The 71,455-nt window shown below is 40.4% G+C and overlaps 4 protein-coding genes across 8 annotated transcripts in view; 2 read left to right on the forward strand and 2 right to left on the reverse strand.

Moving 5' to 3' along the window:
* Positions 1–19,448: 19,448 nt before the first annotated feature.
* dlx6a (distal-less homeobox 6a) lies at positions 19,449–22,100 on the forward strand. The gene is made up of 3 exons (XM_078268392.1): positions 19,449–20,230; positions 20,891–21,084; positions 21,333–22,100. Exons 1-3 carry the CDS (start codon positions 19,924–19,926, stop codon positions 21,570–21,572), a joined length of 741 nt encoding a protein of 246 aa, XP_078124518.1. The 5' UTR covers positions 19,449–19,923; the 3' UTR covers positions 21,573–22,100.
* A 3,986-nt stretch (positions 22,101–26,086) lies between these two features.
* On the reverse strand, positions 26,087–27,901 carry dlx5a (distal-less homeobox 5a). Its single transcript, XM_078268389.1, has 3 exons — positions 27,385–27,901; positions 26,784–26,968; positions 26,087–26,588 (listed from the first exon to the last, which is right to left on the reverse strand). The coding sequence occupies exons 1-3, from the start codon at positions 27,740–27,742 to the stop codon at positions 26,274–26,276; spliced, it is 858 nt and encodes a 285-aa protein (XP_078124515.1). The 5' UTR covers positions 27,743–27,901; the 3' UTR covers positions 26,087–26,273.
* Positions 27,902–30,704: 2,803 nt separating this feature from the next.
* On the forward strand, positions 30,705–44,910 carry ago2 (argonaute RISC catalytic component 2). 4 transcript variants are annotated; one of them, XM_078268609.1, is made up of 20 exons: positions 30,705–30,931; positions 32,416–32,463; positions 33,378–33,558; positions 33,998–34,118; positions 34,261–34,442; positions 34,734–34,870; positions 34,955–35,089; positions 35,812–35,899; positions 36,021–36,168; positions 36,271–36,390; positions 37,350–37,472; positions 37,630–37,763; positions 38,216–38,400; positions 39,007–39,166; positions 39,316–39,406; positions 41,415–41,609; positions 42,303–42,443; positions 42,742–42,843; positions 43,071–43,270; positions 43,746–44,910. In XM_078268609.1, exons 1-20 carry the CDS (start codon positions 30,913–30,915, stop codon positions 43,852–43,854), a joined length of 2,619 nt encoding a protein of 872 aa, XP_078124735.1. In that variant the 5' UTR covers positions 30,705–30,912; the 3' UTR covers positions 43,855–44,910. The 4 variants fall into 4 exon arrangements, with proteins under 4 accessions (XP_078124735.1, XP_078124736.1, XP_078124732.1 ...); XM_078268610.1 differs by having other exon boundaries at positions 42,309–42,443; XM_078268606.1 differs by having other exon boundaries at positions 32,416–32,461; positions 33,361–33,558.
* Positions 44,911–54,133: 9,223 nt separating this feature from the next.
* Positions 54,134–71,455, reverse strand: part of pals2b (protein associated with LIN7 2, MAGUK p55 family member b) — a 24,346-nt gene continuing 7,024 nt past the window's right edge. Inside the window, exons 3-13 of one of the 2 annotated variants that reach the window (XM_078267482.1) lie at positions 62,762–62,862; positions 62,019–62,171; positions 59,919–60,071; positions 59,579–59,806; positions 58,613–58,744; positions 58,416–58,512; positions 58,014–58,082; positions 57,769–57,930; positions 57,468–57,670; positions 57,152–57,280; positions 54,134–55,536 (exon numbers count right to left, since the gene is read on the reverse strand). In XM_078267482.1, the coding sequence (XP_078123608.1) occupies positions 55,360–55,536; positions 57,152–57,280; positions 57,468–57,670; positions 57,769–57,930; positions 58,014–58,082; positions 58,416–58,512; positions 58,613–58,744; positions 59,579–59,806; positions 59,919–60,071; positions 62,019–62,171; positions 62,762–62,860 (1,602 nt within the window). In that variant the 5' untranslated portion in view covers positions 62,861–62,862 and the 3' untranslated portion in view covers positions 54,134–55,359. Of the gene's footprint in view, positions 55,537–57,151; positions 57,281–57,467; positions 57,671–57,768; positions 57,931–58,013; positions 58,083–58,415; positions 58,513–58,612; positions 58,745–59,578; positions 59,807–59,918; positions 60,072–62,018; positions 62,172–62,743; positions 62,863–71,455 lie in introns of both variants that reach the window. The other variant, XM_078267481.1, reaches the window with a different exon arrangement.

The raw sequence follows: 71,455 nt of genomic DNA on the forward strand, positions 1-71,455 counted from the left end.
CTAAAACTGAGGTGAGAGGTGACTAAAAGTGGAAAATAGGAGCGAGGAGGTTATAGAGAAGACGCAGAGAAAACAACCATTTAGCAGAAAGGATGTACAGGTGTGTAGAGGCACACACGCTGCTCTTTATGTGCAGAAGCCCCTGCAATAACTTATAGCTTGTTTCCTCACCTCACTGCACAGTTGATTGGGTTTATAGAGGCCGCTCAGCCCCCTCTGCCCTCTTTGACCACAGTCTACCACAGCTTGACCTCCACCCCTGCAAACCACAGTGATAGGCATCCATATGTATGCATGAACTAACAAATATAACGCAGATGAATTATTTTTCTTTCCTCCTCTTTATATTATTTATCACTATTTACCTTCCTCTCTTTTCATTTCCTCCATCCTCTTCCTCCACCCTTCTCACAGGTGGCTGTGGCCCAGCCTCGCTCACGTGGAAGCAGGCTCTTCTCATCGCTGGGGGCCTCTGAAGCACTCCTCTGGGAGAATCCACCAGAGAACCAGGCCTGCACTCTTGATGCAAATGTGCAGCCACACTCTAATTGAAAATCTGAGAGACTGTGGCCCTTGGAATGTTTTTTTTCTTCACACAAGCAGCACAGAGAGACACACATACCTACGCATGCAACTTAGACACATGACAAAGCACACACCTTCTCCTCCTTCGTCCTCGTCCTAGTGTTATTTTTGGCTTGGGCTGGGACATATGTCACTGGGGAGTGCGTGTAGTGCCTGGTTAATTTGGGCTACCTCAAAGAAGGCATAAAAACGAAGGCGATATTTATTAGGCAGCATTTTAGCTGCTTGTCATGAGTGCGTGTCAGCGCTGTAAAACAAAGTTTGAATGAGTGAGTCAGAAAGTGTTCTGTAACTAACCATCGCTACCCTGCTGCTCAAAGGAGAGATTGACATTTCAAGTTTCTTTGCTCTAATTCATAAATACATCCTGGTGCTGTGCTCCGTGTACACTCTCACGTAAGATGTATCCGTCTCCCAGTAGTATTTATTTGTTGTAATCAAGAGGACAGAGTGATGTTTGTACCCTAGTGCTTAATGTACATGATTCCTGTTACAGCAGAGGTACAACACTGTTACACACCAGAAGCGTGTTATAATTTACGATGCCATTCTGAGGTGGTTATGTAAAGGCAGACACATTTAATTTTGCACTGAAAGCTAATAAATCCCAGAGGTAGTGTGAGTTAGTGTTACTGTAACTGTTGTTGTGATGAAAATTAGTTACACCCAGTAGGTGTTGATGTACTTGTGAAAAGTGAAAAGAACTAGTATCAATGGGTGCCAAATTTATGTATTCACTTCAGAGGGGTTTGAGTGTGTGGTTGGCCACAGTATAGACAGTTTTCTGTTTACAATCTAGGATGCTAATTGCCACAATGTCATGATAGCTTATGGACCGTTTCAGTATTTAGAAATAAAGCAACTTGCTGTAAAACAGTAAAAATACTGTTTAGCTAAACAGTATGTGGCACTCATCCTCCCTTTTCCTAAAATTTGATGACGGGTGGGTTCTGGCGTGCAAACATGACGCACGTTGAGAAACAGCAGCTAGTAGCAGTGACAGCGCTAACCAAAGCAACACAAACTCATGCAAGTAGTATGAAATTACCTGCAAATGTCTCAAATGGGTTAAAAGCACAGACGCCTACTCACACAAGTAATGTTAGCATTAGTCTAGCTTTGCCAGACCATCCTCCACTGGCTAGTCCAAATAGCATTCCAGGATGGGAGAGTAACGTGCACTGGTTTACTGGCATTTCTTTAAACCAATCACAATCGTCTTGGGCAGCGCTAAGCACCGGTGCCGCTGCAAAATAGCCTCGGGAAGGAACTTGTTTTGGTGGAATGTATTCAAAGGTTGTTTTAGTCGTGCGAGAGAAAACTCAGATTGGACAGATAGTCTAGCTAGCTGTCTCGATTTACCCTGCAGAGATCTGAGGAGTAGTTAACCATAGTCCTCATAAATCCAAAAATTCCAACAAAAAGAAAGTGGAAGGAAATGGACAGTGGAACGTAGAGGACTACGTTAGCATAGATGGAATTCCCGCTATATGACTGCTACACAAGTTAAGAGCACAGAAGCCCTCTTATTTGGTATATTTCATTAGTAATGTTAGCATGTATAAAATGCTATTTACCATCACAGTATACCAGACACTAGACACATGTCAGGTGTTTTAAGAGAAAAACCTCAAATTGGATGTCTACAGTGTGAAGGGGCAAAACCTACTGTCAAACTAATCATTTAGCATTGATCATACAGCCTGACAAATGTTAATAGATTAGCTAAGAATAGCTAATTATGCAATCTGAGCTAAAAAAGCCCATAACTTTTGCTATTCTCATGTTGATCGCCCCATAAACTCTCAGCCATTATGGTTTATTTTCTACTGTCCCATGTGCACAAATCCCATCGCTTGAAAACACTACACTACAGTACACTTGGGCGTATTTGGGGGTGATAGTGCCTTGCTCGATGGCAACCCCCCCAGTACTGCCGGACCTACAGGAAATTAAACCAGTAATCCCCAAGTAATTTACTGATTACCTTTAGGCCATCCTGCACCCCCAAATCCCCTTCACACAAAAAATTACAAATGCATGGTATCTCTGCCACATATCAAACATGGTTGAACAGAACATTTTTTTAAGATATAAGATTCATTATTTTGATAAAAGTTCTTCTTTTTAATTCTCTTCTTGACAGTTGTTGGCTGTTGTAAAACACAGGAGTAATCACTTTTCATTTTGTTTCCCTCTTTAATGGAATTCCAGAAAGTAGTTTATGTTAGGAAAAGCAAACATCCGCCACGTTTTTCAAAATGTTCAATGTGACATATGATGTAGCGTGTCACAAGCAAAGTCTTTGTCACCTGTTTGTGAGCACAAAGTCTATTGACTATTTTTTGGTTGTTGTTTATAGAGTATTTTGGCCACTTCACACCTGTCATTCATATCTATCACAGCCTGTCTATTCAAAAGCATGACGACAGGGTCATTGTTTTCCCAGTGAATGGACAAATATGTGATTATTGAATTTATACAAAATAGCCTACGTAATAATTGTTCCCTCAAAGACAAATTCATAAACAACCAACAGGCGTGTTATTCCAATGAATGACTGACATTAGGATGAATTCTCACATCTGAGAGTAGATTATTGTACTAAATGCAATAATATCATAGCTGCATCTCTTTTTTTTCCATCATATTGCACATCTATGAAAGCTCCTGTACCATTGTAGTGTGAGCTGGTTGATTCAAGGGTTCTAGTCTCATGATTCTTGGCCTGGAGGAGAGTGGGTTCTTGTTTGGAATGAGGGTGCCAACAGAGGCCATGTGATAGGCATTACCTCAGAGCGAATGTCCATGGAGATGATTACACTTTAAGAGCTTTTTAATGCTCATTACCACTTCTGGATCCTCTCAGGCCTTTAACTGACATGAAGCTGTACCTTAAATGTAAGAGATTAAAACATTGTACATTCTTGAAAAAACATAAAAAGAGAAAGATAATTTCCAAAACTGTGTTAAATTTAAATGGAATTTTGCAAACCCGGAAATTTCTCTGACGTTTTGATACATATGTAAGTGTTGGAGCAATTGTATCATTCTGACACACCTGAGTGGTAAGTGCCACAATATCTAGATAATATCCAGACCCTCTAAAGCCTCCATAAACATGGAGTTAGTATCCTGCTACTGGTATTTATATAAACCATTTAAATACTTAGCACACGTTACATTACACACGAAGCACAATTTGTCACAGAGAGACTGAAAGAACAGCATTCACTCTAAACATGTCATGGCAACATTACATTCAAGTTTAGCCCACCTTTTCCAAAGTTTTATACAAGGATAACAATGCAATGATTGCCCTGCTCATTTCTCCTGCAAGTTACAATAGTTTGTTTTTACTGGGATTAGAGGCAATTATCAAACTTGCTGAAAGTTGTTAGGCTCATGCAGTGATTGTTAGTACAGCGTTGTCGTAATATACTTACAAAAAGTATTTTCCACCTTGCTTGCATGCATAAATGTTATTATGGTGAGTGCAGCATGATCACCAGTTATAATTACACATATCTCTATTAAACTGTTTAAATTAATAATAGTAATAATACATTGCTTACATTCATAAATATGATTGTCTGTGCCATTCTCCTTGCTCAAACCAGCATTAGCCAGCTGGATGTTTTCTTACTGCCATGATTTGACCTTCACAGATAGGTTTGAAGGTACATAATTAGGCCTATACATGCTGCCAAACCCTAAGAAATTGAGACTATGGGGTTCACCAAACCATAGCACTGACCCAGACACTCAGCCAGTTACCATTTTTCTCTGCACCTTTTTATTGTCTGACACAGGGATTCATCTTGTCAGCTGTCAGTGATGCATTATCTATGATGGCATATCAGGTGTACTTTATGACGCATCACTTATGGTACGTGATATCTAGGACTGAGACAGAGGTAAATTATTCGCAATGAATTTGATAGAACAGCATTCTTCAGAACCATGAAGATTTCCACTTTATAGGAATAATTCAACATTTTAGGAAATACACTTATTTCATTTTTTTCCCCCCGAAAACAAGATGAGAAGATTGATATCAATGTCATGTGTGAGGTATTGAGCTGGTGTGAGATTGTGTTTACCTAGCTTAGCATTAAGACTGGAAGCAGAGGAAACAGCGAGCCCTGGCTCTGGCTTTTGGTCTCTGTTGGGACTGTCAATAGTATGAATGAATTTGAATTTGAGAAGGAGGGGTGCTACTTGCCTGCAGTGAGTAAAAGACATTAATATACTGTAATGACAAAAGTGTTTGTAAAAATGCTGTGTAATTTTTAGCTTGAGGAAGGGTGTTGTTCGCTAAGCAACGCTAGCTCCCACTGTTTGTTTACAACCGTGTCCGTGATATTTCCCTGTCCTGCCTGCTTCTTGCCTCAGAGTGCGAGTAAATTTGGCCACTGCACCGCTAATGAAGCTCCGTTTATTAGCTACACTGTTTTGAGTAACAAGCTAATGTTACTATGATGCAGTAGAGTTTTACAAACTCTGGAAATAGCCTTCATCCACCATTTTGTTTCAAATTCAAACTGCTTCCACACATTACTTCTCAGTTGTTTTGGTGTCATGATTATCCATTCATGCTAGTATTGCTAGTTTTCTCAATTTTTCGTTAGCAAAGCTTTAGCACATAACCCCCCCTGAAACCACAAATTGTCCTTCCATTTAATATACAGGTTAAATGTACAGTGATACGATGTGTTCATTAGTCAGCTTTTGAGTTATAGGCTTATTTTTTCCACTTTGGACAGAGCCAAGGTTTCTGTCTCCAGTCTAAGCTTGGTTAAACATGTATTGTCTCTAGCTCCGTAGAAGACCTGAAATTCATATCAGTCTTTTTAGGGCACTCTTGGAAAGATATGCGTGATTCCCAAAATGTTGAACTACTCAATAATATATTACTAATAACAAAGACTTAAACCTGACTTCTGTGCGAAGAACTCTGAAACAACATCTTCCATCATCAGTAAGTTTGGTTTATGTGATTAATACTTCTGGGGTTTCCATCAAACTGTGGTTTACATGCATATTTATGCAACCTCTCAGTGAATAGCAAGGGCCTTGCAAAACTCCATCCAGTCTTGATTAATTTGATTAATTGATAACACAGCTGAGCTGAAGCTTGCTGCAGAAGATTTATTCAATGCTAAGGTCTAACATATTATTGAAAAGCTGAGGCTGAAAAATGGCAAAGGGACACATTTGGTTTGTTTTGGCTTGAGAGCCTTGTTCCATTCTACAAAATGGGTTTGCAGACTACTGGTGTGTGGAGCCGCTCTCTTTTATGTGACTCACTGTGAGAGAGGAAAAAATGGCTTTGTATAATCACCAACCAGCCATATGCCCCCCCCCCCACCCCAAAAAAAGGGAAAAAATGTTGGCAACTGTTTTTTTGTGCAGAACATTAAAAAGAGAGAGAGAGAGAGAGAGAGAGAGAGAGAGGGAGACGTTTCTGACCACAACTCATAAACCGCACTTTATTTAGACTGGCGTGCACCCATTATTTGTTCACAGGGGCTTTCAGTCAGTCTGAGGGAAATATGTTCCAGCATCTGGGGGGAGGAGAGAGGGGATTGATGGAGGGGAGAGAGAGAGAGAGAGAGAGAGAGAGAGAGAGAGAGAGAGAGAGGAGGTGGGATGAACTCTTGCCAGGTATCGGCCGTTGCCATGGCGTTCCATCAGGCGACTCCATTGCGGCTCGGTGGGCTCATCAGAGACTGAATGCCAATGGGAGGGCGTTTGCGCTGTGGAGAAACCGAAAGTGGCTCTAAAGCACTGGGCTCAAACCCACCCACCCCACCCTACAGGAATGTATAGAATGTGACCTGTTTGTGTGATGCATGATTGACAGGGAGAGTATGTAATGCACTCAAGGCTGGCTTCCTCGGTTAAATGTGTCACTGCTAACTGAACGTTTTCTGTGACATATCTGAAAGAGTTTAAAATAGGGCTTGATAATTCCTGTTAGGCGGGTGATTTGCTGGTAAGAGTGACGTGCATGATTTTGTTTTGCACTCCAGGCCTTCCAAGTACACCAAGCCTGTATGGGTTTCATTTTTGGGGGGTATTCTTCAGAACGATATGCTCCAGCTGCAGCCATGGCAGGAACTTGGATGCCATTTTTTTACACTCACAAAGCAAGATTTGCTTCAAATTCCACATAAGACATATTGTCTTAACCACTCTTCTGATGCTATGGTATGAATGGTTTACATTATTATCCTCTGCACTACCCATGGTTCCTAGCAGTGTTACCATGCTCATGAATATTATGTGGCATTGTTGGAAATGTCACCATCATCATCATCATTGATACACAAAACATCTCTATTCACCTATATTCCTGCTCAGCAGCAACTGTACATATTCACAAACTGAATAGGCCTTGCTTGCTGCAACTCTTAGCAACTGTTGCTATGTGTAACATTGTTGAACTCCACCTCTCGCTCGCTCTTCAAACGCAAATGACTAATCCATCACGGAGCACACTGAAAGCTCTTGGTGAGGCCTCTGGAGCCGCTTGACGCCCCCCGTGACCCTCTCCTGGATGTTTCCTCATTACTTTATAATGTATTCACGCTTATGCTTCCATGGCGCTCGCCCTGGCCTCGTAATCGGAGGAAGCAGTGAGCTGTTCCAATGCATACGAGCCCAGCACAATTTGCACTTCATTTTATTAACAAAAAACAGCCAGCCCAGCTTCTGGCTATGCCTTGCCAAAGCTCACCAGGCTCCACTGTGCACTGCCGACAAATTCCCTGCAATGTGACGACAGGATAGTCTCTCAGCATCAGTGGGGTACCTCCGCTGGCCCCCGGGAGATGCTGTCATTATGCGTGTTTGCAATCATGGGAGCTGAATACCATGGCTGGAAGTGAGGGAGAGGACTGACGGAGGCAGAGGGAGGGGGCGCCAGATTTAGAGAGAGAGAGAGAGAGAGAGCGAGAGAGAATGAATGTTTCGGCTCCTCTGCGGTGTTTTGAGCTTTCTGAAATGCATGTGCTATCATAGCAATGTTGTGTTTACCACAGCAGGAGGCAAACAGAGTCACAGAGGAGAGGCGCGGAAACGCCAGACACAGTAAAATGAGCAAAATACATACATTAGGACTCTCTGCACTACACACGAGCCGAGCTGAGGGGGAAAAAACTCATTTCAATATAAATGGAAGACAAGCAGGGAGTGTGTGTCTTTATATCAGCTTTTGAATTTTCCTTTCTCTTTTTTTGCTCACCCCATGATAATATCTAGCAGAAGCCCTGGGATGAGTTTTGCTGGGAAGTCAGGATGTCAATGTTAATTTTCTTCCCGTTGCTAAGGAGACTCTTTCTCACAGAGGGACTGGTTCCCTCCCCCATGGTCACTGTGCTTTCAGTCAAAGAAGCCTTTCTGTTTCCAGTCTTCCTTGTGCAATCAGACATTGAGGAACATCTCCGCATTAGGCTGCTCCGTGGACCGGGAGACCCCAACATCTGGGGGTTGTATTGATTTCCAATGGGGGGAAAAAATGTCTCCCTAGTGAGCTATTCAGAGCAGCTTACTTTAGCACACAGCCAATCTTCTGGTGTGATTGTCATGCTTGTGTTTTCATGGCAGGGTGTAGTAGTCGCTTGTCTTACACAGGAGTAGCACAAGCAAGCACTTTAATATATCAATACCATACCCCCATTTGAGCCAGATGCTTTAGCTGGTAGCCACATCAAGGGGAAATTGCTAATGTGACGACAAGTTTCAAGGAAAGCATTGTAAACACTAAACATTTTAGTCTGTCAACGCCTAGTCAGAAGTGGAAATCACTGACACAAATAGCTGTTGTGTGGCTGCCTCAAAATGATCCCTCTCAGCCTCTGTAGTCACCTTTGTGAGTGACACGCTGGGCTAGTTATCATGTAACACATCAGGAGCTTAAGGGGTTTTAAATGATATGCTGTATGGCTTGCATGCACTGCCAGGCAGAAACCCCCTTTCACCTTCCTGAGCTTGTTGTCTCCCTGCTCAGGTCATTCTATTATCACGATTCCGCCTCTGTTATCATATTCTGCGCTGCCTTGCTGGTGAAGCTTTTTCAAATTTTTGAGTTTACTAAATCAATGAATCACAAGAGGAGTATTAGGGTGGAAATAGTACAGAAGCATTGTAGGCCTACTCCTCAAAGCCTTGATTTCTACCTAATGTAAACCTCCTGCATCACAGTTTCATTGTTTTCTTCGTCCTCCTGAAAATCTTTGTTTAGGCGCTTCCTTCAAAGATTTCATTTGACAAATCGACATGATTAAAATAATAAAATACCAAAGAGAGGGCGTTTTCTGTGGTGAATTTTATTCCGTTTCAAACAGTGAGAGACAACCTAAAGGTTTCATTTGCACCCGACAGATTTGATTACATTACAATCATTGTACTTTTACACATTTATCAATTCATCAACAACTATGTGTGAATCAACTTAACATTAGAAATGCATTATAATTCTAAGCCTTTATTTCACACTCAGAACTAAACAAGGACTTCAGTCTATGAAATGTCAAAGAAATAGTGAATGAATGTGCATCATAGTTTCCCAAAGCCTAAGGTTACACCTTCAAATTTGTTTTGTCTGACCAACAGTCTAAAACCCCCAAAATATTCAACTTAATGTGAAATAAAACGGACAAAAGCAGCAAATGCTCATCTTGTGAACCTTGAAAAATCTGTGAAATAATCAATTATCAAAATAGTTTCATTTTCTGTTGACCGGCTAATCTTTTCTTTTTCCTTTGAGTGTTTGAGAACCAATCAAATTGTTTTATTACACATTACATGCAGAGCACACACAGAATGTCAGTTGCACGGTTGCCTTTAACATGGAAATTGTCCAAGCCATAAGACGAGATCTTAAACTGATTTCTTCTAAGTGCATATGCAGGCAACAGAGTTGCTGGCTGAGGGCTAAACAGGGAAAAGACAAAAATGACAGGGATTTCACCATTGAATCCCTTTAGCAGGCCACTGACACATGAATGAGGGCAAAGAGAGAGAAAGGAGAGAACAGAGAGGGAGAGCGATGGAGGGAGAGAGAGAGAGAGAGAAAAAAAAGAGTAGACAACCAATTTGGGAGTAATGCAACTAAAAACTGACAAGTGTAATTTCATCCATCTGGGCCGATGTGTAAAAAGCGCTGCTCTGAACATTCCCCATGATTCCCCCTGATTGATCTTCCCCTGGTCTGAAACACCTATTATTAGCCACGAGCCTAATAGCACCAGGATGGCTCAGCGCTCTCCCAGGGGCCAATTCTCTGGTCATCTGCCCCTCACTCACCACAGCTGTGGAAACCAACCAGGCAGAGGGAGGAGAGACGGGGGAGGCGAGGAGTAGATGAAGCTGCCAAGAGGGGATGGAGGCGTACCTATTGGGGGGGTTGGGTGAGTGAAGGAAAGGGGGGAGAGGGGTGTGGGGTTAGGGAGAGGGAGTGAGGTTGAGGGGAGAGGAAGAGAGTAGTAGAGTGGGTATGAAGAGGAATATGGAGAGGAGAGAAGGGGACAGGATGGAGGAGAGATGGAGACCAGTGGCTGAACATGCATGGGGGGGAGGGGGGGGGGTGGGGGGGTGGGGGATGAAGAACATGAGAGGAAGGTGGGCGTGATGGAAAAGCCAGGGAGAGATATTGGAGAGGGGAAAACAGGGAGACAAAGAGAACAAAAAGTTATTCATAAGCATTTCCTAAAAAATCTATTATTTCACTATCTATTTCACCTTTTGCTGATTGTTGAAATGAAAAAAAAGTTACGCAGTATATTCACTCGCTTAGTGCTCATTTTAATTACTCAGGTGGGAAAGAATGAGTGAAAAAGTCTGTCGCCAGGACATGATGCCTGACTCGTGCTCATCTTTCCCCAGGTGAAGAAGCTGCTAATGCCAGGCCTGCAATACACCAGAGAAAGCAGGTGTTTCAATTGAATTCAAAGTGCAGGGCCATACAGTAGTACCAGGCATAACGATGCAAAGATGGTTCTTTCTTGATTATTTTGTTTTTTTTTAAACATTTTAATGGTTTGATTTTAAACTCTCTGTAGACACCATATTGTGTCTATTTAAGTTTATTTTAAGCTCATTTTTAAATAATCTGAATTTACCTTAATAAAGGGTAACAATTTAAATGAAGTCCCCATGTATACCATCTATACACAATACATACACATTTAGGAAATGGTTTATAACACTATAACGGTGTTGTAAGCAGAATAAGTGAATAACAGTAAAACACATTTGTAATAAACTATGTCTTCATAGGAGAAGTTATAATTGCAGACACATACTGTACATTCATTTACACATCTGCTAACAACTACATTATAGTGTGTTATAAATCATGTATTAAATGTTTATGTATGGCTAATACATGCTAAATGGAGGGACTTAAAGTAGGCTACATTTTTGTTGACACATTTTTCATAAAATATTAAAGAGATTCACAAACTGCAACAGCTCTGTTTGATGGACTCAAAAATATTAAAAGTTGAACAAACTTAGAATGAATGTGGCCCAACCATTTTCAAACAATACTGACAGAAGACAACGTTCAAGGTCCCAAACCCAGAACTGCCATTCTGATGCCCAAGGTTAGATGTCAACAATAAGAAAGTTTGCAACATGAAACTGAAGGAGAAATGTTGATTGCTGTCTGGCTCTTTTGGGTGATTTTGCGATGGATTAAGGTCAGAAGTCATCTGTTAATCGCCCCTTCAGTCTCTTTGATTGAGTGAGCCCTCAGGTGAGGCGTAATGCCTTTTCAAGGGCAATGATGACAATAATTGGCTACCTTCACTTCACCAAAATGGACTAAGTCCTAAAAATCCCTCAACTCAAATCTGTCAATTCATAGCAAATTAAAATAAAGGCTCTAAGAGCTTTCCAGCCAACAAATTAATAACTATGATATTATGAGGCTGGCCTGCTGGCCAAATCATTATGCTGATCTGTGATCTGCGATTTTGTTAACTAAGAGGACCCTGGACTGTCCGGCTGACAAGTGTTTCACAGCAGTTTATATGACTCTGTGAGGAAGCTAATATTTTAATTATCAAGGCTCAAGTGATGTTTATATGGTCCTGGTTTGAATCATAAACCTTAATAATTTCAAAAATGAAACATTTCTTATGCACATCACAAAAACTAAGAGGCCATTGAATTGATGAGATTTTGTCAAATGTTTCTTTTGGTTCTTCTGAACATTTTAAATAATAATCATTTTATTATCAGTTTTTAGCTGTGAAACAGACTTTGATTAAAAAGAAAAGTAATGTGAATGGCCTTCCTCTGCATTATATGTGCACCCCAATAGCCAATTTATTTTGTATTGGTACTTTTAAGCTTATATAATCTTGTGGCATTATTAAAGGCATTTTAAATGTGTCTGTGTAGTCAGTGCTGAGTGCATTTTGACATTATGTTGTTTTTTCTTTTAAACCTACAATAATAATGTAGTATTTCTAATATTCCTATTTTTCCTGTTCTATATATTGGTGTTATTACGGGATTTATTTAATAATTAGCTGCAGTATGATAACAAATGCAAGATTTTAACACTTTAAAATGAACTGGAGATGTGATGAATGTAATGATGATGATTATGATAATAGCAGCAGCAGCAACAATAACAGAAGCACCAAAATAAACAACAAGAGCCAGCTAATAATAATAATAATAATAATAATAATAATAATAATAATAATAGTAGAAATATGAATGGTGATTATGAGAGATGTGAGAAAAGGATAGGTTATTTAATTGTTTTTGAGTACATATGTTAAACATATGTTTACTAATCTGAGTCTTTATTAAAGCAACAATGGATCAGCTTTTATATTATTTTGCAGGGTAGAATTCAATTGGAACAAAGAAAACCTTTTTACTATGTGATCCGAGGTGTCTTTTTAAATGAGCCTTTCCTTTGAAACAGAACATTTGTTAGGTCTTAGCACTTTTACTATCTAGACAAATATTCATATTCAGTTTCAGAGGAAAGAGGAATGTTTCCTTATTGTCTCTTTTCTTCAATGCAAAACTGAACTCAGAATCTGAACTTTCAATTACAGGCCAACTCTTGGTAAAAAATGTAGGGTTTGCACAAATACCACACATCTGTGAGCGAGACGATGACTTAAGAGGGCAAAGCACAAGACCAAACCAAAACCCAGCCTGATCTGAAATGCAGTTTCAGGTAGGAGTGTCTTAAGGTGCAGCAGACAAAGGTCCACAGCTATCACCTGACAAACTCTTACAACTCACAGCTCACGAGAACCCGAGCAGCATCTCCCCACCACCACCACCACCACCACATTTCACCAGGTGTGACTCCCTTTCTCTTTACTTTGTTTTCCACTTCACTTCACATTGTGCTCTTAAATTTCAAGCTCTTTTATTTTGCAGTCAGTGTTGGCTATTGTGTGCAACACTTCCTCCAGTGATGCATTCATTCCTACATGAGAGCCAGGAGGACTTTGCGCACACACACACACACACACACACACACACACACACACACACACACACACACACACACACACACACACACACACACACACCTTTATTAATGTTGTGTGCATTGAGGATGTGTGGGTGTCTTCTTGCGAGAGACACATCTACAAAATATTCCCACCAACAGGATTTTTCAGTATTTTCACACACAGGCCAATTAATCCTGTATAAACTCAATAGTCTATATTTTCTCTAGTGCCATTTCAAAGCAGTCCATGGAGAATGTAGTATTCTTTCTCAGTGTTTATTCCTCCTTCATCTGGTTGCATTTGCATGATTAACCTCAGATTCAGGTGATATTTTAATTAGTCAATATAGTGGCCTTATTTATCCATCATATGCACCAAATTCTAAGTCTCAGTGTCATTATTATCTTTATTATTATAAAGATTATATTGACATGTTTATCCCATAAAGAAATGTGCTCACATCAATCCATGCAGGCCTTGCAAAGCATATAACTCAATTTATTTATTTAGGTCTTTAATATCATACGTGTAATGTGAAAGGAAGAACTGTGTTCTGAGTTTCATTTTATTTCTTATTTAGTAAAAACTTCATTTTATCCGTCGCATTTGTATTTGAGATTATAGGTTGCTACCACACCGCATTAAGAATCCAGACAGTTTATATCCCATTATAAACTGGTGGTATATCCCACAGTTATGGTGGCACATTTAGTATCTTTGCGCAATTAAATAGGCCTAAATGCTTTTTTTAAGGGTTCACTTTAATCCAGTGCTTCGGGTGTTTTTTCTCCATCTATCAGGCTCCATGCAGCGTGTGGTGCGCACTGGAGGCGCGCTCAGAGTACTGTGTGGAGGTTTTTAACCACCTGCCTGCTCGGACACAGACAGTAACCCCTCTCCTGTGTACTGATGATGGCCTAGCCACAGGATCTGTCTGCGTCACTGATAAATAATCCTCAGAGTCCACCATCAGATTACCTTAACGAAAAATCCCTATAAGAGACCCTAAAATATCCTCCATCCTGACATTATGCTTGTTTAATAGATTTCTACTATATTCATTTTTTATTTTTTTTTTATTTTTATATATATAGATATATATATATATATATATATATATATATATATATATATATATATATATAAAGGCCTTTCCTTATTCTTAATAAAACAGTGTCTACACTTTAACACTTTAAACGAACTGGGGATTGTGGCGATAACAACAGATAATAATGTTTCGACGCAAAATGCTTGAGAAACACAAATATTAAAAGCAAAGAGCGTGCAATAATTGCCGACCAGTATATTTTACATCATGTTAAGCTATGTGTGATGAAGTCCAAACGCTTTCTAAATTCGGATGAACCCAGATTTCGTTCTTTAATATTCAGTTGTTTCCCCACTGTGACAGGTTACTATTTATTTCTGCCTAATGATTAAACATTTCAGGAGTTTGTTTAATGCTCCTCGTTGTCAAGTATTCTTTCTTAATTTCTCCCTCTCTCTCTCTCTCTCATTCTCTTTCTCTCTTTTTTCTCTCTCGGTCACGACAGATGAAAAGGCGCTCTAATTATTCCAGGAGGTTGGGAAATAAATTATTGTCTTTGAAGTAGGCTCGGGCCTGGGACTACATTAGAAGCCAAGCATGTGATTTGCAACTGTTGAAGTAAAAATCCTCACTCTGCTGCAGGAAGGAGGAAAAAAAACCCGGGGGAAATGAGGAGGGTGGATTCTCGGCAAAAGAAAATGGTATCTTTGTTTGCTCTCCTTTGTTTACCAGGGGATTCTTTTTTCATTTTTCCTCTTTTTTTTCATTTCTACTAATTCATTTCAATGGCTTTCAAACAAGAAAATGGAAATGTTGCTCCTGCTCCCTATTTCGGCGGCAGCGTCCTGGCAACAGAGCAATTTTCTATCATCAGGGATAAACGGCATCGAACAGTACATTCTGATAAAAAAAGAGCACATGATTGCTGGCCTTCCTGTCTGTCATCTATCGACCAAATCCTCTCCTTCAAGACCGACCACTGTGCTGTCAGACCTAATAATGTCGCGTATTAAGTCGAGAGAGAGAAAAAGGGGGAGCAATGCACGCCCCGGCTCTATAGTCTTATTTGTCACCAGCATAAAATCCAGATCAACTTTTTGGATATAGCTTCTTTGTTATTGACTTGGTACACAGGTCTTATAGACAGCTATTAACCAGCAACATTGAGCCTAAACGGACAAATATATATTAGTAGGCCATATAGATATTCTGGGCTTATAACTGCCAACATAAGACAACAAGTGTATGTTAAACCCTATTATCTTTCTCCTTAGCTATTTCTCTGTTTACTGTCTTAATAATATTGATAATATGGCCATACATTTAAAGAGATTGTTTCCATTTCCATGGCATTTTGATGATCAGGATCATCTATTGTTACACTTCACCAAATGACTGAATTTCAGGTTTATTGACCTACGTTTCTTTTCATTAGCCTATTTCAGAAACAAATGACAGCATATAAAACCCGTATGACTGCTGCAGGAAACCGAGCGATGCAATCACTCAGCTGGACCTAAACATGCAGCGAGAGAAGGCGACAAGAGAAACAAGCAGTCTTAATTAGGACTCGGGCCCTGAGTGGGACCAGTGCAGTTTCAGTCGAGCCAAATTAAATCCATTAGTCTATGAGAGGCTGTGAAGACTCAGTGGTGCAAGCCTTTGCTTATTTGTGGTCATTTAAGTCCACTACCAACACGCTACGCTGGGTCCATCTGAAGGCCCTCGCCTGCACCTGGGGCCATGCATATGCCAATTTTGCTATTTACTGGAGAGATAATGCAATCCTAATTTATGATGCAAAACTTATTATAAACAGTCGTCTGGCCGGGAGCGCATGGTTTTCTTTATGACAAAACCGCACTCATTTTTTCTTGGTGTTGTTACACGCTTTTACAAAACACATCAAAGCTTTGCATAAGTGGGTTTGCATTAGTACGCTGTGCGCAATTTCTGTGCGTAAAAGCGGCGTACCACCATTAGGGCACGGAATAATTCTACTGGAGCATTAAAGGCTGATCATTATATGTATGTGTGTGTTTGTGTGTGTGAAGGGGGGGTGCTCTCCCTCTGAATCTAGTAACAATGAACCATGTTATACTGACAGCAGTGTGGCTGTGTATGCATCTGCGCTTCCCCTCGCCACTTCCCGCCATTCACACAGCAGAGATGGAGAGCCGTCGACGCCTTGCTGTCTGTGAAGCGCCAGTGGCTTTGCGCTGCGGAGAAGGGAGTGCCTCAGCGTCCCCAAACCGCCCGGACCCTGAGCAGCCAAGGAGGAGGCTTACCATGCGAGCCAGTCAATAGCTGTTAGAGGGACAGACCACAAACGCCGAGCCTGTCGCTACAATTATGACCTGTGTCTTGCTGGAACTCAGTGTTAACGCTCACATATGATTAACACATGTGCCCAGATAGACAAGAAAAGACGTGCGGAGTTAAAAACCAGTCAGTGACGCGGATTCAGGGAGAGGAGGAGAGAGAAGAGAGGGAACTAGTCACATTTTACATATTTTTAAACTGCTCTAGTGGCAATTTGAGCATAAAGCTACCATGTTATTGGCTATGTGCGTAAAGGACCTGACCTAAGTGCGTATACTGATATGACCAATTCAGGTTAAGGTACCTAACCCGTCTTAACAATATTTAAACTGACAGTGCCAAAATAACGCCAGGTTACACCTACAAACGCAATGTAAAATATTCTGTCTTCATGTGTCCTGGCGCGGACAGTGGATGTCAGGGAAATCCCAGGCCTGGAGTGATTTTAGAGAGTCATTCATTCATCAGCGTTTATAAGAAAGATGGAAATAAAGACCACTTCTGTTAAACCACCACGGCCATTGATTGTGCTGAAGGTCAATCATCTACTTAGGGACAAAGTGATTTCTAGATTTGCAGCTGAAAGCTGTTCATTTTGTGATTGACATTTTGACGAAGTGAAATATAAAATAATTTCTCTCCAGAATAAGGCTATGAACTCCTAATAGGGCAGAGTACAACAGGGGGCATGATACAGCAGGTGGAGCATGCGTTAGGGGCATAATGTCTCGAAATTTCAAAAGATTTCGCACAATTGATTATTATTATTAAACGAATATGTAATGATGGTTTATGAATTCCGTCCTCTGATAACATTCTGTATATAGGCCGGAGGTTTCTTCTTGTGCCTTGCAATCAGACACGGTTGTCAGCATGCACGCAATAGGCTACATCTTAAACATTTCAAAAGAACCAAGGTCGAGTATGTCATGTTCTCTCTATTCAAACAAATCCGTCCTTTCACCACTTCACTTAATCTCAGTGTGCCTAGAAAAGCCTCCCATCACGCCTGCGGGACACCAAGAGTTTGGCATTACCCGCACAGTATCCCTCAACTTAAAAATTCTGCAATGGCACGCAGATGATGCTGCAAAAACAAAAACCCTGAAGAATGAAGATGTCTCATTTTAATCGAGCCCGGAGATTTCAGCCCGCGGGGAAGCAACTAACATCACTGCAAAGCATGCGTGTCTTTGTAGTAGCACTCAAAGGCGATTAGAAAAGGTAAAGGATCTGGTTTCTCTTCTGCGTGTCCAAGTGGAACACGGGCAGGGGAATTGGCCTCTATGTTAAATCACTGAGGGGTGACCAAGGTGTGCTGACTCCTGCGAGGTCTGCACGGCCACACTACTGTGTGCCTAAAAGGCAGAATTATCAGAGGCAATGCAAATCATTCATCAGTGTCAGCATTCAAAGGAAGGTCTTACCTGCAGCCCTCCTGACGACAAAGAAGAACCCCGATTTTTTTTAAATTTTTTTTTTTTTAAATAAAATGAAAATGAATCTAAGACTGGAAGCATAAAGCAAGTCCGCCTGAATGTCTTGCTGCTCACATCCCTGCCTCTGTGCTCCTCTCTTGGTCCGCTGCTGTAAAATGATTATCCGGCTGGGTTGTGCACTTTTAAATCCCACAAAGTAAATAACAACCGTAGCTGACGATAATAGCAAGGTACCAAGTTCTTGTTACAAAAAAGGAGAAAATTGAAACTAAACGCTGCATTTAGACAACCATTTTTGATAAGAGGATAATTGAGGCGACACTGGCGTATAATTAGGGGATAATTTATGCTATATCCACTTTTATTCCACCCTCCCAAAATAGATCCAGTCCATAATCATTACAGGCGAATTGTTCTTAATTTTATAGCTGCAATTTGAGTAAAGTGTGGCCGCTAATCAAATAGGTTTTCGTAGTAACTTGATTGCAACCATAATTATTTTTTCATCGCCCTTTTTTGGGTAAAATCGCTGAATGCTACATTGCGGCAAAAAACTGCGCTGAAAGTGCTGCAAAAGATGATTTGAATAGGCCTACCTATTGCATTAATGTAAGCGGAAATAGCATTTCATTCTTATATGCGAATCGAACATCGCAGCCCTCAGAAGCAAACTGTATAATTTACATATATTGAGGACCCTATCAGGCCTCATATTACAGCAGGGATAAAGACACTGTCAGTTTATCACGGTATCCAGCCTTCTATGTGCAAAATAACCTATTGTACCTCAGGCATATTGTTATTTGATGTGTCACATGTACCGCATTTTCAATTGTCTGAAGATCTTTAATCATACGGTCAGTAGCCCCAGGGAAAACGAACAGTTATAATATGTGTTAGCCTACTTTCAGAGCGGGGAGAGGGGGGGTTAAAGAGGGACTGCTCATTTGGCAACATCAAAGCAAATACTACACTGCAATAACTTTTTTCTTATTTAAAATTAAAAGTTCTTATTTGTAAATTAAAAAAAATAGTAGAGTTGTATGGTTGTTTTTTTTTTAACACTTATATGTTCAAGGACATTCCACCTGTTTCAGAAGTTTCCTTGATATAAAACAGATCCCTTCACTAGTAACCATAGCCTAAGTACAGTGTCTTTAAAAAAATAAATCTTTAAAAAGGTATTTTAAATACAACTGGGATAATTCTATACTTTTTTTTTTTTACCGTTAATAAAATTGATACAAAATATCTTATCCTTCTAAACAACAATAGATAACTTGTGAAGATTGATAATCTTGTAAATAATGTATTGGTATTTGATTTGAAAATCAATTTTGACTTTAATATTGTTAAAAAAAAAATGGGATGCTTGTTAGATGCTTATAAGTTATTAATTCCTGAGGAGAGGAGGAGTTAAAGGCTGAGAAAAAGAGGCACATAGACTGCTGGCTCATCAGGCTAAATCAAAGTGCATGCTATATGTTGCGCGTCGTGCGTAATTTGGGGGGTTTGGGTAAAAAACAAAATCGACTCGGCAATTCCAAAAGAGTTGGTTTTACTGCGTGAAGTTTGTCTGTAGGAATTATGCGTCTTTCCCACCATATATTATTTCCCCCCATAGTTGTGGTGGGAGCTGGTAAGGTGGGTTAACTCCAGCTCAAGTCTCCGTGAAGCGCAGAGCACTGATGACGTTGGGTTGGATGACCAATCGGGAGGCGCTGCCCTTTGGAGACAAACCATTTTACTTGTAGTGTCTGCATCAAGTCTGGAAGCAAGGGCTCAATTTTAACAGAATCCACCTTAAAATCTCTCCCTTAACTTATGTCTACCTTAGGCCACTTTGAGTGAGCATATCACACGACAAGGGGGGAAATAAAGACGCCTCTGGAAAAAAAACGGGTGTTAATAGGACAATATCTGTTCGCGGTGGAGAGGGGAGAGAGACAACAGCACAGCGAGAGAGAGAGAAACACGATTTGGTCTTGAGAGAGAGAGGGGGGTGAGTGCTCTCAAGGCAGAAAATTCGATGATGACCATGACTACGATGGCTGACGGTCTGGAGGCTCAGGACTCGTCCAAGTCTGCCTTCATGGAGTTTGGGCAGCAGTCGCACTCACAGCAGAGCTCCCCGTCGATGGCCAGCGGCCACTACCCGCTGCACTGTCTCCACTCCGGCTCACACGCTCACCACCAGCACGACAACACCGCGTACACCGGGACCAACACCTACAACAGGTCGCTACCCTACCCCTACGTGAGCCATCCGCACCACAGCCCGTACCTGCCATCCTATCACAACAACACGGGAGGACAGACAAGGTTAGACGGCACAGGTAAGAGACCTTCTTTTCACCAGCCAAGTGGAAAATGCACCGCGGCATGTCCATTCCCGGCGCCAGTACCATTAGCGCAAACCTTTTTTTTTTTTAGTACTGGGGATCAAACCTTTCTCCCTGCCAGTGTTGGTGTCATACACAAGTCACAGGCCACTCCAAATTCGGACGAATGATCTTTCAAGCGTCGGTGGGCGATTACATCGAAGAAACTCGTGCGTAAACGGCACCGGATATTTCGAGATCCAGCCTATTACCTTCCCAATCTGTTTTGCTCTCCTCTCACTTCCCACAAAACCCGTTTTAATGCCCGGGGTGTGATCATCACGACCGTGCAATCCTCACCAACTACTCGTGAAAATTAGGCAGCCCGCACGCCTTGACTGTTGTAATTAGCATTTAATTGACATGTCATTACCAGCAATATTCTAAATATGACAGCGTATGAGGATTGTGGCTGCCACGGCGCTTAAAGGCAATGTGAGATGTCAACGTTGATCGGCCTGAATTTTAATTTTTAGACGGTTTCATTCGGCCCCTATGCATTTATATTCACCTTCACTCAGCTGTTTAGACGCGTTTGTATTTTTCCTATTCACAAAAATGCAGATATGCCATTCCTGTGGTTTTGAATACTAACATTGGTTGTTTTTGTTGCAGAGCAGCAGAAAACGACGGTGATTGAAAACGGGGAAATTCGTTTTAATGGGAAAGGCAAGAAGATTCGCAAACCTCGGACAATTTATTCCAGTTTGCAGCTTCAAGCACTGAACCACCGTTTCCAGCAAACACAGTACCTCGCTTTACCGGAGCGCGCCGAGCTGGCTGCCTCTCTAGGACTGACACAAACCCAGGTATGAGGGGGACTTTACACTGTCTGGGTTTTACATTAACTCTGGGAAACCATCATTTATAGAATTATAATAAAGATTACAATATTATTATTATTATTATTATTATTAGGTTTATATTCTTTGGTTGTGTATTTTTGTTTTGATATTTCTATTTAATACTAAATGTAATAGGCTACCTGAAAACTTGCAGAAACTAACCCACATTATCCACGTCCTACACTAATTACACGCGCCCTTCTCTCCTGCAGGTAAAGATTTGGTTCCAGAATAAGAGGTCAAAGTTCAAGAAGCTGCTCAAGCAAGGCGGCAACCCGCACGAGAGCGACCCTATGCCGGGCTCCATGTCTCTCTCCCCGCGCTCCCCGACCATCCCTCCAATATGGGACGTCTCGGCCTCTTCCAAAGGAGTAAACATGCCGGCCAACAGCTATATGCCCGGCTACTCTCACTGGTATTCCTCCCCACATCAAGATTCAATGCAGAGATAGACTGATGAGACAAGAAGGTCAGTGAGCTGTCTGGAGGCCTCCGGATCTCCGCCATGCAGTTTCCAACGTAGCCTACAATTTGTGTCAGCGCAGAGACTGGATGCTGGAGTGGAGAAAAACCCCTCGGCTACTTCTCTGCTGAAGGATAAAAACGCAGCCAAGCCTCGGTATGATGACACAATCAAGGGAACTAACTTTTCTTTTTTTTTTCTTTTTTTTTTAGCGTACATGACTGTTCAGTGGGCTCGCATATTTGTTATGCTTTCATTCATGTCAACATCTGAACGTCAATATACCAAATATTACCAGTGACATTTTAGCCACTTTGGGCAAAGACTGCTTACACTCTTCATGCGCTGTGGCGCCCAGAGCCTTTCGCCACGGTGGACTCCTGACTGCTATTTTTTGGTTGTTTCTCCAACATGCAACACCAAGCAAATTGTCTGTCTGTAAATATAATCTGCGATTTTAGCTGTACATACACTTTTTATGTTTTGTCAGATTGAGTAAAACGTGACTCAAAACAGATGCCTGATGTTGAATGATTTCATAAATGCATTGTAGTCTTTTTTATGCTTCATATTAGGCCAACATCACATTATAACAGGCCCATTTCCCGTCCCCTTGGTGTGTACGAGCTTCTAACAGACGCTACATAATGTAATGACACAGTGCTCAGTGAAAAGCCCATTTCATCAGAGTAAACATTTTAAATAAATCCAAAGCGTACAGTGCATGGCTGATTAAGAACGCCACAGTATATAGATTTATCAAATGCACTCAACACCGGAGGAAATTAACTTACCCTGCCCCGCTGCTCTCTACATTCACCTCGAAAAACATTTGCTCCAGGTCCAGCTTATCTTGTCATTTCACCCTCAATTATTAGAAGTATTGACAAAATGTTTTCTCCCTTCTCTCCGTCCTAATGCAGGCCGTTAAATGCCAAGCTCCACGGGATGGATGTTGAACAAAGCAGCCAGCTGCAGCGGCGTTCAATATGAAGGAGATATTTGGGACAATTTGTGGGTTTTTATCCAAGTGAGGCTTTTTTTCCCCCATTCTCATAAATGCAGGCATAATTAGGGTAATTTTTGATGTAGCCCGCTGATTACAGCGTTTTTACCGTCAAAGATAATTACCTGTAATTTTCTACCACTTTTAATACTAAAAGGCATCTTTATTTGGATTTGAGGTAGCACAGATGGAACAAAAGGGGGAAATTATTCGGTTATTCACATACAAATTGCTGAGAAGAGTGAGCGCTCGGAATATTATTTGAAATTACAACGCTGAAAAGCTTCATGCAGCTGTCAAGTCGCGGATGTCCCACTGGCGCACATTCAGCCTATACCTGCATGGGCCCCCAGGCTGGGGCCTATCTGCTCTTGGGCCATGTGCACCCTGATCTGCAGGCTGCATGGAGCCCGAAGCAGCAGTCGAGCAAACATCAACAAAAGCTCAAAAATACACAGTGGGGTTATTCAGCTCCCAGAAATGACACGTTTCATCGTGTTTTGCAAATTGATGGAAAAAAAGGCTTTGATGAGCTATATCAGATGAGTTTGGATGGGATAGATAGATAGATAGATAGATAGATAGATAGATAGATAGATAGATAGATAGATAGATAGATAGATAGATGTAAAAGTGCAGCAGGGTGACAGATATGGGGGTGGGGAGTGCAGAAAGGTATGTGTCACTTCTTGCTCTGTGAGCTCTATCAGCAGTAGCTGATGCAATATACACCAGGCTTCTCATATAAAAGCTCCATACAGCACCTGACAAGATCTCACACATTACCACGTTACACCTCAGCGGTAGCCTCATAAACACATCCACAATCCAAATATTCTCTCCAACAAATAAAAAAAGGAATCCGAGTTTTAGGAAAATGCTAAATGTTTCCATTTCTCTGTCACAGTCCCGACTACACGATTAAGATGAAGAGTAATATTCAGTCAAGAGTGTCCTCTAAGATCAGGTATAGTCACAGGACAGAAAATATAAGACCCATCCTTACCTTTTTCCGCTTCTCTAACATAGATAACCAAAAAGCTCTGCACGGTTTTACTGCTGGTGGTTGAATAAGCAAATCCAGGTGGGAAAGTGTTTGCACACCCCGGTAAGCTCTTATATATTGCCTGCAAAATTAGCTGTTATTACTGTCACTGTTTAGTGATGGCGAGCTTGAAAAAAAAGCCCTCTGCAATCAAGAACCAAGCGCATCTTTGCAAATTATAGGTAATTGTCAATGTCCAGATTATGATAATGGAGGCCCTAATCCTGGAGAATAATTATTGTGGAGTGTTACAGTTGAAGCTGTCCAGTAAAGCTAACTGTCATTATTTAGACTCGATTTGCAAAACGGGGGGAAACTAGCTGAGTGGAAAATGTTCGGTGGGAAATAAACGGGGGCTCTCGATATAATGGCACCACCAGCATGTGTGTGTGTGTGTGTGTGTGTGTGTGTGTGTGTGTGTGTGTGTGTGTGTGTGTGTGTGTGTGTGTGTGTGTGTGTGAGAGAGAGAGAGAGAGAGAGAGAGAGAGAGAGAGAGAGAGAGAGATGGAGAGTGGGGGACAGTAGTGGTGTGTGTGTGTGTGTGTGTGTGTGTGTGTGTGTGTGTGTGTGTGTGTGTGTGTGTATGTGTGTGTGTGTGTGCATGCGTGCTTCCGTGTGTGTGTGTGTGAGAGAGAGATATGGATATGGGGGATAGTAGTGTACGCGTATGTACGTGTGTATGAGAGATATATAAAGGCATATGTGTGCACGTGGTTGTGCGCCTGAGTGTTCTTGAGAGCTTGCACGTGCAATGTGAAAAATCCAAATTTCTCAGTGACCTGCTCGTATTGTAATTAAGAGACTACCGTTTAGCCTACAGCAGAAATTAAGATGAAAACAACAATGGTGCCGTTTTAGATTAAGAAGCGCATTTTCTGTTTGCTCCTGTATGTGCGTGTGTGTGTGTGTGTATTCAGTATAGGAGTATAGGCTGCAATCAGGAAGAGGAAGAGGATTCTGTGTCAGGTGGAAATGGTACCATGCATGGGTCAGTGTGTGGGTCAGATGCAGTGTTTAGTGTGTTTGAGAGAGAGAGAGAGAGAGAGAGAGAGAGAGAGAGAGAGAGAGAGAGACACACACACACACACAGACACAGACACAGAGAGACAGAGGAGAATGGAGGATTTTGTGCAACATGTTCGTTTGAAAAAACTCACGTATAATCTTTGTGCATATGGCCGGGCACAATTAAATCAATTTTCAAATCCCCAATGTTTCCCATATTGGCACGGTTTGTTTAGCGGTTTTTGCAGCGGCGGCGCTGCTATTGCTGCCTGCTAATAACATGGTGAAATTGTGAAGGATTTTCCTTTTCTTTTTTTATTTCACCCGGAAGGTGGGCTGCGGCCGGGAGTGGCAGAGCTCTGGAGCCGGTCTACCCCCACAGGAATGCGGATTGTCTCAGATCTCCGTGCCGCCCCCCTCGCCTCCTCTCTGCCATTCAAAGCGGCTAATTGTAGGGGACACAAAGCGAGAGCGACTGCAGACTGTCTGCTGCGAGAAGCATGCATTTTCTTTACAGACGAACTGGAACCAACTGAAAGCCTCAACAGGTTCTCCACTTAAATACAATAGGTTATGATGATCATTCTGGTGCATGGTGATCAGAGGCAGTAGCGAATAGTATAATAATAATAATAACCCAACTATTTCAGAATGTTAAATATGAGGGAAAATACACAGCAAAATACAGTGGGATTATTGGAACAATTTGGGTTAATTTGAAAATATGAATTATTATAACAATATCAGGACACAAAGCATCATTAATCAGGTTGTATAAAAGAGTATGATCAAGGAAATGAGCCACTGACTTCTACAGGCACCCTATTAGTCTAAAATACTATAGATTATAATAATATTTTGCAGAAATTACAACAGTAATATGCTATTATCAATCCAGTTCAAGAAACAACGGTATTCAATGAACGTATGTGTAATTATTATTAGTTAAGCCTTACAGTGGTACACACTAGACGTTTTCTCAAAAATGTTATTTACAATAACACATTTTTGCTTAAGGTCTGTTTAATAAAGTCATACATTTGTTCTGTAATTCCTTCACAATCGCAAATGTAGATTAAAAAATGAGCTCAGTTATAAAAGGAAAATAAAGGCACATTCTTTCCCATAAAGCAGATATTTTTCATCCCCATGTCCAAAACCATTGTTAAGTTTGTCTGCGTAATATTTTAAAAATATCTGAAATATATATATATATATAACTCACAAAACAAATATAAATTGTGGGTGTTATGACGAAAGAAAACTACAAAGATTTACGACATGTTCTAGATCCATCTCAATACGGAGCAGCTGTGATTTACAACCTTGTGTGGAAATGTCACCTGAGGCTCACAAGCATTATTTATGTCTGTAAGTCTTCGTCGTGATTTTCAGTGTAAATAACTGAGGGTTAAAATAACAAGAGACTGCAGTGAGGCCGGAGGTATCAAAGTTCCATTGTCCATTTAAACGTTTAATAGTCTTCCAAAATGCAATAAATTACATGCACACATTTACACATTTTACACGTTTCGTCTATGACTGTCATCAAATACATTGCATATTCCTCTGAAATTTGAACACGAGTCCCATAGAAGGAGAAAAAAAGATTTAAAATGAACAACAGGGTTTTTTCAATATAACGTCCCCGCTCCAAGAGCCAACGAGTGCTGTATCGAGTTAGGGGTCTGCAGGTGGGCAGTCATTGAGCTGCCGGCTGAGGTGTACCATGACCCCGAGTTTTCCAAAAAGTTAGAAGCCGTCGTGTTGATGTTTTGTGGCTGCAGGCTGTGCGGCCTGGAGGGGCCCTGTGTGTCCCAAACGGCCGGGGACTGTGGAGAGTTGCACACCATGGGGTCGCTGGAGCTGGGGCTGTGCTCCGGTGGAAGCTCGCCGTTTTTCATAATCTTCTTCAGTTTTGATCTCCTGTTCTGGAACCAAATTTTTACCTGGAAAAGAGAGAAAAACAGGAGCATTAATATCTCAAATGTAACCTCAGAAACAATAGATTCAGAAGAGACACGGCGCGTAAATGCGCACAGAAACAAAGCACACCAAAACTGTTATTATTTTAAACGAAGAGGCATTATAAACATTTAAAAAAATGAAAATGGTTTAAGAAAAAAAAAGATCGAAAATCCCACCTGTGTTTGCGTGAGCCCCAGCGAGGCAGCCAGCTCGGCTCTCTCCGGCAGCGCCAGATACTGTGTGTTCTGAAACCGCCTCTGCAGGGCGGCCAGCTGGAAGCTGGAGTAGATTGTCCGGGGTTTCCTCACTTTCTTCGGCTTGCCGTTCACCATCCTTACCTCAGGCTCGCTTATCTCTTTTTCTATTAAAATAATCATAACAAGATATAAGCATGTATGCTTATTACAAATTGCAATTGTCTTTTTTTAATCTTTTGTGTGGGTGTTGTCGCCTATATCTCTTAAATTCCAAGAAAATCCAATTTCATAAACCATATTATTCTATGCTGGCAAACAAGGAAAGCACGTGTATTCTCGTAATAAGCTAATCAAAAATCACATTGAATGACGTGGTTTCAAATAACATAACATAAATGACAATTTATTTCCTTATTTAGCTTTAGGTTGCAGTTTCGGATTTGTATGCAAGAAATAAAAATAGTAAATAAGTTATAAAACAAGATGACATTTGACAATTCGGTTATTCAGTAAGTATATGTGATTATCCACTAATACACTGCCTTATATATATTATAATGGAGAAATATTCAGGCCTTACCTTGTGGACTCGGCTGGGCTTGGACTCTGCTGTAAGACCCAGCATACTGGTGGTAGGCGGGGGTCGTGTACGAGCTGTAATCAGTGTAGGACTTTGTCGAGTAATTTCCAGCGGATCCATTTACACCCGGGTACTGGTACTGGTAGGCATTGAGAGGCTTCCCGTACGAGGTGGAGCTGGGCGAGCAGTAACCGTGAGGGACTCCACCGGCGGGACTGTAGTAGCCAGAATCCGTGGTGGTGGACTCGGGTAAAGTAGGAGATTCCTGAGACGGATGGTGCATGGTGGAGAGTTGAAAGGAGCTCTGGAAATCTGTAGTTTTTACACTCGGAATCCTCCGGTCGAATACTCCAGTCATACTTCGAGAGGGAACGCGTGAGTTTGTTTTATTTGATTAGCAACAACAAAAAACGAGGCAGTCTGACTCCAAAGTGGTGTGAAAACTACACTGGCATTGTTGAAAGACTCTCGGGCCGTCGGGCTCTGGTGAAGACTGCAGCCAGCCCCGCAGCAAAGACTTGGTTAAATCCTAAATTGCGCTCTTACGCACTGCAGGGAGGATCTGGTTCCATTGGCCAAGGCACACACACACACACACACACACACACACACACACACACACACACACACACACACACACACACACACACACACACACACACACACACTTCACTCAGCCAGTTTTCTTATAGGGGGGAAACCACCCGGGCTATGAGGCTGCATTGTTGTGTTTTTATATTATCAATCAATGGGAGCAATTAAAGTGTTGGCCGTGTCACCAATCGACGTTTTCAGGAGGATGAATTAGAGGGACAAAACCTCATTACCAAAACGGACTCCTGCTGTAAGACCTATTACGTGTCTTTGTTATTCTTTATTTATGCATTTTTATTAAAATCAGAATCGACGTTATTCTATTTTTTTTAGAATAGCCAAAATAACCCCAAAATGACAGCATCAAATCAAATGTTTCAATTATCTCACATTAAAAATAAATAATAGGACTACATACAACAGAATAGCTTATTATTGAGCACATTGGTTACTATTTTCTGTTTTAATAGTCACATAGGCTAAACCTGATTAGACATTCTAGCCCATTCCTGAAAATATAGACTTACATCTTAACAGTGTTAAATGTCCAATATATTATCAGCGGATTCAATATTTAATGTGCGATATAAAATATATTCCATACCTAACAATCTTTAAATCCATGCCAACTGCTCTTTGATTGGCGTGTATAAAAAACCTACAATTGACCAACCTCCGCAACGGGATAATTAAAGATTCGCCGTATCTTATCTAATCTTAAAACATGCTGCAGAGAATGCAAAATCAACGCTTAGCCACTCAGTCTACACATTCAGTGGTGAACAGCGCCGACCAGTGGGCAAACTGGGGAGCTGCACTCTACGCTCAGCCTAATGGCAAACCCACAAGAAATATATTGACAAAGAAAAATAGATGAGGAATGTTCTCACCTTATTAGCCCCCTAATAAAAACTAAGGACAACACGCAATTATTCTAAATAAAAGCTTAATAAAACCTAAACTAAAATGAACAAACCAAAAGGCTTTATTTAGGGCAAAATGTGTGAGGATAGAAATCACCAATACTAGATACGTTGTATTTAGCATTACATTGTACCAGTATATTGCCAGTAGCCATCATTGTACATTGTACCCAGTATCATATACACAGTGCATAAGAAAAGGAAGGAAGACTTCACTGTGGAGACCAGGCTTTTTGAACTGCACTCACTTTACATTTGCAATAAGTATGATGCTTTCATTTCCAGTCTATAGCCTACGTTTCTATTAGCCTACTAATACCAATTATGGCATAGGCCTATACACATAAGGCTAAATTACTTTTTCATTGCTTTCTCTTCACAACTCAAGTTTTTTTTTGAAAATGTCTCTTATACTGTTCATTCCTTAACTGTGTACTTTACCTTAAAGGTCCCATGGCATGAAAATGTCACTTTATGAGTTTTTTTTTTTAACATTAATATGAGTTCCCCCAGCCTGCCTATGGTCCCCCAGTGGTTAGAGATGGCGATAGGTGTAAACTGAGCCCTGGGTATCCTGCTCCGCTTAGAGACAATGAAAGCTCAGATGGGCCGATCTGGAATCTGCTCCTTATGAGGTCATAAGGAGCAAGGTTACCTCCCATTTCTCTGCTTTGCCCATCATGGCTTTCAAACGAGCAAAGTGGCAGTTGGTCAAGGCCCCCCGCCCTCTCTCCTCCTCAATAGCTACAGACACAGAAATGGCACGTCCTAAGGAAAGCTCATTATGGGACTGGCTCTAGTGGCTGTAATTCTGCACCAAGGATGAATTTCGGGAAAGAGACAGATATTACAGTAGGCTATTAGGGGACCACTAAGGCCTATATAAAAGCATCCAAAAAGCAGCAGACGTAGGACCTTTAAGACCAGTGCTTTTATTCCTGTAGCCTACCGTCTGTATAAATAAATAAATATAGGCCTACATCTGGTCTAAATTGTAGGCCTATTGCTTTTCTACTGCTTCAAGCCGGCAAGTAACCTCAACAAACTACTTTGCCTTGTTGAACCTTCTGCACCCATTGCTATGCTTTTCTTGTATCAATAACTGAACTAGTAAACAGGGCTAAGTGTTGTAAGATTGTTTAAATACTTATCTTACCTGACATTAGTACCCCGGAAACACTCCCCCCCATCGAGGCCACGAATTTCTTCCTGTGGTGTCTTGCTTGTGGCAAGTTTTTACTAACTTGGTTTGTGGTTCACATTCTTTTTAAAACTAGGCCAGTGTTGTTGTATGCCACATTATACAGGGTCATGTTTTTTGTTTTGTAATCAGAAAAACTGCCTTTGCTGTTGTTAGATTTAAACTGCGCCTGGTGCGTCTGACGTCACTGAAGAGTTCAACTAACAAGATAGTTCCCCTCCGATTCACATAAAACGTTGTCCCTTAAAGCAAATTTTAAGCGTTTAACGCGTGTCACTTTATACGACTAATAGCATGAATGTGTCATAAATGTCAGTTTATCTAAACTGTAAATAATGTATACAGAAACAGCACGCATTGTACTTGTTATATTTTTCTTTTACAGAAGTGTCAAGCTTCGAAAGATGTCACGAATACTAGCTTTTTAACAACTTAAGCGCGAGTGGAACAAATAGCTACATCTGTGAGATAAAAATACAAAAACAAGTAGAACCATGGCGTTTTAGGCTGCTTAACGGGACCAAAGACGGAAGTAGAAGGGAGGGAACTCTCTTCCCCTGCATGGGTCTTTTCTGTGCTATCTTTTCTCTCGGCTCCCGTTTTGTGTGTTGGGGGGATGGGGCCGCGCCGAGGATGAGAGACTCCAAATATTTACCACTTGGCTAACTAAATATCTTTATTTCCGAACTGAGCTTCCTCTCTCGCTCTTGTATATACAACTTTTCGACCACGCATGAGTTTAAGTGGAATTTGTCCAAAATAAAGTGGAGTATCTGTACGTCCACGACACACGCTTAAAAACTCGACAAAATGTATTCCTCTGCTGGAGGTAAGTGGTGCAGCTAACATTAGCATCGGCTAAGTGATGCAGCTAGCAAGAATTAACACACTAGTTGCAGCATTTAGCTGCAAATTGCCGAAACACAGTCTCGACTGCGGTCATTTAGCTACCTTACTATTATTATTATTGTTGTTATAATAAAACTCAGCAAATGCTTTGATCAAGAACATGTCGTCCCAGTCTTAAGTGGAGGCATTAGTAGTAGAGGCAAGCTTAGCTAGCGTGCAACAACAAGAAGCTGCTGTTAGCCAAGTTAGCTTCAACGGTGCCTCGTTTTCTGAACTTGTTGTTACTTTAGCATCCCGATGTAATTTTACGACGTGGGATCGATTGGCGTATATATTTATTGTTAAATCATACAAGTTTAAGCACGGTGATCTTTGTTATGACTGTCTCGTAGTTTAACACTAAGTACAGAGTTAAAGCAATATTTAGCGGCCGACCATGCTATCTAATCTCATCACCAATCTTAGCTATGGTTAGCTAACAGTATCCAACTTAAATTTGGTAAATTTAGTTATGTTGCACCGTTTATGTCCACGATGAAAAAACATTCTCGACGCCATCATATTGCTCTGTCAATGTACCACGGACTTTGTGACATTGAACATATAAGGGGATGACGAGAAGTAGGCATATGAAGTTTGACTGATGCTAGGTAACGTTACAGTTACAGTGTCAGAATGAGATTTATTGCCAGTAAAATTTCACTTGCATGGAATTTGTCTTGTAGTGTTGGATGCACACAATAAACCGTAATGTAAACGGAATAAACAATAGAGCAAAGTAAACAGTAAAGGACATACATATAGAATAGAAATATTACAATACAAATGTATGTAAAAGACACTATAAGAAATAAATACATTTGAATCTCATTTGACAATTAGACTAACTATGTTAGGATATTGTAGCTTTTACTATATAAAGGTTTCTCTCTGTCGTTGGGTTTTTATCCTGAGGAATAAACAATCAGTAGTATATTTCTCTTGAATTTATGAATTGTTTTAGGGTTTGTTTTCTATGCTGCTGGATGGATCTCTGTTTTCTTTGTTGTACTAGAATATTAATTTTTGCGTGTAGGATCAGGCTATTTCCAGGAGAATGGGTGGCTTCAGCAGAGTTAGATTGCCAGCTTGCTTGATTCCTTCTGTGTGCATATTGATAAGCGTTTGCCCTTGATTGTGGACGATGGTGTTGTGGAAGCGATAAGAGAGCAAGGCATACTGAAATGAAGCAAGTGTTTGCAATGGAAATGTACGAGTAAAGATGAATAGCACTATGTACTTTGCCTCTTCTTGCCACTTGCTACATAAGTAAATTGTTCGTGTTCACTTGTCAAGCTGTAAACCTCGATTTCTATCATGTTTTAATTGACTCAAATGTATGTTTTTACCACTTTATTTAAGTGTGTATCGGATAAAGTGGATTTTTAAGCATTCATCATAACATGTTATATTTATCATCTGTAGTCACCGAGATGCAAGAGGGACCCCGTTCCTCTGGATCAACAGGCTCTGGTAAGCTTCACCCATATTTGTGCGTTCAAGCCTTAAACTGGTCCCATTATTGGTGTCCAGTGTAAGTTGCAACATCTGGCTTTTTTTTTTTTTTTTTACATTGTTCAAACATTACAGTATGTAGGCTACTCATCTGAAGTACAATTTAACCTTCTGTCTGAAAAAAGAAATTGTCCAGGAAATTGGACACGCAATTTGGTGCTGTAGGTGATATTTTCAAGAAAACAATGTCTTTCTAAATAATCAATTTTGTTCTCTGAATGGCAGTGCATTTTTACACACTAAAGGTTAGTCGATAATAGTCACCATATGTTACTAGGTTTTATGGGTGTTATTCTGTTTGAACGAACAGAGCTGGAGCACAAAGATAAGGCACTGAGGGCAATTGAGTAGGCACTGAGGGCAATTGAGTGTGCCCTGACAGTCTCACTGTTCTACCTGAAGTTGCAGATATGGAGCTTCTTGGTTCAGTGATGAAAGCTTAGTGTATTTTCTCCAGGATAATACAAAGAATGGATGACACCTCAAAGAATCTAAACAAACTTCTGATTTGGAGCTGGGAAGGTCCAAATACTCACATAGCTCATTGACGCCAGCCAACTCACAACCTCAATAGTCACTGTCCGGGGACTGAGCCGACAACCTCCCTGTCACACGCTTGCTTCTCTAACCTTTAGGCCGCCACTGCCTACTAGTTGACATGGCTGAACAGGTTGTGCAGAATTGGTTGAGAGATGTCACACACAACATGTGTGTGTGTGTGTGTGTATATGTATATATATATATATCTATCTATCTATCTATTGGGTGAAAACATACTAATTGGGCCTTGATGGGGAAATGTTTGATGCCTGTATAATGTGATTCTAATAATGCAATTTGCACCTTTCCTACTTTTGACCCCCCTGTTGTAGACCCGCCATCCTCCCCAGTGCCAGAATATGTGTTCAAGCCACCATCACGGCCGGACTTTGGCACCATGGGCAGGACAATCAAGCTCCAGGCCAACTTCTTCGAGATGGAAATCCCCAAACTGGAGGTCTACCATTATGACATCGACATCAAGCCTGAGAAATGCCCCAGGAGGGTCAACCGGTGTGTATATACTTCATCCGCAGCCTTTGGCATGTAGCAGATCAGTTGTTGGAATTAGGGCTGGGCGATATGGAAAAAATCAAATATCACGATATTGTTGATCAAATACCTCGATGTCGATATTGTATGGTTGACTATTGGTGCTTTAACAAAATGTTATTTACACAATGAGATTTTTGATAAATAATCTCCAGAAATTATTGAATGACTTAGTGGGTAAAGGTAAATAAAAGAACAGCTAGAACAGTCTAGTAAGTTCAGAAAATTACATCACTTTACTGTAATGCAGCCTGTAAAACCAGGAAAAGACAGCACTTACCGTATTACGATATTCAAAATCTAAGACGATATCTAGTCTCATATCGCAATATCGATGTAACATCGATATATTGCCCAGCCCTGGTTGGAATGTAATTTATTTGTTTCATTTTGTTCTCAGTGAAATTGTGGAGCACATGGTCCAGCACTTTAAAACACAAATCTTTGGTGATCGAAAGCCAGTATATGACGGGAGGAAGAATCTCTACACTGCCATGCCCTTGCCCATAGGCAGAGACAAGGTATGTATTATTCAGGACAACTTGCAACAATAAAATCTCCACTTTTGAAGAAATTGCTTAAACATTTGTTAAAAAATGTTAGTCTTAAAATATCACAGCGGTGCCTCTTGTCTTTTTCATTTCTTGCCCATCTACCACACAGGTGGAGCTTGAGGTAACCATTCCTGGTGAAGGCAAGGACCGCAGCTTCAAAGTTTCCATCAAGTGGATGTCCTGCGTTAGCCTGCAAGCGCTGCACGAGGCACTATCAGGGCGGCTACCCAGCGTCCCCTTTGAGACTGTCCAAGCCTTGGATGTGGTCATGAGACATTTGCCCTCTATGAGGTGGGTTTTTATTATTGAACAATGATTCATTTATGGATGATTGATTATCCCATATTTGTCGTAAAAAAAATGCTCCTAGCTATGCAACTCCATTGAAATAAGTGAAAATGTGGTCGCACAATATGAGTAATTACCCAGTTGTATCAAATAAACAGAAACCAAATGAATGTACCACTGTGATGAAGGCATTCTAACATTTTAACCAGTTTGTTGAATAACTTGTGTGTTTTTTTTTTTGTTTTTTTTAGAACATGTTAATCAGGTTTTACGACTGACTGTCCTCTATTACAGGTATACCCCGGTGGGCCGCTCTTTCTTCACTCCCTCAGAGGGATGTTCGAACCCCCTCGGTGGTGGCAGAGAGGTGTGGTTTGGCTTTCACCAGTCTGTCAGGCCTTCCCTTTGGAAAATGATGCTCAACATTGATGGTAACTTTCCTGCTGATTGCAAACACGTTGTGTGAAGTTTAGTTGTTTCTATGACTCTTACCTGTGTGCTTGTTTTGTTTGCAGTTTCTGCCACTGCATTCTACAAAGCCCAGCCTGTAATTGAGTTCATGTGTGAGGTCTTAGATTTCAAAAGCATTGAAGAACAACAGAAGCCCTTAACAGACTCTCAACGAGTGAAATTTACAAAGGAAATCAAAGGTAAGTTATGCTCAGGAGCTGAACTCATTAGATTTTGGAAGTCAAAGCTCACAAAACGCGTTTTTTTGTCATAACTCAAGAATTTCTACGCTAATTATGACAACATTTCACACAAATGTCTGATAGGATACAATGATGAAGTGATGACATTTAATATCCAAAAGGTCAACATCATATTTGTTCTGCAAAATCCCTTTTCTGGCATAATTAAAGGCCATAGCTCAGGAACAGAAGATTCTGACCATAGTTTGGACATTTGGTCGGATTCTGAATTGGTGACACTAATCTTGGGTGCCCACCTTGAAACTGTGGTGCTTGTATAGATCTTCTGGTCTGTTGGGTTGAAGAGGTGTGTGTGTGTGTGTGTGTGTGTGTGTGTGTGTGTGTGTGTGTGTGTGTGTGTGTGTGTGTGTGTGTGTGTGTGTGTGTGTGTGTGTGTGTGTGTGTGTGTGTGTGTGTGTGTGTGTGTGTGTGTGTTTTGCCAAAAATACAGTTAATACGTTTTTATTAAATCGCTTCAAAGTCTACACTACATAACATATGAACCTGGACAGAAATGGATGTGAACTGCAACTTCACTGGTTGGCGTAGGCATACTACCGCAAGGTGGTAACTCTAGTTTTTTCCAGTAAGGAGTTGTGAGGTCTTTTGTCACAGGCCATTAAAAAAATTAGCTTTTATTTTTGTTTTTGGTTATCCTTCATCGGGATTCCTCCTTCCAGGCCTGAAGGTGGAGATCACTCACTGTGGGCAGATGAAGAGGAAGTACAGAGTGTGCAACGTGACCAGAAGACCAGCCAGCCACCAAACGTAGGAAAGCTCTTCTATACCATCATGTTGTCGATGATAGTTTTGTCGGATTATATGAAGAAGAAAAAAAAATTGCTGTATTTTTCTTCCTCTCAATTTTGTGCTGTGTGCTTCCCCTTAGGTTCCCCCTGCAGCAGGAGAACGGCCAAACTATTGAATGCACAGTAGCACAGTACTTCAAAGACAAGTACAAGCTCATTCTGAGATACCCTCACCTTCCGTGTCTACAGGTGGGACAGGAGCAGAAACACACCTACCTACCTCTAGAGGTAAGCACCACTACCTCCTGTACTTATTTGCTTTTCGAAAAAGTACCCAATTTAATATTGATTTTCCCTCTAAACCTGTTTTGTGTGTGTGTGTTTCTACAGGTGTGTAACATAGTGGCAGGACAGCGCTGCATCAAAAAGCTGACAGACAATCAGACCTCCACTATGATTCGTGCCACAGCCCGATCAGCTCCAGACCGCCAGGACGAGATTAGTAAATTGGTAAGTTGTTGTGAGATAAAGGTTGACTGAATGCACAGTATTGCCACTGTCACGAACACAATGGTCCAATATTCAGTCAGACTCGGGAGTCAAGAAAATTACTAGCAGCAAAGGAAAAGAACTGAAATGGTTCAAAAATGTATCAAGATTCGGTGGCTAGGCAGCCTGTTTGCTTGCAAAAATAGACTTTAGTTGACTGTTTAAGTGAGATAAGAAAAAGTTTCTGCTCGTGTTGCCAAGTTTTTCAGTTTGATGCCAAGCACAGGCTTGGTGGTGTTTGCTGATTGGCTACTGGAGTAGAAGGTTCATGACCGTGGTCATACTTGGCTGGTACCATAGCGGCCTACCATAGTTTTCAGCCATCATATTATAGATGTGCGTACGGTGAACTGTATTCCAGGACCCGATTTAATTCGATTACGATTATCATGTCAGCGATTCAATTCGATATCTCGATGCATCACAATGCGTCAAATACATTTTTCTATTAAAGCCATATAGGATATTTAATTCATAGCTTTTCAAGCTTCAAAAACACAACATTCTGCAGTGCTCTAATACTAAATAAATTGGATACATAAAACTACAGCTCTGAGCACATGGCACTTCCTGAATGTGCAAAACATAACAGAATATATAAACAGAAATGTTGTTAGGCCTACATTAAATTGTAAACAGAAATAATCGATTATGGCCCGGTCGATTATCGATGCAGCATCGTCCATGGCCACGATTCGATGCATCGATTATTTGATTAATTTCAACACCTCTAATTTGAACTAAGGATTAGTGATATTTATTGTATTTTTTATATGAATGATTTTAGTGAGAAACTACAAACATTTTATATTAAAAGCCTTTTATGTAACACGACTATAGTTGAAGAAAAATCTTAACTTGGTTAAGTTTGCAGGAATACAGATGACATTTACATTTAATCAACTGCTGTTTTTTTATAGATGAGAAGTGCCAATTTCAACACTGACCCTTATGTTCGTGAATTTGGAGTGATGGTGAGGGATGAGATGACAGAAGTGAATGGCCGTGTCCTTCAAGCACCTTCCATTCTGTATGGAGGCAGGGTATGTTGATCACCAGTTTGGATGTGTCGATTAGTGGCCTGTACTTTGCATGTAGCTACAACTCAAATTATTGTATCTGTAATATGTTTTGTTGGAATAACTTAATATTGTGTACAGTGAGGAGCACTTATAAGGCTGCTGTCATTACAAATTGCAGAACAAAGCAATAGCCACACCAATCCAGGGAGTATGGGACATGAGGAACAAACAGTTCCACACTGGCATTGAGATCAAAGTGTGGGCCATCGCCTGCTTTGCACCTCAGAGGCAGTGCACTGAACTCCTGCTTAAGTAAGTGAGATACATAAAGTGCATGTATTTCATGTCATTATGTACATGTGCTTCTTGAGCAGACTTAAATGTCCCATTGTATCTGGGTTTTGTCTTTTTTTTTTTTTTTTAGATCCATTGTGGTTTCATTTATTTGTTTTTTTGACAGGGACAGTGCTCATTAATCAACCGCAAAGCAACTGTAAATGAGTTAGCTCAACAGGCTAGTTTTCATCAGAGTAAACATAATCTTATTTTTCCACATGCAGTATTGTTAAGCTAAAAGAAGCATTTAAATAGTTGGATTTATTGATTTTTGAACACTCAAGTCAAGATATACAAGGTAGCTCAGGGGGCTCACAACTGGACTTGGACTTGTTCTTGCTTTGATGTTTGCCTATCACTTTCCATTACTTTCTCTTGCAACCTAAACCGCTAAATCTCTGAATTAACAACTTCCTAATCTGTCTCAGAGCATTCACAGATCAGCTGAGGAAGATCTCTAGGGATGCAGGCATGCCCATCCAGGGTCAGCCTTGCTTCTGTAAGTACGCCCAGGGAGCGGACAGTGTGGAGCCCATGTTCAGGCACCTCAAGTACACCTACCAGGGCCTCCAGTTGGTGGTCGTCATCCTACCGGGGAAGACACCCGTCTATGGTGAGGGATCCACTCATGCAGTCTGTTATGTCATTTGGTGCTGCATGATTTATATTCCTGCAACAGTGATAAGATACATGCAGGACTTTTTGTCAAGTGAAATCCTGACTGACTTCTTTCAAACTGCAAACATCTTGCTGATTCCACAGGTCAAAGTTTCTATCGCTTATGTCTGCTAATGATTATTTTGCTAGTTATGGATCACTGTTCTTCGCAAGTATTTATCTATTTGTAGAGATCAGATTGACTTTTAGAGATCAGATTGACTTTAATAATAATGCCATGACAGCATGCAATTAAGGTTGGATAGTTTTAGTTGTCATGCTAACTGACATCACAAACTCCTGATGTTTATACTAAAGTTTTTGCAGCTTCAAGGCATTGCTTAAAACAAAACACTTTTCCAAATCTGTGCGGATTTGTGTGATTAAAGAGTGTTATATTTGAAGCTCCGGTAGTTGGTCTAAAACTGAGCAAGTTGTACTGCTTCTATTTCTGCTTTTGGGAAATAAGCACAAGGAAATACAGTCCAAATAAAGCTACATTCTTCTTACCGGCTTTTACAGATTAATTGATATCTATTAATGGTCCTGATGTGTGTTGCAGCTGAGGTAAAACGTGTTGGGGACACGGTACTTGGCATGGCCACACAGTGTGTGCAGGTGAAGAATGTTCAAAAGACAACACCTCAGACCCTCTCCAACCTCTGTCTGAAGATCAACGTGAAGCTGGGCGGTGTCAATAACATCCTCCTCCCGCAGGGCAGGTTAGTGAAGATACTAATAATGAAATCCTGAAATTAATCAATTAGTATATCTTTGTAATGTGACACCTATCAACTTTTATCCACGTTTTGAAAATATAATTTTTTGTGCTGAATTTCAATTGTGTCTACACTCTGCATTCTTGTTCCAGGCCATTGGTTTTCCAGCAGCCAGTGATCTTCCTTGGTGCAGATGTGACTCATCCGCCTGCAGGCGATGGAAAAAAGCCTTCCATCGCTGCTGTAAGTAACAACACAACATGCCCATCTACCCGTTTACAAAATAGTTAAAGTTGTTCTCCGTAAGATTTAAGTTAGGTTGTTTCTTGTGGCAGCTTTGGCGTTAAGATGTAATTGCAGGCAGGTGTCGACTGTGTGTTTCGGTAGATTGGCAGCTCTAACTTGTGCGATGCTTTCACATGCCCCAGTCCACACTGATAACAGTTAAGTCTATTAAAGGGATATTTCACCGTTGGAAAGACAAAAATATCTTTAAATTGGGTCACTTATGTAGTAGAAATGTGAAAAAAGTATAGAAATTGGTGCCTTCTAGGCCGAGATAAGCCAGACAATGTGTTTTTGGCTCATATGGATGAAGGACACTAAATCCCAGAATGCACTTGCTTCACTGCTTTAGACTCCACTCCCAAGCCACGCCTACTGTTACAGACAGACAGTGAGGCAGCATTCAACTCAAATGTGTTTTGTCATTTCAACCATATACACGAAACAGCGTTTCACCGTGGCTCTAGTGGTGTTACACATTTAAAATCTATAAAAACGACATACGAAACAGGCTACATTTAGCTAGTGCACACACATGCTCTGTAAAGTTCAGCTAACGCATACTAGCATTAGCGCTTGGTAGACTGTAAACACAATTATAAACACAGTCGTACATTTGCGTGGAATGTAGAATGGTCAGCATTTAATAGTCACAAACTCAACCAGCAGTTAGCATTTAGTTGGATACAAGCAGCTAATTTCTGCACAAGTCCATGTTAACACAGCCCATCTCCACTCTTACCCAGCGACAGAGAAAAAAAGCTGGATAGTCCGGTACACTGTTGTTTCCACAACAACAAAAACACAGCAGTCTCTGTTGGGGCGTTGGGAGTTTCGTTGAAGTTGGATGTAGTCCAGTTTGTTGTCTAATGAGCAGACAACAAACACGAGTTTGCCACCCGCAAACTCGTTCAACGTTCCCCGCTGATGATGTCCTTTTACCGACCAGAGACATCGAGCAGCACCGCTGGTCTCCATAGCCGGCGGGCGAAGCTGTGTCGAGTATTCCGTCTGTCATAAAGTGTCCTGCATAATAATAATTGAAACATAATACAATTTCCTTCGGGATGAATAGTTTTGATGCTGAGAAGCCACTAAGCTATGCGAGGATTCAAGATGGCTGACACTCGTTTTGTTTCGTCAAATTTCGGAGAATGTCGGCAGTCCAACCCACTATGGGCGGGTTGACAACATCCGGAAGTAGGTCCTACTACTGGCTGTAGTCCATAGCCTCTGGGCAAAAAAGCCTCTTATGACGCAAAATGACGATTTTTGCGTCATAAGAGGTTTTTTTCCAGACGCACAATACAGAGATCTCTGGTCTCAGGGGAACATGAGGGTGGGTAGCACGGTCATTCAAAAATACTACCGGGTTTCTACTGATACAAAGCTTAATGCTAAATCGGTGAAGTATCCCTTTAACTCGCTAAGAGCTACTACATCTATCAAGATACAGGCTGTTTGGGGACGCAGGGAGGTGCAATGTTTTCCACAGTGAAGCTGTATTGACTCCATTTGCACTGTTGCCCGTATTAGCCCGGTTAACCACGTAGCGATAGCATTCAATGTGACACAAACACCCTACTAGCCACTTAGGCAGAATATGATATAAACCTTAGCTGATGAAGTGAAGCGAAAAGCTCCATGGGTGGGCAGGCTTTGCTGGCGGACACCCGTTTCACAAAGCCTGGGCAGCCTAGTTGACTAGTACTTATTTTTAGTTAGGCCATTATTTATGAGCCAGTGAAACGAAAATGTGTTCATACGTGCACTCTGTATGTACAGTTGAATGAAAATAAAAGCTATCTATCTCTCTATCACATTTTTGGGTGGAGGGGGACTTTAAGCTTCTTTCAAGTAATTGTTTTGTTTTTATGGCGGAACCAGTTATTGTGTGGCTGAGCTGCAGCAGAAAACCCCATAAGTCAATCCTTTCATTTGATACTAAATGATATTTCCTTTTCAGGTCGTTGGTAGTATGGATGCCCATCCCAGCAGATATTGTGCCACAGTGCGGGTGCAGCAGCACCGTCAGGACATCATCCAGGACTTGGCCACCATGGTGAGGGAGCTGCTTATCCAATTCTACAAGTCCACCCGCTTCAAGCCCACCAGAATCATCTACTACCGCGATGGCATCTCTGAGGGCCAATTCAACCAGGTGATACACATATCAGGGATGATGCAGAATAAACTATTAATATAAGAAAAATATTGACAAGTATGTTTGGGCACTAGTAGGGATGCACAGATTCAAATCTTTCAGTCTCGATACCCATACCTGGGCTTTAGGAATCAGCTGATACAGATTACTGATCCAATGCCAATAAGCTGTATGCCTCACAGTGTGGATGGGACTGGAATCATTCTTTTATGTGTAAGGCAACATCATTATGAGGTGCACTTGAAAGCACCAAGAGTTTACAAGTGGCGCCTGAACGCACCATGCAGTCCCCTCCACATGCTTTACCGTTCATTGTTTGTTTAAGCAGAGGCCATGTTGGCTGCATGCTACCGGCCTGTAAGCTACGCTGTGTTTTTTTTCTTCGGATAAGCGTAAGTATGCCGGTATGGAGAGAACAAAAATCATCATATAGACATGAACGTAGAATTGAATACATCGGCTCTATTGCACTGAAACCTGATCCAGCTATTTGGGTCAGTATCAGATCAGTGCATCCCTAGACACTAGTACCAGTACAAGAAAATAATGTACTTGGCAGAGTTTAATGTTAATTCCTATATATATATATATATATATATATATATATATATATATATATATATATATATATACACACACACAGACACCTATATCTAACTTTTTACATGTTAATTTTTAATATCTTTTGAGATGCAGGTCCTTCAGCATGAACTGCTGGCAATCCGCGAGGCCTGCATAAAACTAGAGAAGGACTACCAGCCTGGTATCACTTTCGTGGTCGTGCAGAAGAGACACCACACAAGACTGTTCTGTATGGACAGAAACGAGAGGGTCAGTATTGTGTTATTGGTAGAAGTGGGAGTTTTGTCAGTTTTCTAGCAAACTAGATAATCCTAAGTAATTTGGTGACACTAGCACACACCAGCATTCAAACCTGTACTTGGAAATGGCATTCACATATATGGCATTCACGAAATAGACTTTTCAATAATAATAATAATAAAAAAGTTGTGTATAGGTCAAAATCTTATGTGGTTTATGTTTGCTTCTCACAAAATTAAGTTTGTTGTCCAAACCTATAAGACAACCATCTAACTCACTAATGCATTTTTGTATGAATTTTTTACAGGTTGGGAAGAGTGGCAACATTCCGGCAGGCACCACAGTGGACACCAAAATCACTCACCCATCAGAATTTGACTTCTACCTTTGCAGTCACGCTGGCATTCAGGTAAGTTCTGAATCAGGAATTGAGCTAAAAAGTGAAACTTTGCCTGTGAATTATTTTAGGAAAGGAATTAAAGTTGAAGGTCAGATTTAATGGATTTTGAATTTACATGAAAAAGAAATGGATCGTCTGCCAAATTAGCCAATTGCATAAGACTGTTGATAGTGTAGGCAGTGTTTCCCCTCGTGGACAGAAAAGCAACGCCTGTCGTCCATGATTATGCCTTGCAGGGTACCAGCAGGCCGTCTCATTACCATGTGCTCTGGGACGACAACCACTTCTCTTCAGATGAACTGCAGGTCCTAACATACCAGCTATGCCACACTTATGTACGCTGCACTCGATCAGTTTCCATCCCAGCACCAGCTTACTATGCCCATTTGGTGGCATTCCGGGCTCGCTATCATTTGGTGGACAAAGAGCACGACAGGTAAGTTCTAAATCGCATACTTTTTCTTTTTACTTTTCGTACAAACTGTAGCTACCCTTCAAAGTATGTACTGTTGCATGCAGTATTCATACAACTGAGACATACTAATTAATCATAATATTGCACCTTGAACATTGACCCTCTTGCTCAAATATGCTGCGCAAAGAATTGTGGGTCCGAATAGCCAGAAAAGCATGCTGGCCTGCGTACTACAAAATCCGACGGGATGTAATAGGACATCCTGGAATTTTTGGCATACTGCATTTGACACACTATCTATTGGGGCATACAAAATCTTTTTTTGGCATACTTAACAGTATGGTTGAATGGGTATTAGAATGCAGGGAAGGACTCATAGCCATTTCCTGTGTTTGCCACCTTTTGTATTCTGGTAAACTGAAACTAATGAAACTTTAATGAAAACAGTTTTCACACTTGTGTATTTAAAACTTTTTTTTTAATTTTGCTGTTTCAGTGCCGAGGGCAGTCATACATCAGGCCAGAGTAATGGGCGTGACCAACAGGCCTTGGCCAAGGCCGTTCAGATCCACCAGGACACCCTGCGCACCATGTACTTTGCCTGAGAGCACACAACCCCAGGTTGCCATGGGTGAGAGACCCCACTGACGGAACACACTACCCCTCGCTGTCTTACTGTCAGCTGTGGATAGCATCACAGTGGTTTCACATAGTGATCGCCCTACCTGACATACCTGTCCAGTTACCCATATGTCTACAATTGTACTTCAGCCCCTGACCCACCCAAATCAAGCCAGCTATTAGACTGTAAGATGCAAAGGCATCCCTCTTTCTTGGGGTTTGAGCTGGAAGAGGTTTTATTTACATCTCGTGCATTAGTGTGTGTGTTTGTATTTGTTGTAGGAAATATGTTTATATGAAAGGAAAAGGAAAGGTTTGTACACTGATAGAAGAAATCTACAATTTCTAAACTAGTGCGCAGTATCATTATACATTGGGGTGATTTATAATTTAGAAGAAGCCGTTTACCCTCCTGTTTTTTTATTGTATGTTAGGGTCTTGGTGCTTGAAGGGTGAAGGATCACATTCATCAAAATATAAGGGGGCCTGTTCACTGTTTATATGCCTAAAGATTTGCTCCTCTGACAAACATTATTTATCAGCCAATCAAAGCAAAGTGCACTGACCAAAATGGGTACTTCAATCAGGAATTTGAGGGTTGTGTGATTCACATAGGGCACTATGTGATGAAAAGTGCCATTTGAGACCACCTTTCTGTTGTCATTTCTGTGTAAAACTATGAATTATTAGGCCCACATCTGCTGGGTTTTCAGTATTTGTCCTAATGACCATTTTATGCCAAATCTGGTGACAAATTACCAAAGGATTCTTTGCATCAGATTTGTTATCAACCCTTGAACCAACACTTAGTTTATTCTGGATGAGGGCTTTTAGTGTTCAGATAGATTGAAACAACAGCAGCTGTACCCTTCTTTGCCTCTCGTGTTAGTCTGAACTGAAATAGTTTCACCAGTTACCCTATTCCCATGCCACGACATGGTGTATTGGGACCGGTTCCCAACAAGGACACCTTTTCTAATGTAGTCTGAGCCATGTTGATAAAAGATCAACATAGAGGGGAACTTGACAAAATCTTTTTCGTTTTTCCCTTTGGTTTTTATAGCCTAATTTAATTTGAATCAGTTTTGTAATGAATATGCATGTAGCTGACTCATGTTTAGACACTTAGGCATTTGTGATAATTGTTTATGTCTTCCTTTTTAAACATTAACCCTACTTCTATGTTTTAATGTAAATAGCAGCAGGATAGTGTTTTCTGCGGTGTCTTTGTCAGAGCGGGATATTTGTGTGGCATCTCGATATCCAGCCATTCGGTACAGTGGAGTGAAAGCTGCAACATTTTAGAGTTTGACTGATTGAAAATCCCTAAAAAAAAATATATATATATATATAGTGTTTGCTCTATGAATTGGGAGCAGTCGTTGCACAAACGCTTGAGTTTTATGCAAATTACTTTTTGTGAGTCTTTATACTATATAATAATGTTGGTAATAAGGTATATTTTGAATAAGCTTTCAGTGGAGGCTGCTGAAAATATTAGCAGTTTTTTTTAATGACTGGCCCACATGTAGTCTAAATTAACACTGTCTATTTGTATACAGATTTTAAATGCAATTCTCTTGCCTTCTAAGACTTAGTCTTACTACAAATAATTCTAGACATTTCCTAACATCCCACCTAAGTTCTACTACTAAGTTAAGCTGGCGAATGTTTTTATAGTCTTGATTGGAGGCGAGTAGTCTATATTTTCTAACTATGCATCATTTTTAACCAAGAGATTTAGCAGTGGGGCATCTCACATAAATTTGGTCATTTATAGAGGTAGATAATCAGGGCTTTTTGTTGTTTTTTTAGCATGTTGCATTTAGTAGCGTTTTTTAGTGCTTATCAGCATCTTCATGCCTTTCTAATGGGATGAAGCATTTGTGGTCATTTGTAACATTGTAGATTTTATAGCCTGAAAATTTGATGTATCCTTTGTAACACAATTGTTTCTTAGCCAAACAAGATTACTGACTTTTACATGATTAGTATTCAAAAGACATGGAAGCACAAAAGGACATCCTGATTCTAGGTGCTAGAAGTTTTAACTGTAAACCACCTTAAATCCTCACTGGACTGGTCAATGAGGCTTTTTAACTTGTATGCTTAAAAAAAAAGAAAAAAAAAAAGATGCTTCATCAATTTGAGGATCTTTTCTCTCCCTTCGACGACCTCTCTGCGTTACCCTTTTTAGCCGTTATCTGTAAAGCAACTAGAAATCCGACTGACTGTGTTTGTGGGGCATTCTGAAAATCACGTACTTGATATTTACTGTTAAGATGTCAATATTGTTCCTATCGGTGCTGGTCTCACAACATGTAAATTTGGATGCACTTTTGATAGCAGAACGTTGGTATGACTTTAGGTCTGTGTGCCTCAATCGAAGCAGGAGGCTCGACCATATTGCGTGACACTGGTGTAATTGTATGGAAATGGCTGTGTGTTCTACCTCTTGTTACCTGTTTAAGTGTTATGGTAACATCACACTGCTGGCCATTTCTGTATAATTACCCCTGCTATCTATCTAATTGGCATTGTTTGAGTCTTGCATTGACAGTAGAGGTTTTTAAACGCTTGGTGTGCATGTTGGTGAAAGCGCTTTCTCAGTTTGTTGTTGTGTGTGATATTTTAGTTCATATTTTACTGATAAGAGAGAATGTGTTTTGTTTTTTTCTTTTAGGGGTTTTGAGCGTTGAGCTGTATGACCAAATTCTTGAAGTGTGTTTGTTTTCACACACAGCTTCCCCTTCTTTCTTTCCTTTTTATTCTATGCACCAGTGAAATGACAGACTTTTCACACCCTGATTTTTCCACTTCAGCAGTATAACAACAAATGCAAAGCCCACATCAGCTATGATCATTGCATATCCTGGAGTTGGAGAAATTGTAAACAAATCCTAGTGGTGCTGTTAGAGTTGCTTGCAAACCTAAAACAATAGAGAGCAACTTCATCAGCCTAAAAAAAAAGTCACGCACGTATTGAAATCCATGTGAGAATATGTTTTGTAAGGTGTGTGATTCAGGAAGTCCTTTGATCAGTTACATTTTATCGAGTAGCGACTCTAGAGTCATAGTGAGAGTAACGTGCTTTCTGACCACGGTGGGAAGTCTATGGCAGGAAAAGTTAACCCTCTCCTTGATTTCATGTTGTTTACGGAGAAGGGGAACCAAGAAATGAGTAGGAGGAAATGCAGCACTGCCAAGACACGATGTGCGTCGCCGCAACGTGTTACATTTTCCGAGAGGTGCACGTCAGGCGACGGGTAGATCCGTGTCTCCCCATACGCAAGTATAAATCATGCTTAGGTTGTCTTTTGGGGGAGATGGCTTTGTGCTTGTTGTTACTGCTCCTTTCGTGTTTTACATTACCTATACCAGCACCTTAAAATAGCAGATCAACACGGCATTGCTTTTCCTGTAGATAAAACTCAAACATTTGACAATGTTGTTTTTGCACTAAACAAGAATGGACTTTTGTAGCTGTTGCAGCATTAAGAGCATTTATCAGATGGCAGACTGATAAATGCTTTTTTAAAAATATATTTAGAAAGGAGCAGTTGGCATTGGTGGCTTTTCAAAAATACAAGAGAGCACAGCCAACAGGCTTAAGAGCCTCTGTGTTCTGCACTTGCCATTCAGAAAGCCGCGCCTGCCGATCAAGAGGGATTCTACCTAGCTAACCAGCATTCAGCATGTCGTCCTTGTGAAATATCCTAATGCCTTTTTTAAATGTTAACGAAAGAGTGAAACTCGTAGTTGCGTAGGTGGATTGCCTTTGTACAGTGATGGGGAGAACGGTGCTTTATGCAAAACAAACTGACAGGTGTTGAAAAGAGCTCATAAGCTTTTGACAATAAGATTTCTGTAGAGGGGAGGATGCCAAAATGTTGTGTGAGGATGAAGTGTGCAGGAAAGCTTGACGGTCTCAGTCCCTGTTCAAGATGTGCATAGAACATGAATGCTTAAAGTAAGGCCTCTTTATGTGTCAGACACCCACATAGACTATAGCCTACATATCAAGATTCAGAAAATGTTTTTCCTTTTTACATAAATCTGCATGATCATGATAAGCTAAATCAAGAATGGGAATGGAACAAATTAATAAACACACCAGGCTGGATGGCTGGCTTAGTTAGGCATTCAAAACCCCTGCAGTGGTAACTCTAATGACATTACTTCATCCCACTTTGGCTGTTTTTTCGTATCTTTGAGTGTCCAAAACTAGGACAAAGCAGGTTGTTGAAATGGTTTGTAAACTAAATGGCATATCATAAGCTAATTGAATTGATTCAGTAATATTATTTTCTCGATACCAGGTTTTTTTTTCTTTCTTTTGTAAGTATGTTTAAATGTAGGGTTGAAAGAGGTTGAGATAAAATTCCTCCCAGGTGTAACGATCGGCCTGTTTACATGTTTTGGCTTTTGAATGGTCTTGGAATAAAATAAAGCCTGACTTCCAATGAAGCAACAACCTATACATCAGTTTATTTCAAAACATGACCCTCTGTATAATAATGTCTCACCTCCCTGCCTCTCATCCGTCTCTTGTAGAGAAACTATTACTGACATAAAGAAATCTCTTGTAGAGTAGAACCTATTTTCCTAGCTCCAAATGATAACAATGAATGTACTTAAAGTAGAGCCTGCGTGGTTTGTAATATTGTATAGGCTATCCATCCAGTACATTTATACTCATGTTTGCTTCTTGTGTACAGCCTTTTCTTTTTTGGTGTTTTTCTCTTATTTATAGGCTTTAATAATTGCAGAAAGTACTCTGTTTTGTTCTTTAATACTCCATTGATTTAGATATCGCCCACATCACAGCTGATATCATTAATCGTTTCACTGATAAACAGGAGGTATACAAGTCTACAGTTGAGATGTCATTCTCTGGATGTTTGCTACTGTAGTTTTAGGAGGCAACCGTTTCTCACTGTTGCAAAGAGTAGTCGTCTTTCTGTTTCTGGCGTCATGCTTGTGTGAGGTGCTGTAACATACGAGTGTGTATATATGATGGTTGCTTTGGTGCGTGATCTCGTTTGCTGTTTTTTATTTTTTTTATTTTTTGTTTTGGGGCTTTTGCTTAAGCCCTCCGGTCTGATAGTCCTGTCCTGTAAAATCCTCACCACAGTTCAGCTCACTAACTCATTAGTGCAGTCAGTGCCACTTGAAAGCAAGAAGCGAAGGTTTTTGTTTGAGTGTTGCTTATGTTCTTACCTTTGTTGATTGTATTGCTACACAGCTTTTTCCCCCAGATTTTAACTAGTACACTTTATGATTTACGTGGCACTCTGTCGGCTTCAGCAAGCATGATTTTCCTCTTCCTAGATAAACCTCTCTGAAGCCTCACTTTGTCCTTGATCATGCTAATGTCCACCCAATTACTTGTAGCCATGTGACTCTGGTGCGGTGTCCTCAAGGTCTTTGCAGTTAACGTTTGCCTATGTTATTGTTTTTAGCTACAAGTCTGAATTATTGAGTACAAATTCGAATGGGATAGTGGACCTGAGGGAAGTACCATTACGCTCACGTCCACTGGATGCAGCTACGTCACATTTTGGTTGTCATGTCCGGTATTAGTCTCGGCTTCAACGTTTTCCTCTAATGCCACTAGCAGGTCAAAGTTTTCACTCATCCAGTAACAAATCTCAGCATCTACTTCATGGGTTGGACCAAAAACATATGTTGGTATGTTTTCATTGTTCCCCAGACAAGGATTTTGGTGTGCCCTCAATTTTTCATCTCGTATCAAAACTTAAATTTGTCCAATACTGTGGTTTATGACCAAATACATGCAAAACGAATGACTTTCCTGTCAGCCTCAGCTGTACTTTGTATTAAGTTCTAATTGTGAATACCGGTATTATATACCAGGTATTATATTTGCCAGTAAATATAGCCATGTATAATGAGAATAGGAACCGATGATCTCTGGCAGACGCAGCTGAGGCAGAATGTGTTGTAACTGCGTCCGGTGGATGTTTGGAGTTAGGCTTGGTGGCTGTAGGAAATCTGACCTTGACTGAGTAGAGCTGTTACCGAGCTTCACCAATCCAATCCAGTGCCATCCAGCTGATCTACATGTATCCAATCATGCATGACTCGTGGGTATTTTTGTATTTTCAAAGCATTTCTAGTCTTCATAATGACTTGGCTTTTTATTTACCAACTTGGAAAAAACTACCTCAGAGCAGTGTCAGGTGCTAGGTAATATTAGCCCTCATTTATAATAATGGTAACAAAATCAAAAATTGTTGTGACCAAACCAATACAAGCCAATATCGTGTGAGAGCACTGTTCTTTTCTTGAACCATAATAAATGGAAAACCAAGTAATCATGTATGACTAGTTGGTTGCTTTAGTTGGTTACATGTTAGGGGACCAGATTTTTGTAATTGGGAGTCTCATTGTTTCATGCGAGTCCTTTTTATTTTTCAAAAGATAGCGACAAAAACAACCCAGCACAACCCTAGGACTCATTCATGTGGTGAAATTCATGACTGGATCATTTGTTGACAAATGTGCCATCATAAAGTAATTGCTATTCACTTTGACAATGTGTTGCCAGTAAAATGTTGGTAATATTGAGGAATGTTTGTAGCGGCAGTGAAGGTTTGTTGGAAAGATGTATGTGCAGCAATAATGTCGGTGTGTGGGCTGTGGGTCGTGGTAATTAGTTTGTCTTTACGCCAGTCTGTCCTCTTTACGCAGGTCAAGACGAGGCTCAATACACATTTTGGACTTTTAGTTAGCAGGACAATACTTTGCAAATGGCTAGATTTAATTTGTGTCAATATTTGGAACCAGCCTTTTCAGTTTTTGTTTTAACAGAATGTTGAAATGTTAAGGTTTCATATTGGATAGAGCCACTCCACGTGATCAAATGCTTACATTTCTCTGCCGTGTTAACCCAGTACTGCAATAAAATCAGGGTGGATGTCCCTGTCTCCTACTCAGTTCATTTCTGCTTCTCCTACGATTAGCCAGACTTAACTGCATTTTTGTTAAGGGTATAAGATGTAGTTTTTGCATGCGACAATTTACAAAGGGAATATACACATTTGAACATCTTTACAATGTAGCAGAACATTGTAGACTTCAACGAAAGGTACATATGAGGCTGTGTGGCAATTAACTACAGCTAGTTGTAATTTAGTCCAAAGTGAAAACATCCAGCGTGTTTGTAGTCGTTTTGTGTGCCTTTTGTCAGATCTCGCTCTTCTCCATCTGCCCCAACTTTGGGTTTGTGAGTCCTTTCAACACAATGGTTTTGACAAAATGTGCTGCGCCACATATAAAAATAATTTCCATTTTTAATTATCATGCAACCTTGCGTGTAGATGCTGCATAGAATGATCAGTATTTGTGTTTTGCACTTTCAAAGCAGTCTCAAAAAAAGAAATGCCCCTCTTGATGTTGGGCAGAAAGTAAAATGAAATAACTGACGAGGTATTTTATGCTATCAATAGGAATTATAAGGAATAATATGACTTTGAAGAGCTTTTCTAAAAAGGTTGATATATCTATATATATTCATGAAGTACCTCATAAGCCTGATATATGCTGCATTGACTTTTTTTCTGTAGTGTACTTCATTTTGTCCATTAAGATTTTTAATTTTCCCCTTTTGGGAGGTTTGAATGTCACTACAGGCTGTGCACAGGCCACAACCAGTAAATCTGACAGAGTTCTGTTGGAACAAAGGAGTTTGTTACACCTTGTGGCCAAATGATGATGTGTCATTTATGCAATTTCTACGCAAATCTCATCAGAATATTTCTCACTTGTAGCCACATCATATTTCTGTGCTCTGTCGTATTGTTTTTGCATTTTCTGTGTCTGTGTAGCCAAAAAATATCGGGTTAAGTTGACGAAGTGTGTGGTATAACACGACTGTTGACTCAGGTATTGTCGTGAAAGGGCTGTATCTGCTTACTGTGTCCCTGTCCCAACGCCCCCCCCCCCCTCCTTCTGCACCTTTGTCTTAAAATAGCCTTAGATCTACATGTGAGGTTCCTATTTGGCCTTAAAAGTTGAACAAATTATGCACTACAATTTCACAGACTTGACAGAGCGCTCGATTCCCATTCAGACACATTTCTTGAAGCGTTTGCGTCGCGTCATTGCCGTGTTATCTACCTCCTATGAATGTAGGGGCTGTCCTGGAGTTGTAGTCGACTGCAAAACTTTTGCTTTTCTTGCTCATTAAGGAAAACAGACAATCATCTGTAGTTTCTTAAAAAATATAAAATATATTGCCCTATTCATTCATACATAGTACTAATTCCAGGACACTCCATTTTTCATTTTTTTTTATATATATATATATATATATATATATATATATATATATATATATATAATATAATTTTTTTTTCTTTTTCTTTTTTCTCATTGGCCATTTTCATTTTATACATTGTGCTTTCTTTTCATTGCAAGCCATGTTGGAGAAGCAAAGTGACCAAAGTCTCTTGGCAAAGGCAGCCCTGCACAGCCATGTGAATTCAAACCTCCCTTCATTTGTGTCATTTTGAGCTCAGTTTTGAGTTTTATTTCTCTTTTTCTTCTCCCTTATTTAAACCACGACATGCCAAAACTGAATTTGCTGTCATTCCTGTTCTGGTGAGGGTCTTTATGTTGCTGATTTAATTTGTTCACATCCACTGCTAAGCTCCTCGTTTCTTGTTGTAAAGATGTAAGCTTTGATTTCTATTTCACATCTCCTTATTTTTTGTTAACAACAATGCTTACAGAACCCAAGATATGCTGTAAACCCCGTTAGGACATAATGTGAATATGTATCACTTAATATAGTTCACTCTTTGGCTTGACTGTAAGTTGCGTTAATAAAAAATGTTTAAAATTTTTTCCTGTTGTGACCTTTCTGTTGAATAATTTGATGTTTTTATCCTCAGATTGAATCATTGTATGATTGTTTACACAATAGGCCTTTTATTGCAGCAGCCATTTTGACTAGTCATGGGAAAATCACAGGTGTGGTTAGAACATTATGACTCAGTTCTATTCAAGTGTCCCAATAAGCTGTGACAGTGAGTCAGCATGTACGGTACCAGGACCCTGAAACTTAAAGCAGTTAAATGAAACTCAACCAATACTCATTTGATTATTTACACGTGCTTTTAATACTGTGATATGTCAAAATGTCAGTTTCTAAATGGAACTTTAAAGGGCTGTTGCCCGGCGTACCAGTAAGAGAGAAATATCAGTGGAACAATATACAGCCCTTTGTGTGATCATTTAGTCTAGTTGCACTTTTGACCTTCAGAAAACTACATTATTATCAGTCTAATACAAATCTGCACAGTTGATTTCTCGCATAAAAAAAGTCTCAGAAGTAAATTTAGTGATGAAATAGCAGTAAAATGTTTCCAGTTGTTGGCTGGAGCTACTATGGCACACGCCCAATCTAGATTCTAGAATCGATTGCTTTTCCTCGGGTTCCCGGATGTTAACACTGATTTTTAAACATTATATTTTGCAGCTGACTTTGGCCTGTTGAATTTGAGCAAGTTGAAAATCTATTAGTTGAATTTGCATCTGAATTTGGTATATTGAATTTCTTTACGTTGAATTTTTGATTCTGAATTTATGAACTTAGAAAAATAAAGGTGAAAATGAGTTGTTGAAAATTTGAAGAGTAAAATTCAGATACATAATTTCAATGGATAAATATTTAATGCTATAAATGGAATGGCTTTTTAATTTCAAAATCCGATGAAACGGATTAACTTCCACAGTATGGTAAAGTCATTTGACAGCTTGAGAAACTACTTTTTTTTTAAAGAACTTTTCAGATGCCTTTTTTTAAAGGAATGTGCATGTTCCTCAAAACTTTAGTTATAAAAAGCCCCCAAAAAAAGTAGGCGACTGAGAGTTGATACCCAGCCTTATGTCAGTATTTGCCAGTAATTTATCTTGTAAGGCATACATTCAAATAAAATATGTGATTTTAAAAAATAAACTATTTTGAGGTTTATTAAAGTTTATTTGCCGTAACTTACTGCTGATAAAAATGTTAAAACATATCTGTAGATACAAGGTTGGCGTGAAGACAATTCAACAGGCGGTATGACTGTTCCCTAACGTGAAACAGATTGGCCTCAGATTTCTGAAAGGTTATATATTGTAAAGAATATCCATATATGGTAATTTATTAGGATTTTCCTGAGGTTCAAGATTGTTTTCAGAACAAATTGATTGGAAAAAAAGTAAACTAGTTAATGATCTTAATGGGTTTAAAAAAAAAAAAAAAACATTTTCACTTGTTTTGATAAAGATTTACAGTATAAAACAAACAATATTGCCCCGTTTTACCCTTTAGCTTTGCTAGATGCATTTACCATCCAAAGTCATATGTTAAATTATACATTTACATAGCCGGTTCGTGGAAATACTAATCAAATTTAACAATACTAAATTTCAAACTTTATTTGGAGTATGATCAGGGCTTTGGCATACTGCAACACTTAAGAGAAGGACCATAAGGAGGAAGTGGGTTTGTGCCACATTCACATTTATAAAACATTAACAAATTGGCTTATGTAGACAGCAATGATGACGGTCAATGACAATGTAGATGGCCATACTTCAGACAGACAGACAGACAGACAGACAGACAGGCTGATAACAGGATCATTCAAAACAAATCAATGGATCAAGTGTGACAAAACACTACACTCGATATGTATAAATCACCACACTGATGAAAAACTAGTGTAAGAAAACAAAACTAGACATAATTAACAGACACAGTGTTTGATCTTGAAAAAGTACATTATAAAGTTTTTTTTTTTCTTTTACATATCGGAGGAGCCTTTTTAACCTCTTTATTTCTGCCCAGTTGATCCCGTGGAGGACACCGAGCCGGCAACAGAAACACTAAAGGATTAAGTTGTTTGGACATGAAAATAAAACCGCTACGCAAGTTGCTCAGGCATGGCAAGGATGTGTGACAACTGACAGGTTTCTTGGACGATGACTGCTCAAAGATCTTCTAATCCATCTCCTTTCCTTGTCTTCATATTGAAGTTTGGATGGCTGATCAGAAATCCTGGATGTCCATGAAGACAGACAAAGACAAAGACAAAGAAATCAAGGGAAACAACTATAAAATAAGACGTGTAACTACAACAATAAATTAATGCAAAAATATGGCCCGAGTACGTGACCAGATTTTTTTGTTTCGTTCTCAATGGAATTCCACATTGAATAGAAAGATCTTTCATAAAAAGTTATAAAATAAATAAGCACTTTTTCCCTTTGAGTTTTGAGTAGAAAAAAAGTTGCACAGCGTGCAGGCCCAAGAGGAGAAAAAGCAAAATAATTTTTTTTTTTTTTTTTTTTTCATTATTTATGTTATTTTGCACAAGTATCTCTGCACTCTTCTCCTCTTCTTTGGCCTTTGTGGCCACAGACATGCTGGTGGGTCAGTGTGACCCGCTCAGAGTGGTTGCTGCAGCTGGTCCTCAGTACACCCAGTTCACCGGGACCCACTGGGGTTCACTGCACAGTTTGTCCACGGCGGCCTGTAACGTCTCGAAGGCCTTGTCCAGGTTGTCGTTGTAGATGGTCAGGTCAAAGTAGTGGCTGTAAGCCCTCTGGATCCGGGCGCTCTCATCCACCGTCTTCCTCAGGTCCACATCCTGCCAACACACAGAGAACAGATGAGTTAACATACAAGCTATAGACGCGAGGTATTTTACTTTATTATTACTGCTCAAGAGGAATGGAGGAGTCAATGACCAGGTGGGCAAATAAAGGGGGATTGTTAAGTATTGGATTTGAGTTACTTTCTCGAGGCATTTTTTATCTCCAGAATGAAAAACACAACAAAAAACTACCATCCATTATTTTGTCTTAGGAGTTTAATTTTGATGCAAAAGGAACAGACATTTTGGATGTCTGGACATGATAGTGGTACAGTAACCAAGTACATTTACTCAAGTACCAGTTACTTGGTCAATTATACGCTACCGGTCAAAAGTTTGGGGTCACTTAGAAATTTCCATTCCACTCCATTCCAGACAGAATACCAGCTGAGATCAGTTGCATTGTTTTTTTAACCAGGGCAGCAGTTTTCAGATTACATTATGTTCTCCAATGTCTTCTCAGTTAGCCTTTTAAAATGATATTAGTAAACAGAATGTACCTTTGGAACATTGGATGAATGGTTGCTGATAATGGGCAATGTAGATATTGCATTAAAGATCAGACAATTCTTTCTACAACAGTTGAGAACCCTTTTGCAGTTATGTAAGCACATAATGTAATCTGAAAACTGCTGCCCTTGTTAAAAAAAACAATGCAACTGATCTCAGCTGGTATTCTGTCTATAATGGAGTGGAATGGAAATTTCTAAGTGACCCCAAACTTTTGACCGGTAGTGTATACTACTTCATACTTTGATGCCAGTATAATTAATTTGAAAATAACTGCCCTCCAGATTAACATTTTACATACAAAATATATGTTTGTGTTGATTTAACTACCTAACAATATATAGAGTGAGCCCCGTCATACTATAAAAATGGCAAGGCTAATTTTGCTTTTGCTTTTGATACTTTGTATACATTTTACTACTACTTCTGCTAGTTTTGCTTAAATAAAACTTCAAATGCAGGACTTTAACTTGTGAAGGAGTATGTCTGCTAACTTTAAAGTTCACTTAGGTCTTAGGTCTTAGTGTCTCGGTTGCCGCCACATATGGGTATGGACATGGATGTGTGAATATATAATAAAGCATTTATAGCTCTTAACTAGAGATGTTCCGATACTTATACCAGTATCGGTATCGGCTCCGATACTGCCTAAAACGCTGGTATCGGTATTGAGAAGTACTGGAGTTTATGCACCGATCCGATACCCCGTAATAAAGCCCTAAAGAAAATCTACGTTAAAGTAGTTTATTTATGTTCTTTTTCCGTTATAACTGACTGTCAAACTGGATAATAAAAGAAAGTTCTGTGACATTCATGTTTCACAAAGAGTTTAACCTGAGCCAGACCGACAACAAAGATAGAAATAATATCCCATCCATACAGGGATAGTAGTATACAGTTGTTAAATCATAATAAAATATATGACACACTGGTATCGGCTCAGTACTCAGTATCGGCCGATACGCAAGTTCAGGTATCAGAATCGGTATCGGGAAGCAAAAAATGTTATCGGGCCATCTCTACTCTTAACTTTCTTTTTTGGAATGGCTCAATGTACTGTAGGGTAATGTACTGATGATGTGCATGGGAGTTAACCTACCGTGAGTTGCTTAGTGGTGATTCCTGCGTCCACCACAGCTTTATGCATGGCCTTTAGAGTATCAAAATCTGGCGCCGCAATAAACACCACATAAGGCATGAACTCTGCTGTTTTCAGTACCTTCAGAGCCTGAGGAGAGACACAGTAGGTGACATTACAGCCATGCCCAACAAACTAAGGAGAGTGAGGAGATTTGATTTAAAAATATGTCTTAATTTCCCAATCGTCTCATGCGTATCTTTTTAAAAGCCCCTTCTTTATATTCCAAAGACCCTCAACACTGTTTTTCTTTAACCCTTTCTAAGCCTCCTCTTACCTGTGGGTTGACATCCAGGATGCAGGTGCGTCCTGTGCCCACCACCTCGTGAATGGACTCGATCTTGGTGCCGTACAGGTTGCCGTCGTACTCGCCGTGCTCCAGGAACCGGCCGGCCTTCACTTCCACCTCCATCTCTGTCCTTGTAGTGAAGTGATAGGAGTTGCCGTCCAGCTCATCATCACGGGGCCGCCGTGAAGTGTCTGAGAAAAAGCTCAGTTAAATGTTTGATCATTTGTAAAAGTTCAAGTTTTTTTTGTGTCAGACAGAATTCAGAAATACAGGCAAAAGCATGACCTACATGGTATAGTGGTGCCAAAGCGCGTGGGTTGGAGGACCATCAGCCGGTTCTTCAGGCTGCGTCGGCCCACACCCTGAGCACCAATCAGAACCAGCGTCTTTCTCTGGAATGCTGGCACCTTTGCCACTTCCTCATAAATCTGCAGCTCATGTCTGTCAAACTCTGTTTAAACACATGCATAATTATTAGCCAATGATAGATAAATATACTAAATATGTCACCAACAGCATGAAAAGTCTTCTGACCTGCATTCTTGGCTGTCAGGTACATCATCTTCTTCTTCTTTTTTCCAGCTATGGTTCCACAAAGGATCCCTACAAAACAAGACACATTTATGTGCTTGTATGTCAGTGCTATATGCTACAGCATTTGGCCAGACGGGGGCAGGCGTGGACCATTTTCTTTGTTGTAAACATTGGCTACCCAGGCCTTCAGTGGTAAAAGCAATAGAGAAGTGACAGAGGTTTGGCAGCAAACTAGCTGACAAACTTTAGACCAATCGCTCTTTTCAAAATCAGTACTGCTAAAGAGAGGAACAGGAAAATTTTGTTGTTGTTGATGTTTTAGCTCTAACTAAAGCGCATATTCACAGTGTTTATTCAAAGGTCAGGTATCAACACTATTGAGGCACACGCACACTAACATACCTGATCCATCAAAGTCTCGAGGGACAAAAGCTTTCCTCTTCTCTTCCAAGAACTGACTGGGTATCAGTCCTGTGGCCCCAGCAACCACATGGCATGCCTGGCACATATTACAGATCAGGTCACAGTTAAGTCTTGAAATCTTGTGATTTTAAATGACAGACACTCAAAAGGAAATAGATAGGAATAGGAAAGCTCACCTGCCACCAGTTGGGATCCTCTCTGTTGACAATCTGAAGAAGGTCGCCTTTCTTGAAGGCCATCCCTGCCTCTCGGCAAGGAATCAGGTTGTCATTTGCTGGGTTGTAGTCAAAGTACGGCCGCACATACACCTGTGACGAACACATGCACAGTTTTGAGTCTTAGCGGGAGTTAATTCATTTTCATTGGCTCGCTTAGAATAAAAAGGGTTGTGGACGTAGAGAGACATACAGATAAAAAGAGAAAAAAAAGACTCAAGCTCAGCATGCTGCCTCACACACTGACACAGTAACAGTGGCTCATTCACACACCCATTACGTCCGACGTCCCACACTGCACCCGACCCAGCTGTTCACGCTGCGCCAACCGTGGAGGCTTTTGCCAGGAGGGGTAAGTGCTCTGGCTGATGTATTCGATTAAACAAGCAGCCAGAGGAAGCAATAAAACAAGCCAGTAAAATATACTGTGCAGCGCGCCCCGAGCCACAGAGCAGAACGTGATTTTGCATTATGTCTCATTCAGTTTTACTGCTCTTCATTCAATTTAAGCCTTATAAGCATTTCCAAGTTTATGTCTTGTCTTGTCTTGTTTTTCACTCGAAAAATCTGTAGTGCATGCATAAGGGAAAACATTGTAAATTACTGTACTTTATTTGTGAGGGAGCATGAGATTACAGTGTGTGTGTGTGTGTGTGTGTGTGTGTGTGTGTGTGTGTGTGTGTGTGTGTGTGTGTGTGTGTGTGTTTGGAGAGACAGAAACAGCTAGTGTGACCCAGATGGCATGTGGAGTGTTATTAATAGGGCTCCCAGGGTTCACATTCCTGCGCAGGAGATTGAAGGAGTGCCGTAGGACAAATCACCAGCCCTGTACCACTGCCCAACATCTGCCACTCATTACATAAGTGTAGGTGCTTGTGTTTACATTATCATCTCATGTGAGATTTCTGCGTGTGTGTGCGTTTTTACCTGCGGAGGTGCGGGAGTGTCTCGGTAGCTCGGGAGTATTTTCAATGTGATCCCTCCGCTGCAGTCTTTGAGCATCTCCTGCAGCTCGGTAGGGTTGTTGCCTACGTCCTTCCCGTTCACTTCCTTTATAATGTCACCCACGTGGAGCAGACCCTGCCTGTCAATCATGCCGCCGTGAAGGATTCTAGCAATGACAAGGTCGTCTTTCTCCACACGAAATGTCACGCCCTGAGAGAGAGAAGATAGCAGGGTGATGTTGATCCTCTGATATCTGACTGCACACACACACACACACACGCGCACATGCACACACACACACACACAATCTTTTTCCACTCACCAGCGGCTCTCCGGCCTTCTTTCGGATGCCAATCATCCGCACAGCATCGGCCTGCATCAGAGCGCTGTTTACTGCAGCATCATTGGTCGTCTCAGTCGGGGGCGGGATTTCGTAGCACTTGGAGGCCACCATGTCATGTGCTTCCAAAAGAGACTGAAAGAAAGAGGACAAATTCAGAAAAGCAATCATGAAAAAAGAAAAAGGCACATTTTTCCTCTTACAAATGAAAAGTTAATTTGCAATAAAATGCACCCTTGTTCTATTCAACACACTCAGTGGTTTTGCTGCTACAACATTACTTGGTCTGGTATTACAAGTAGCCTATGGTGGCTAATGTTAACAAGCTTTAGAAAGATGTTGCTGTATAAGTACCAATACTGAGTGAGTTTGTTGACCTTATGACTCTATTCCATTTATGCTACTATTATGCTATGTTTTAGCATTATCCTGTAATTGTACCTGTGGCCACAGTGGATACTGTTAAGTGAAAGTTACATAAGCTCGCTGTAAACGATAACAACCAAAACTGCTACTTGATGTTAGAAAGCAAAAATGTGATGATAGCTGTATAATGTGGAATATGTGGACAGATGGTAGAATGGTATAGTAGGATAAAAGCAGTAATAGAGTCATAGAGTAATCAAGGGCAGACAGTCGAGCAGAAGCTTTTACCAACATGAGTAATTGTCTAATTTGCAATGCTGCAGCATCTGTAACAGTTTGTGACCTCCACCAAGGTTATGTTTGTATATTTGTTGGTTTGTTAGTTTGTATGTCAACAGGATTACGGAAGAACTACTGTTATGCCCGATTTTCATGAAATTTGGTGGAAGGGTATAGCATTTTTGGAGCAGATCTGAATTATGAGGCGGATGCAGAAATTATTTATTAAATTATTTATAACATTGCAAGATAGAGCATTTGTGCTGCATTCGTGTGGTGTCGGAATAATCTGAAAAATGTGTTCCAGACTGGGAAAATTCACAACACATTAATATTGTATGCCTTATTGGAGGTCTGCGCTCTCCGAGTGCCCTTCTGGTTTATCCGGTCTTCTGGGTTTGATTTTCCGAAAACATTTCAAAATTAAAGTCACCAAGCTGTTTAAAAACTAAACTAGGAAGTCCTGAATGTGCTTTAATTGTGGTAAAAAAATAATCGTCTATTGGTTTAATCCCAAATATGGATTACAACCAAAATCTAATCAATTAATTTGTGGTTTGCTGACTATCCATCCATCAACTTTCATCCAAGCCCATTTTTTTTTAGATGCTACCAGTGCTACTTTTAATATTTTTTGCAACAATTAGACAAATAGATTGGTGAAGAAAGCAAGTCTGTAAACTCACACTCAGTAGTTGATGTAATATATGTTACCCTCATTTCCTCTCTCTTTTCTTCCCAACCCGTCCCTTCCTGTCTCTCTACTCTCAGTAGGTCAACAGGGTCTAATCCTTCAGCTTACAGCACAAAGGGCTCTGATTGGTGCAGGCACTTTGCTCAGAAGTCTAACTCCTATTGGTCGAGCCTGTGTAAAGTCCCTGGTAGGTCCAAGGATAAAGGTTCATGTTTATTGATGCAGGAGGAAGGGATCCAAAACATCAGCTCTGTGCTACTGTAACTACAGTCAAAACATTACAACTCTAGGCTGAGTTTAAACCTTTGAATGGAAAAAAATATCAAGAGTAATCTCTCCTTCACACATACATACAGTGACATGTTACAGAATTCTGGCATTAATGTGGGCCTAAAAAAATCCAATTTGAAAAAGCCTTTGTGAGGTGGCTATGGGTCAAATTATTGTCAACAGTGAGCATTGAAATAAACACTTATTTACATACATCACTGGTGTTAAATGCAAAGAAGTTGAAAAACAAATAGAATAAAAAATCAGAATCAGAAACCCTTCTCCTGATTCTGACTTTTCTGATTCTGATAAAAAGTGGTTCAAAATAGTATCAATTGGCACCTATAAATTACTTCCCAAACTGAGTCAATATTCAATCCCCTAGCAGGACAAAGCAGTCCAGAAATCAAGTCTGTTTTACTTTTACTTGTGTGTGTACGAGACTGAGTATCCCCCCCCCCCATTTGTCTCACCTGGAAGTGTGGCTCCTGGAGGATCCTGGACAGTTCGGCTGCGCTGTCATCTTTCACCTTGAGATCTTTGATGTCTCCCAGAATCTCCGTCACCAGCTCCACATTGTTGTCCTGCACCGCCTCCAGCTTCACTTCCTCCAGCTGTTCAGGAGCCTGGGGGAGACAGAGAGGCTCATGGAGGGTAGGTGTGGATAGTTGGTAGATGACTCTGTGTGTTATGTTAGTATTTATTTGAATGCGTGGAAAAATGAATGAATCTGGATTTTGTAGCGTAGTAGTGATTGGTGACATTATATTGGACTCTACATACAGGTAAGAGCAGATTATTTAGCTCGATAAGCAAGATGTCTGCTTCATGTTACAGCAGGAACTACTGCTGTCCTCCAACTGAACTCACTGCTCACTGGACTTGCTACGGCAGAGAAGATGTGTGTTAGAGCAAAAGGTTTGTGTGCAGACGTTTTGCAATAGATGCACTGTCATTAAAAAAAGTGTAGTAGTGTGAAGCAGCATCACACAGTATGTATGCATTTGTGCAATTCCTCTGTGTGCAGATGCAGTGAGCACTCTGTTAGTCAAAGCCTACTGTACTTCAGCACCTCAGCCACAGCAAGCAAAGCACTGCTGGGTACAGAGTGAGGGCAAGGCGGGGGTGGGGGTGCTCGGAGGTGGCTAGCGGTTAGTCTGCTCGCTGCTGCTCACCCCGAGCTATGTTTGTGTGCTACCTTAGCCAGGGAGCGTACAGTGGGACTTTCCATGATGCCGCGCAGGAAGAGCAGGTCGATGTCTTTGGCACCCGCGGAGGTGGGCAGCTCACCCAGATTATCTAACACCTGCTGCATGGCTGGATGGACGGGTCAAGAGATAAGAAAGATACAGACAAGGACAAAGAGAGACAGAGATAAGAAGTTAGCCAGGCATGAAAGTCATACAAAGCATAAACATACACAAGAGAAGTTCAGATACTGCAGCAACTGAGAGATAGAGAAGTAAACACTGGCTTACCAAATACTTTCATGTTACTCATAATTGCAAATCTAGGCCAAAATGCCTCAAATTAAGAGACATATGTCACATAAATATTATATAATGATGATGAGACCTTCATCAGCCATGTTTAGAGCTCATTCACTCTCCTTGCCCCCGAAAATATAAAATTAAAGCTCCATCTGGAGGTACAGTATGAAAGGTCCGTTTAGAATGAGCAAGACTGCATATGTTCCGTTTGGAAAAAGTCCAGTGATAAAACTAAGTCCCCACATAGACCTATATAAAAATTTGTAAATGCTGAGGCACATAACCTCCAGGATTCAAATGTTCTCCGTTGTTTGAAAGAATTAACTCTGTTGAGTCTTGTATTCTGTGCACACAAACGGAGAAAGAGAGAGAGGTGTGGACTGTAGGTATCAGCTAGTTAACGCCCAAATGCCGGGGTCTCAAAGCCCACATAAGCCAATTTAAGACCCATTTAAGACCATAAAGCCATGGGAATGTGCGCGCGTATGTGTTAGTGTGTCTCTCTGTGTCATCATACCCTTATGTGGGTAGTAAATATGTCCATTCAGCACATGTATACAGTCACTCAATGATTATGAGCCTTATGATTATCATCTTTAACCTTGACTCATGTTCTATGTCATGAAGTCAAGTCATGCTATAATATCGCTTTTTTAGAAAAATATGACACATAATACATTGCCGCTTTGAAAAAGTACAAATTATATGTTGTGTTGTATAGTGTTTGATACGTGTACTTTTAAAATGTTAATCACCTTCCCCTTTCAAAAAAGCATATGTGATAAATTCACATATCTGCAGTTTCAGATATTTTACAAGTGAAATGTATGCATCATATGCAAAAACATACATTTCATGCATAGGCATAAATCCCAGTGGGGTCGGGGGGGTCAGGAACCTAGAAATATCATTAAAAACAATGCTGTGTATTGTATTGTAAATAACATAATGATATACACTTAAAATATCTGTGTAAGTAGTAAAACAATACAAACCCCAAAAAATGCTTTTTAAGTTTAGAAACATTTTGATTCCCCCCTCCCTTGCCTCACAGTGGTTTGGTCCACTGCCTGCTGTACTACCCATCTGCACTCGACTCACATCGGGTAGTGACAGGAGTGTAGTAAGTAGGCGGTTCAAGGCTATTTTATTCACATTTTAAACATCGGATGAAGTTTTTCTTTTCTCAAATAGAAATGATGCTGAGTAATTAATAAATTAGTCATGACAAAAAAGTTTGCTATGTTAGTGTAATATAATGTAACGTTACCTAACTTGTTTAAAGGGGAACTATGCAGTTTTATTTTAGCTTAATTTGCCTTAACTGAACAGCTTCGGAGTCATTGGAATGGTTATATGACTTTTTTTTCGAGTTGAATGGTGGTCGTCTCTCTCCCCCCTAGCGCCTGTGAGCGGAAAAACCACCCTTGCAATTTTCAGCCAGCGTCAGGAAGTATCGCGTGATATCAGGTCTCACGATGTAACGAATTGCTTCACGGCACTGCACACATACGCCCATTCAGGAACCGGCTAACAAGGATGGAGGATGGAGTTTTTCACACTATTGTCATGGCTGAGCCAGCAAAAAAGAAGCAGAAAGCTAGGAAAGCATTGTCGGAGGAACAGAGAAAGAGGAAACGGCAGACTGACCGAGTGAGGAGTCAGACACAAGTAAACATAGGAGCTGCCAAATATCTATTCTGAAGCTGTAGGGGGAGCTCTATAGAGAAACCTGCCAGCAAAAAGTGAGAAAACAGCGAAGAAATGGCCAAAACTGCATAGCGCCCCTTTAATAGCTTGTTGGATAGAAATGCACCCACTACAACTAACATTAACACGGCAATAAACCTAACGTTATGTGTGTGAACTGATATTAGGGTTAATATTGAAGATCTACAGTTGTGTTTTGCTCAATATGATGTTAAGTGGCAGATCAGTAGGTTTGCTGCAGTTAAATATATATCCTCTGTCCCAGACGAAACCTAATATTTATGTGGAGGACGCAAGATCATTTTAGACTTATAATATGACCGCGTGGTGAACCTAGGAACCTAACTCATATTTAGACATCTGACGTTAAAGATTTGTGTTGTTGCTGCCCAGAGAAAATGACAGAGAAAAGAAAAACAGACATAAGATCCTTTTTCAGTACACCAAGTAAGTACAATAAGTCCTCATATCAAGACAATTTGGTAACATCTTTATAAGAATGGGTGCTTATGGGAATACTAACGTCACTATGTCACAGGCAAAGGAGACAGAAAGAACTGAGGAAAAGGGAGACCAGGGACAGTCAGGTGTAGAGTCTCAGGTAAGTGTGTTGAGCTTAGTTCATATTTTTGGAGGTGTGTGGCTGTCAGGGTGAGCAGATGAGCTTTACCAGTGGCAAACTAATTTACATTATGATCAGCTCATTTAACAAGTGTACAAAAGCATTGTATTTCTTTTCTATGGGGACACTTTTTCAAAATAAGGAATTATGTTTTAAGGTATTTTGTGGCTTGATTTACAAGTTAACAACTTAAAAATAAATACATGGTTTTAAAGAAGAATATTTTTGGTCAATTTAGTCCGCTTTTTCATTGAATCAAGAAAAACACTGAAAAGAAGGATAATGGTACAGTCTCCATGCTACACTAATGATAGTATTAAGGCTTTCATCTGTGTACACATGTCCTCTACGAGTATAATTGTGGCTGTATTATTTGTGTCCCCTTCAAAAATTGCTCTTCAGAAATGTTGTTTGTTTATGTTTATTGTCCACCCCCACCCCCCCAACTGTAAAATCAGATTTACGCCCATGATTTCATGTGTTTTTTTGTAAGGATACGAAAAAAAAATCATATGATCATAAGAATCATATGTAATATCTCATGTGTAACAGCATTTCACGTGATACTGGTTGTATGATTAAGAAGAAGGAGAGGGAGATTGCCAAAAATATGCAACAATGACCCGAAGACCTTACTGTGGCTTGACAACCACAGAGCACAGAAGGCTCCATACAAAAATAAACCTTAAATATTTATGATCCTCTTAAATAAGGACAAATAAGGGAGGGAGGTTAAACATACATACATCCATTAATCAATAAATGTACTGCACGCTCATTGCAGGCATATAGTATGTATGAGCAGAATATTCAGTTCCTGTGGGGACCCCACACCATGTTTCACAGGCTAGAATAAACTCAAAGTCTCAGAGCAGAGCTGTAATTGTAGTAAACCTATCCACACACACTAACATGTGCAAACACATAAACAAGCACTAAACCACCACCTTGATTGCACTACACTCGCCCACTTAAGCTAACAATAAATAATGGTACAACCTCCTGAAATTTGGAGAATAATGTATTTTCCAATTTTCCAAAGACATATCCTACGGAAGACACTTACATACTTGGACACATCTGAATACAAAACCTTAAAATACACTAACATAAACACACACAGCTGGATCCAGAGTTGTTGTGCTCTCTGTGTTGACCTTTATCCACTTGGTCAGAATTGCACCCTCGACCACAGGAATGTTTGCTCATCCCAGTCCGTCCATAGCCCCCCTACCACGTGTACTTGTTGTGTGTACATTCGTCATCCTAACAAGCAACCCTCAGATGCTTTTCTGTCCTGTGAGAGATTGGAGATGAAATAAAGCATCCTACGTAAAGTCTCTATAATCCTATAAAATATGGCATGGAGATACAATCCCCTATGAGCCTCTTGCTAAGCATGGCCTGAAGAAGTTGTAAAAGCTAAAAGATGACAACACTGGACAGTTAGAGTGGAGTGTTTTCCCCCCAGCTGTTTCATTCACCAAGATACATAATGAATCATCCTGCTTACCTGCTCTCAATTCCTCCCTCTGTGGCACTGTGATCCATCCGCAATCTCTCTCATTATTTAACTACCGCCGATACCGAGTACTGAGCCGATACCAGTGTGTCATATATTTTATCATGATTTAACAACTGTATACTACTATCCCTGTATGGATGTGGTATTATTTCTATCTTTGTTGTCGGTCTGGTTCAGGTTAAATTCTTTGTGAAACATGAATGCCACAGAACTTTCTTTTATTATCCAGTTTGACAGTCAGTTATAACGGAAAAAGAACATAAATAAACTACTTTGACGTAGATTTTCTTTAGGGCTTTATTACGTGGTATCGGATCGGTGCATAAACTCCAGTACTTCCCGATACCGATACCAGCGTTTTAGGCAGTATCAGAGCCGATACCGATACTGGTATCAGTATCGGAACATCTCTAATATATATTCAGTCTGCTGTAACATCTAAAAACTACCTGTTGCAATTAAGAGTGCATGAAAACTAGCTAAGGAGGGAGCTGAGGTCTAGAGGTTAGCTAAAAGTAATGGATAAACTGTTGAAATGTAAGTTTAAACTTTAAGATAATGGATAACGCTTGAAATAGTTAACGTTAGCTAAAAGTAATATATAAATGGTTGAAATAGACAGCTAAATTAACGATAAACAGGTAAAACAGCTAAAGGCAATATATAGATACATAGTGGAATGGTTGAAATAGCTAAAAGTCATGGATAAATAGTGGAAATGTCCAGCTCTTGCCACTATCAAGTGGTAGTGCAAATGCAAACATGACCAAACCAACCAGAAAATTCAGTTAAATTATATGACAATATTATTGTTTTATATAATTGGAACCCGGTTAGAAATGTTAGACATTGCTATAAATATGGTTAAAAATGTATTTCATGAAAGGGTAAAAAAGTACAGTGTAATAAATATGTTTAAAAGACAAATATATTTATAATAAATAATATAATATAATATATAATAAATATAAATATATATATTTGTCTTTTAAACGTGCGTTAAGCTTGACTGACAAACTCGGAACATGGGGAATGTAATAGTTGGCACAAAAAAGTAGTAGTTGTCTTAGACTATCTATTCGACAGTCTTCACCCAGATATTCAGTACACTACATATCTTCTGCGAGCAGCTAGATATATATTTCTACTTTTAAGTTTATTTACAGTTACAGTTGTTCAGGTGTGTTGCTAGCTCATAGCCACTGAGTATATGTTGTTAGCATTCATTTGCAAAGTAAATGGACTTTTAGCCACCGTAGCTAACCCAGCTAACGTTATCAGGCCTACAACGGGGTTTGTTATTTTAATATATGCCAGCATGTGTATGTCTGTGTGTGTGTGCTTGAAGTGTGGGCCCACTAAGTTTAGTGTGAACTTGAACTTAAGGTAACTTGATTTAAGGTGCGTGTGTTAAGCCCCTGACACACCAACCCAACGGCTGACCGTCGGCAGAAAAGGCAGTCGGACTGATAAGTCTGCTCCCCGAGGTCCAAAAAGTGCCTTGCAACAAACCAAAGCGACGCCGTCTTGTTCGTACATTCTGTGCATGCGCGAGCTTAATACAAAAAATGAAAACCGGAAATGACAACGCGTCACGTGGGTCTGGCTTCTCCAGCCGATAGTAATGGTGACCTTTTCGAAACACAATCTCATATTTTACGAAATTAATTCACTGAAACGTGTTTCTGAAAACATTTTAAGTGAGAAATAGGCCATGCAGTTGCTGAATCTGTCTTCATTTCAGATCAACAAAGGTCAGTTTAAAAGATTTTCGTCAGATTTTGAGAGGCGTTCGTCACTCATCCCGCTCGTTATTTCTGGGTTAGCACTCCACTCCAATCAGATTGGTGGAGTGAGTCCGACTGACCGCCCTCCAACCCAGCAAGTCAGGTTGGCCAAAATGAAGGCCGACGTTCCCTCCAACGGACGACGGCACGGAACACACCGAACAGACTCAAGTCACTGTCCTCGCCAGACTGTCCGACGGCCGATTATCGGGTTGGTGTGTCAGGCCCATTACAGTTAAAGGGAATAATTATTATGGTTATACAGTAATTGTGTCTACAATTGAAGGGAATTATTATTGTTTTGCTCTAACTCAATTTATTGAAGGGAAAGAGAAAAAAACTAAGTTTTGAAGGAGACTCATTTGATTTCATTTTGCCATTTTCCACTGTCTCTAAAACTGATAACAGTGTGATGTTTGGTTATTTCCTTTACTATAGGTTTTTAAGCTAAGGTGCTAAAGCTCAGTAGCCTATGTGTTAAATAAGTGATACATTCATCTCATTGCCATATGCTAATTCCTTAAAAGCAATTACAGTGCATTTATTTAAGTGGGTTAAGTAAACTGAGCATAATAATAGTTCCTGTTAATTTAAGGTGGTTAAAGGAACTCAAGACATTTAAAAGTGTAACTAGGTAAAAGAGAAATAGTACAACATTACTTTATTAATTGTAAATTACGTTAACTGATTTAACAAACTCAGGGCCTTCCCCTGACTAAACTGGGAATAGGTGGGCTGCATAATTAACAGTGTTAAATAACAGGTAGTTTAAAATCATTTTTGTTTTAAACTAATGTAATATAATGTACAAAATCAAAAGCTTTGGAACATGATGAAGGGGTCCTGAAGTTAATCTGACAGGGCTGTGGGGATACATCAGATAATAATGGTTGGGAACCAGAACATTTAAAGACAAGTGAAACATTTAACAACCACTTGTTGGGAGTTACCTGACAAACTATACTGCCTTCTGATTATTCATTTTTCATCAAACCCTTCTATCAATCCCTCTATCTCAAGTCTTAAAACAAAGTCAAAGACTACAGTATCTCTCTCCTCCCAGGTGACACCCCACCTCTTCCATCTCCTTTTCTCACCTCCAGGCGTATCTGCTTCCTGGGTGGACTGCACTGCCGGGGGGCCCTCCACGCCAGGCTGCCCCGGGGGCATCACCTCCTCCTCCTCCCGTACCCCATTGGGACAGGCATCCTCCATAGCTGTGACCATCGCCAAGCCCTCCTTCTTCCTGTCTGCTGCCACAAGTATGCTAAGGCTAACCACTAGTAAACCACCAGTAGTTCTGCAACTATGTCTTCTGTCCTCCAATCGTCTTGTCTGGTAACTGCTGACCCGCTAAACTCCCAAAAACACAGAGAGTACAAAGAGAGAGAGGGGATTGAGGACAAAGAATGAGAGAAGCAAAGAGACACAAAGATAGTGACAATAGAGTGGGATTAAGATTAGGGGATATTAAGAGACGAGGAGGGAAAGAGGAGTGGAAAAGAAGAGGAAGGATGAGGGGGAAGAGAAGAATTTAAGAAGGGAAGAGGCTAATGTGAAGATACGTTCAGAAAGACAGGCATGAAAATAGACAGAGAGAGGTAGAAAGCTGGATCGCACACACAGATGTGGACAAGCGTTCAATGCTTGTCAGTCCCCTCCCTCCACTTTGGCTTTAATACCTTCGCTTCATACCCATCAAACCCCCCTCAGTTGATGACACACACACACACACACAGAGACATAATCCCACAATCCCCTCCTGCTGTTGAGGGCTTGCTTAAGTACCCCTCCTCGTTTCCCCGACCCCACCCAAAGTTGAGTTGCCCTACTTGTCGTGACAGAGGCACGTGCACACACACACACACACACACACACACACACACACACACACACAAACACGCACACACCAGTTGAATGTGTCATTATGTAAGTCATCTTACATAAGTGTTACTGAAGGGGGCCTAACACTACATTCCAATTATTTTCCTTCTTCTTTCTCTCATTCACATTGTTCAGGGTTTGTACAGCCCGCTGCAGCAAACTCTCAGCATGTGCAGATTGTGCTTGTACGTATTCCCTCAGCGGTCGTCCACCTCCTTAAAGCAGCATGTGTCTGCCTAATGGGAGCTTTTTTTTCCTCAAATTTTTTTCTTCCTCCTTAAATGAATGTGCCCTTACCACCTTACTTCTCGCTAAATCAGTAGACTGGCGGTGCTGACTGGATTATGCACATTTTGGAGCTGCAATTAAAGCTCCTTCATGTGTGAGCCTAAATACTTTTGGGGAAGCTACTTTCTAAGTAGGAACCTTGTTTAAAAAAACATAAAAAAAACTTTACCTTAGGGTAGTCTTGGAAATAAATGGCAACGGCAGTCTACAATCCTGCTAGCAGCTCTGTGAGGCGGTAGTTAGGCATCTTAGTTTAGCATGTTAGCATGCTAACATTTACTTTACTTACTTTAGAGCTAAAGCTGATGGGAGTGTCACTAGTTTTGCAGGTATTTAATCATAAACCAAAATATTTTAAAAAGTTTTTCAATTTTGACCTGATATGTTATGTATTACAGTTAATTTGGATCAGATTTGGGGCAAATTCTTTAGGATTCCTCCTCTTGGGAATTTCAAGGCAATCCATTCCATTCTTGTTGAGATATTTTGGTCTTGACCAAAGTGATGGGCCGACTGATTGAAGGGCCGACATTGCCATCCTTAGAGGCACTGCAAACATGAATGTTCATGAATGATATAACGTAACACATCCCAACTGCCAAAG

The sequence above is a fragment of the Sander vitreus genome, chromosome 14 (assembly GCF_031162955.1).
Source record: "Sander vitreus isolate 19-12246 chromosome 14, sanVit1, whole genome shotgun sequence".
NCBI lineage: Eukaryota > Metazoa > Chordata > Actinopteri > Perciformes > Percidae > Sander > Sander vitreus.

Coding starts and splice junctions, on each gene's coding strand:
- dlx6a (XM_078268392.1), top strand. CDS start 19,924: ATGATGACCATGACTACGATGGCTGACGGTCTGGAGGCTCAGGACTCG. Junction 20,231..20,890: donor GACAAGGTTAGACGGCACAG/GTAAGAGACCTT, acceptor TTTTTGTTGCAG/AGCAGCAGAAAACGACGGTG. Junction 21,085..21,332: donor TAGGACTGACACAAACCCAG/GTATGAGGGGGA, acceptor TCTCTCCTGCAG/GTAAAGATTTGGTTCCAGAA.
- dlx5a (XM_078268389.1), bottom strand. CDS start 27,742: ATGACTGGAGTATTCGACCGGAGGATTCCGAGTGTAAAAACTACAGAT. Junction 26,969..27,384: donor AGCCCAGCCGAGTCCACAAG/GTAAGGCCTGAA, acceptor TTATTTTAATAG/AAAAAGAGATAAGCGAGCCT. Junction 26,589..26,783: donor TGGGGCTCACGCAAACACAG/GTGGGATTTTCG, acceptor TCTCTTTTCCAG/GTAAAAATTTGGTTCCAGAA.
- ago2 (XM_078268606.1), top strand. Junction 36,169..36,270: donor ACACCTACCTACCTCTAGAG/GTAAGCACCACT, acceptor GTGTTTCTACAG/GTGTGTAACATAGTGGCAGG. Junction 39,167..39,315: donor ATCCTCCTCCCGCAGGGCAG/GTTAGTGAAGAT, acceptor TTCTTGTTCCAG/GCCATTGGTTTTCCAGCAGC.